Source organism: Lycium barbarum, chromosome 2 (genome assembly GCF_019175385.1).
Source record: "Lycium barbarum isolate Lr01 chromosome 2, ASM1917538v2, whole genome shotgun sequence".
NCBI classification, from domain to species: Eukaryota; Viridiplantae; Streptophyta; class Magnoliopsida; order Solanales; family Solanaceae; genus Lycium; species Lycium barbarum.
Genome location: NC_083338.1, coordinates 124062471 through 124134559, shown reverse-complemented (window position 1 = coordinate 124134559; position 72089 = coordinate 124062471). Strand labels below are relative to the sequence as shown.

General features: G+C 35.1%; 2 protein-coding genes and 2 pseudogenes across 2 annotated transcripts; 1 reads left to right on the top strand and 3 right to left on the bottom strand.

Moving 5' to 3' along the window:
- Positions 1-20058: 20058 nt before the first annotated feature.
- On the bottom strand, positions 20059-23539 carry LOC132628855 (prohibitin-3, mitochondrial-like; annotated as a pseudogene).
- A 12663-nt stretch (positions 23540-36202) lies between these two features.
- Positions 36203-36733, bottom strand: LOC132628854 (uncharacterized). The gene has a single exon (XM_060344613.1). It carries the CDS (start codon positions 36731-36733, stop codon positions 36203-36205), a length of 531 nt encoding a protein of 176 aa, XP_060200596.1.
- Positions 36734-54924: 18191 nt separating this feature from the next.
- LOC132628853 (prohibitin-3, mitochondrial-like) lies at positions 54925-57787 on the bottom strand (annotated as a pseudogene).
- An 11951-nt stretch (positions 57788-69738) lies between these two features.
- LOC132628851 (uncharacterized) lies at positions 69739-70694 on the top strand. The gene is made up of 2 exons (XM_060344611.1): positions 69739-69756; positions 69843-70694. The coding sequence occupies exons 1-2, from the start codon at positions 69739-69741 to the stop codon at positions 70692-70694; spliced, it is 870 nt and encodes a 289-aa protein (XP_060200594.1).
- Positions 70695-72089: the final 1395 nt, after the last annotated feature.

Sequence of the window (72089 nt, the reverse complement as noted above, 5' to 3'; positions counted from 1 at the left end):
ACTCTCTTAATTATTAATTTTTTGTTTTTTTTGCCACGTCAGCATTTGGGGTGAAAAACAATTGAAACGTAAGTTATTAAGGGGGGTAAATAAATAGAAGTTAAGTTTAGTTGCTAAAGTGAGTTTTCGTGCCAAGTTCAGGGGTTAAAACATGTCTTTTCTCTTTATTATATTCACTCCTATTCCATATTTAATGAGGTGACATTTTTAATTTTGTTTTATTCAAACGAATTGTCCACATGCACATTTAATTACTATACAAAGTAACTATTGTAATAGAATAACAAAAAAGATAGTAATAAATATTTAAAAGGTATTAATCTATCCACATTATTTGAAAATATAAGGTGAGATTTGTAATATTAAAAATATGGCAAATTACACACAATAAATAAATTCGTTCAATACATATTGTTTGTTCCGTTCTTTCATGAGTAATTTTCAACTATCAATAAATTGTCTTAAAAAAATTCTTTGTAATATTTATTATTATATTACAAAAATTACATATCACATATCTATATAGTAAAAATAATTATCTTATCTCCTTAAAATATATTATTTTATTTACTTTTACTTATCCACTATATTCGATAAAGAAGATTATACATTTTTATTGAAAAGAGTTTTAGGTGCCGTTTTGCCATAAATACCAAAAAATATTTCACTTTTCTTTTTTGGAATTTTGGAGTTGGAGTTGTGTTTGGCCATAATTTTTGAAATTGTAGTTTTTGGTGAAATGTAGTTGTAAAAAAATAAAAAATAAAAGTGATTTTTTTTTAAAAAACAAGTTTTTTGAATTATTGGTATTCCGGAATACAACTTCAAGTTGTATTCGGATTTTTCATGGCCAAACGCTAATTCCGGAAAAAAGTGGAAAAAAAAATCCAGAAAAAAGTGAATAATTTTTATGGCCAAACGGCACCTTATTTAGAAGTTTGTTTTCAATTTCAACAATTTTATCTAAACATATAACTGCTTATTTATAATAAATCAATTTCAAGAGTTGATGCTTATAAGCTACTTTAAATCAGCTAAGCCAAATAAACTCTTAAACTTTTAATTGATTTTAAAGTCTTAAATATTAAAAGAATTGTTATACCCCATTTTAAACGGGTCAAAACGGAGTACAACATATTGGTGATTCCCAAATTATTTATTTTAAGGAATCGCTACCTAATTATTTATAATGGTGAATTAGGACACCTAAATATTAACTAAGGCAAAGCTAAACTAAACCTCTGCTAATGGTCTGCTTAATTAATGTAATTCTAGGTAAGGGTTCTTGGTTATCCTTAAGGGAAGGAGTTAGACATCCTTTAAGATTCGCTAACTACGATTAACCAATCAAACTTAGATTAATTATTGAAAAATCTAAATATTTATGAAAATGGCTCTTAGACACTCCATACGTATTTAAGAAAATTAACTTATAAATTAAGAAGTGTAAAATACCGTTACATGCACGATACTCGTCAAATTTAAGCTTCAATCAAAACATAAAAAGGGTTCTACAACTTGCTGGGATTTTCTGATGGCCAAGGATATTAAAAAAAAGAATGATTTAAGCCTCCATAGTTTCTGAAAGATATCTAACCATCCAATCATTTTGGAACAAAGTTGCTGACTCAAACATGGACAATGTAGTTCTTATCCTTTAAATAGTATCTCAGAATTTTGAAGATGGAAGTTTAAACTCAAATGTTCTAAAGCTGTGACTCAACATTAAATTAAATAAATTTGAGGGAATATACTAGTTAAGAGGTGAGCCTGATTTATTTCACTAGAACAATTACTTCAGCATTAAGAACAGGGCCAAGTTAACAAACTATCTTAACCGATCATTCCCATTTTTTTTAAAAAGTCCTTACGAAATAAGTGTTTCACTCTTTATGGTAAAATAAATACTTAATATTCAGAGCGGTAATCCCCAAAATGATAAAAAAAAAAAAAAAAACTACATTTTATAGTCCTACGTGAATCATACGTTCTGCACCTCATTTTAAACCATACACAATCCAAAACACAGACAAATTAGCAATCATAAAAATGGGTGAAAGAAAATGAATGATAAGGAAGGGAAAGAAGGAAAAAAAAATAACAAAAAAAAAATAACAAAAAAAAATGCCATAGGCAGTCTCTAGCGAGTTTCGCCTGTCCTGTGATTTAAGGATTGCGGAACGAGATGACTCTATGGACGTGTGTATCGAGTCCCATCTTGAGACTTTTCGATGAGTGAGTCCCGAATTGGGACTCCATTTTCTCCGATGTGTACATGTAAAAAAAAAAGATAAAGATTAGGAAGGGAAAAACATATGCAGTCGACTAATAAGAATGGATTCATGTAATAATTAAAATGAACACGGAACTGAGAAGGACGGGGATCGATTCCATGCTTTACGCATATAGCAGCCAGATAAAAGCTAAAACAAATATGAAATCAAATAGACTACAAATGCTCGCAAACAGAGCCGGGACAATCTTAGTAAACAGGAAAGGAAGACTAAACTAATCTACGTGATATTGGAAATATGACAAAGAGGAAGATTTAAAAACAGAATCCAAACTTGATGTAATTTTTAAAGAAGCTCTGAAACAAGCAAGTTCAAACTTCTCATCTAGCTATATTCTGTTGACCTATTGTTATTGTTTAATCATATGTGAAAAAGTTTAATGAGCACTAACAGGACTTATATCTGAAAACACAAACATTAGCTCAAACCAAACATGGAACCAGTTTACTTTTAAAAGATCAACTCCATCAGGCAACAAACAGTGGTTAGTCTCTTAATATTCAAAACCAAAACAATGGCCTCTTGACAGGGAATCAATTAACTTGTTTCTAGCAAGAAGAAACTTGGTCTCTAGGACCAGTATCTATTTTAGTTTTAAAAGAAGTGAAACTCAGTTATGTAAACAAAGAATGCATCCACCTTTAAGCTAAAATAGTTTTAAACCTGATTCACATAGTCCAGATTAATTCTAACTGAAGCAGACTGAATGGAACATATACAAGGCCTTAATAAGGCTATACATGTCCAGAATCTTTAGAACCCAACCTAAGGTCAGACCAACTGAAACGTACACTCGTAAATCGATATTGTAGACATATTGAAAGTAGATATAAGGATGCAGGCTTTAAACTTAGCAAAGTGAACTTTCTAACATTTAACACATCACACACAATGTTCAGTTTGACAGAGAAGCAACTTTAAAAATTTGAGCAAGTTGGAACCTCAACTAAACATATATTAAGATTTGAGAAAATCATTTGGTAGTTGGGAAGCATTTTTTGCTAACTTGACAAGTCAATGATCACATAGATTTCAGTTCACATTTTGAAGTACTTCAACTGACTACACTAAACATTTGTGAAATTCCCTACTGGACTTCATTCTCGAGTTCATAAACAGCAATTTCAACACGCATTGTTTATAAGATAAAAATTATCCCATTCGACATGTAAATGGGGTGGAAACTGTTTCCAGGTTTCTCCCTTTAAGTAAAACAAAACCAAATCTGAAACTGCTTTAATAAATTTCAGGAAAAAGGACATTAAACTATGGAATCCCTTAACATAGACGGGTTTAAAGTATCTAAACATGTTTGAATGCATAAAGAGAGACAACTACACAACAACCAAACAGACCCTCAACAAGCAAAACATAAGCCGAACTCGAACAAGATATCGAAATAAAAACAGAACTGGAATTGAAAGAGGGGAAAACAGGTTTGGAAATCATTTGAAAGGTTAAGAGTCAGCTCAAAATCAACCCAAAACCCAGGCTAAGCTTGTGATTTGGGAAGAAACTCTATTTTCTAAAAAAATGAATCTGGAAGAACAACAACTATTTTTTAAGAGAGAAACCAAACAGCCCTTTAGGACTCTTAAATGTCAAACATTATTAACCTTCAGCTAACTTCCAACTAGTTGACATCATGAACAACTACTCAATGCTTCAATCTAAACTCAGAACTCAGAACTGACAAGTGATATATTGATTATACTAAACCCTATTTTAGATTAAAGAAGGCGGGTGACTAAGTTTTAATCTCTTAATGATACTTTTCATTCCAACTTTACCTATTGCAAACATGAGCATTTAAGATAGGCTAAGGAGCTTAAAGAAAGAGCATATTAAAAAACAGCAAGCTTCATATTTTCACCTAGAAGGAAAAAGAAAATCTAATTATCTAACTCAAATAAGATTGAGTTTGAACCAATCTACATGATACGAAAAACACAGAACTGAAAACGAAAGAACACTTGAACAGCCAGAAAAAAAAAAAAAAAAAAGCATTTATACAGTTAAGACCACATGAAGAGCACTTACACTTAAACTTAAAATAGTTGAATCACTACTAATCTCTGTTAGCTAAAATTAAGGGAAACTATGCTAAGTCAAACAACAACTATATCAAACAGTGCATAAGGCCCCTTCATTTAAGCTAAAATAGAACTAACATTATAGGACTGCAATTAACCTACATCCATACTACATGAATAATCCATAAACATACTAATCACTTATCAACTGACACTAAAACCAAATTAATCTTAGGACTGAAGAGAATTAACACTTTTCAAGGGGGAATAGAGGCGGCTCCAAAAAAAACCCTCCAAAATCTCGTATTTATAGGACGAAAATTAGGGTTTTAGATTAACCTTTGGGCGGGATTTCAAAATTTCTGATTCGCATTTCAAAATCTCTTTGGGGATCAGTCCAAACCATGACAGAAAAAGCTGAACAAATCTCTATCACAATATTTGAAATATGGACGTTATGTCCTCAAAGAGACAGAAAGGGTTCTGATAGATATTGAAACAAGCTAAGGTTTGCACGAAAATGGAGTGGATAACCCCTGTCCATGGCTGAGGTAAGGAAAATATTTAGCCGAAAATGGAGATGAAGAGGGAACAGGCGCAGCTGAGGGGTTTCTTTCATCCAAGTGTTGGCAGCCCATTTTGAACGGGTCGGGTCCGTTCAAAATATTGGGCTGATTATTTGAGTTGGGCTAGCCCAATTTGAATGGAGGCAAATGGGCTGTTTTTAAAGGGTTGAAATGGGTATTGCTTATTGGCCTTTGCTGCATTCTTCCTTTAATTTCTAGGCTTCTAAATTTAAAATGAAAACATGCTCTCTTTAGTCAATTATATACTAACGCGTGCTAAAATACTACTTACTATAAAATATATTTATTACTAAAATAAAATTATACGATATCGTGATAGCCGTGCGATAATATTTTAGAGTTTAACAGTAAGTAAATGCTATTGTTTAATTGCATGAAAATGAACGCGATGCGTAAGATGTTAAAAGTGATCTTGACGATTATAATTATGCGGTGGCAATATAATGAAATAATAATAATAATAATAATAACTAATCTTAAGTTTTCAAAAATATTAGAAGCGCAAATAAATATTTTGGAAGAAAGGCGGGACAAAATTGGGTGTGTTATACCCCATTTAAACGGGTCAAACCGGAGTACAACGTATTGGTGACTCCTATTTTGTTTATTTTAAGGAGTCTCCACCTAATTATTTTAATGGTGAATTAGGGCACCTAATTTATTAACTAAGGTAAAGCCTAACTAAACCTCCGTTAATGGTCTGCTTAATTAGCGTGATTCTAGGTAAGAGTTCTAGATTATCCTAAAGGGAAGGGGTTAGACATCCTTTAGAATCCGTTAACTACGGTTAACCGGTCAAACTTAGGTTAATTAATTAGGATTAAAGACAAATATAGCATTTAAATTTTAAGAAAATGGCTTGTAAATGTTGCTAAGGTTTTAAAGGAAAATATAATAAAGCTATTTAAAATAATACTTATAAATGTTGTTAAGGCTTTAAATGGAAATACAATAATGCTATTTAAAATAAGATTTGTAGAAGATATAATGATTTGCATAAAAGAAGACTTTAACTGATATTTAAAATAAGACTTATAAATGTTGCTAAGGCTTTAAATGAAAATAATGCTATTTAAAATAAGACTCGCGGAAAATATAATAGTTTGCATATAAGTGATGGCTTTTAAGAGAAGACTTAGCAAATCTGAACTTTGGATAAAATTATGTTATATGAATATGGCGATGTAGAAAAATCTAGACTTATTTTTATAAATAGGATGCAAAAGGAAGTGAGTTTTCTTTATCTTTTTTATTAACTTTATTTAACTATATTCGGCTAAAAAAAACAAAATATATAATTGGATAAATCTTGAAAAATTGTTTATAGAATATACTTGAGTTCATATTTGCATATTAGTGACGTTTTTAAATTTCTAAGATAGCAAGAATAAATCATGATTCCTTTAGCTCAAAATATGTAGTCATGCTATTTTGAAAATCAATTATTCTAATAAATAAATAAATAAAAAGTATAGATGCAATAAGTAATTTTAACATAAAAAAAGGAATGAAACTTATGGGACTAATTGTTAGTTTCTCTTTTAAATTAACTACCCATCATACTAAACAAACCCATTAATTCTGCTAAGGTTCATTCTAGCTAAGAAAAACAAACAAAGTAAAGTGTTAGTTGTACGATACAAATTAAATGCACAAAATAAGGGGGCAAATATAATTAAATGGGCTCAGCCCATTTTCTAGGACTGTTGCGGTCTGCTGCTGTTGGGCTTCGGCCCAGTAATTTTTTTTATATAGACTGTTGTGGATGGGCTGGACAGAGAGATCGCGTTGGGCTTTTAGCCCAACACCGAATGCGGAAGAAAACGGGTCCCTCGGACTCGTATGCGATGATCATGCATAAAATGAAAAAAAAAAAAAAAGGATTAGCATGTAATCATTAAATAAGGCTAAACATATATAATGTAACTTCAGAACAAACCAGTGGATTATGTATATACTATGTATATTTAAGTATACCTCATGTATACACACTCATAAGGATGTATAGAAGGTTAATATCGGAAAGCTTTTGCCCCCGTCTTCCCAATGTTGCACAAATTCCAAGGGATTTCATGAATCCCAGGCGTGGCTAACACCGGGGAGGGTTCAAGCTTAATTCATAATGACCAACTAACTTCCCTATCAGTGTGCTAACCACGACGTACTTGTAATATACACTTATATACATATTCGACAATGGTATATTTATAATGTAAGAGCATAAAAAATTAACAGATGCAGGCAACATAACATGCTCACAGAACTGAAATTCTCAATCCCCACCAACTGCGTATTTAATTAAGTCATTTCATTTATACACTTAGATGGTTGAACAGAGAGAGAGCAACTTTGAAATAAATCTCATTCTACAAACTTATGTTCAATATACACACTGTCCAGAACTACTAGACTATACAGATGAGGCATCAACGGTAATAGACAAGGACAAACATAGAAGTTCATACAATCAAACCTTCTTTTGTTCATCAAATATTAAGCTTCTGTCTGAGGGATCATGTTTTGAAATGCAACAATAATTGAACCAAACTCACTATATGCTTAGGTGATCAAAACCAATCTAGAGGGGCTAAGAAACTGGACACTTATAGCATTTGGCTTATCAGATTATTTTGAGCCTTAAAATCAGTTAATTCCTCCAATTGCATGTAATAATAAGCCTATATTGTCAAAGCTATATGCAGGTCTTATAACTGAATGGTATTACTTAGTGATCCTAGGCTATTAGCTATTCAACCTTTGAACCTATTCCCCTTTAATTTCAAACTTCTGTTGCTTGACTCAAACGTGAGGGAAATGAAGGAAATGAATAGCAAGAACAAGAGGATCACACATGACAGCAGAAACAACCTTCTACCGAAACTGATCCCCATGAATTCAGAGATGAAGAAAACATCAGAACGTGCAAAGTATGAAAATAAGCTAAATCAAGGGATAGAACCACAGAGGAGGAATAGTGCGCAAAAAGGAAAATCAGGCAGCATACATGCCATACACAATGTTAAAGGAGCAGAATTGAGCTGGAATACTTTACTCATTTAAGGAAACATGTTCTGAGATCCTTAGATACTAAAAACCAATAGCAAATTAACAACACCAGCTACGTAGTTTAGACAGAATTCTTAAAGAGCATGCAAACAGTCTTGATCAGTTTGGCAACTCAAATCACTTATCTTTTGTTTTTTTATGACCATAATTTAGACCCAGGCAGACTTATACAAACTGGTATGCAACTTGTCATAAAAGGTTCAACATACAACAAATTTTAAACTTCTTGAGGCCAAACATCATTTTGAAATATTATCTCTATTGGATAGCATACTGACATAAACATGCTTAGGGTGGGCTTATGCTACCAAATACCAAACAACCACTTAACTAATATAAGAAAGGCGTGACTCAGTCAAACCAACAAAAACTACAACTGATCATTATTGCATTGAACCATACTAAGCATCCAAATGAACTAGCAAACATTTAAACCAGCACATGATCAGTTAGCATTCAAACTAACCGCCTTATAGGCATGCTAATGACTAGATAAACTCATTCAACACATGTTTAACAGTTACTAAATAGATTTAAGACTATACTAACACATAGAACAAGTTAATAAATGAACAAATATAACATGTATGATTCTTAAACTAACTACATGATTAATTGATGCTATGCTATATTAACTAAGACTAAGCTCAACTAAAATAAACAAACACTAACACAGATATTAACTAACACACAAACACAAATTAAACTAAAACACGCAAAATACTAAAAATAAATAAAAGGAAGAGGGTTCACCGACCTTCTTCGGGTGCAGCGAAGTGGGTGCGGGGTTTTCAATCTACCTCGAAACACCACAAACTCCGAGCTCACAGGCCCTCGGATTCGAAGTGACACCAGGGGAAAAGAAAACAGAAACTAATTTAGTATTTTTTGGATCAATATCAAGCAATATAGACTGCTGAAAACTAATATTTTGTAAGGGGATTTTTGAGCGGCTAAAAACTTAATATTCTCAGGGGATTTGAGGCGGCTAAAAGAATTTTTTTTAGGGGAATTTTGGCGACTAAAAGGAACTCTTTTTAGAGGATTTCGGCGACTGAAGAACCTCTCTAAAATTGACCTCCAAAGAGATTATTTATAGGAGGAACTTCTAGGGTTTTTTGGAGTTCAAAGATTTGGGCGGGATATTTAGGTCAAAACGCTCCACCCCAAACCAAACGTTCGTATTTCAAATGCCCAATCCCGAAAAGAAAGAAACGGACAAAATTTCATAAAAACTTCGTACCCGAAAACGAAAAGGGACTATGAAGAAAGCGATTTTTACCTCACAAACGGACGAAGTCCATTAAAAATGTCCTCAGATTGATAGCAGAGGGCAGAAAAAAGAACAAAAATCCGAATTTCAATCGTTGACCTTCTGAAGGAAAAAGGCCGATTCATTAATTTCTTTCCCAAATTGCCATGCAAGGCCTGTTGGGAATGAAAGGACCCTGTTGATTTACCGCTTTGGTTCTTGAAGAGAGAGAGAGGGAGGAGGAGAGAGGAAGAGGAAAGAGAAAGGGGGGTGCGGCGCTGAAGGGAAAGAACCCTAGTGGTTCAATTTTGTTGACGAGTCGGGTCGGGTCGGTTCATTAAAGCGGGTAGCGGGCTGGTGGGTTTTGGGCTAGTTGTTTTAGAATGAGTAGTGGGCTGGCAAGTTGGGCTGGTCCGAAAAAAAAGGGTTGGTTTTATGGGCTGGTCCGAAAAAAGGGGTTGGTTTTATGGACTGGTCCGAAAAAAATAATATGGATTGATTGGGCTAGGACTTGGGCTAAAAATTTAGGTGATGAAAGAAGCAATTTGGGCTTCTAAATTTAAATACAAAATATTACCTAATATAAAAGTATGTATTTATTATAAGACGTCGTAATAACCGTGCGATAATATTTTAAAGGTTCAACAATAAATAAACGCTATTATTTAATTGCGCAAAAATAAATGCGATGCGTGTGCATAGGATGGTAAAAAAAAATGTTGAAATGATTATAATGCGAATTATAGTAATACTGGTAATCATAATAATAATAATAATAATAATAATAATAATAATAATAATAATAATAATAATAATAATAATAATAATAATAATAATAATAATAAGGATAATAGCGATAGTAGTAATAAAAATAATAACAGCTAGTGACTGCAATAGAAAAATGAAACGCCGGTATTAATAAAAACTAATAATCGTAGTAAAGTATAAATAATTATTTCTTGAGTTGCCAAAAATATTAGAAGCGTAAATATTTGGGGAAGGCGGGACAAAATTGGGTGTCAACAGGGTGTTAACAAGAATAATTAAATTACAATAAACTACATCATCAAGAATTCAATTTCAACTCAATTATAACAGATTCAAACGAACACCATCAAGAGGTCAACAAGTCAACATCCATCAATAAAGCTCACTAAATTACTTAAAGCCTGATTTTAAGGGGATTGATTATCTGCCTATGCTTAAATCCAAGAAATTACCTTCCAAGATTATTTTTTTGTGCAAAATCCATCCTATTAGATTTTTCGAGAGACGGAGAGAGAAGGGGAGCTAGGCCTAAACTCCCACTTTCTATTACAAAAGATGATAAATACACGATTGAATTGATAAAGCATTGTCTCAAGTAAATCAGTCATGAACATACAAAAAAAAAATAAAAAAAATCTCGTAACAATTTTTACCATAAAACCAAACAGAACACAGCTAGAACCAGAATAATAAATCCAAAATACCTTAAAAGATTGGATTTTGTGCCTATTGAGGTGCAATTCATATCTAGTTTGTAAAGTGATAGAGATCATCAAGTCTTCTTATACTATTAAGCAAGGGTGAACATAGTTTGGGCCAATCCAAAATTCAAGCCGAAAACCGAACTTTTTAGATATATGGTTTGAATTTTTGGATTATGGATTGGAATTTAAATTTTATTTTTATATTTTTTGAATTTCGAATTGGATATTGGATTTTTTGGACATCCGAAGATCCAAAATTCTTATACCTTATATTTAACCCTACTATACCTATATCATATGTGACCAACTGAAAGTGTAATTACTTTTCATTGTAATTCCAAATATGTGTTGCCTATCACCTCTTGATTGTCCATCCAGCTTAGCTTGCAGAATTGAAGTTTACTTCACTACTTTAAGAATAAGGCAATTTCCAATGAAACAGAGGAAATAATGTAGAACTAAACTATGTAGACTTATAACTTTTGGTTTAGCGATAACAACTCCTTGCTGAATCCACATATTTCTAGCTCTAATTTGATTTAACAATATGCTAAGACCTATAACTTGATAACTGGGGCACATGAATTTTGTTCACAATAACCCTGCCTTAAAGGCTCAAAAGTCAAAACCGAAAATCCGAAATATCAAAACCGATTAATCCGAAATCGAACTTAAAAAATCCAATCTAATCCGAGCTTATTTGGACTGGATTTGGATTGTAATTTCTTCAATCCGAAAATCGAAAAGCCAAATCGAAATTTTTATATTCAATCCGAAAGGCCCAAACGCCCACCCCTACTTAGTATTGTGTATAATAATATTAAGGAATTACAGTTGTTAACGTAATTTAATAAGGAAATAATCAATATGAAGTAAATAATTAGTTGATTTTACAAAGCGACTTTGACCGCACATGAATAAGATTTTGGATTAATAACTTCTTTAACAAAGTGTTTTTAAGTACACAAAAGGACTCGTAAACAAAAAAGGAATCGAAAGGCTAAATAGTAAAAATTAGAGAACTCTTACGTCTAAAAGAATGGCTAAATATTAGGAAATTTATTACATTGTAAGTTTTGACACCAAAGGAAAAAAAAAAGGACTCCTACAGATTTGTTCCTTTAAATTACTTTAGGATTTTAATTGGTTTTGGAGTCCTAAATATGACTTTTCCAAAAAAGTATGTAAAATAAAATAGGCGAATTATAATAAAAATAATTAGATAATAATTTGAGGAAAATAGTAAACTACAATTTTGTCTAGTTTTAGCGTACGTGCTACACGTGTGCATCGCGTTGTATAAAACGTATACAAGAAGAATAAATGTCGGAAAACAGAAATTGACTTTAAATTAAATGAAATTTTTAATTAATTGATGAAAATCTATTTCAAGAGAAGGAATTGAAATTAGTGGAATAACAAATAATTAATGTCTAAGAAAAGCAGGTTACCAATAATAGATCAATTGCCAAACTTTATAAAAGAAAATTTAATACATTGCCCTAGACACAACTGAATATATATATATATTTTTTGATGTAACATTGATTGCTCGAACTTTAATTCATGGTGGCATCAAAAATCTTTTCTCATTAGATTTTTTTGGCAGATTTTATATGCTTAACAAAAGAAAAACAAAGTGAAAGTAAGCGAATTGAAAATTATACAACACCAGCACAAAGATAAAGAACAAAAAACATCAACAATCAAGAAAATCAAGAAAATTCTATTAATTCCAACAATCGAAACTATAAATATGGAACTCTATCTTTTGAAATAAAAGAAATTGTATCTGGAAAGCTCCAGAAGTACTTGTGTTGCTACTGCAACTTCAAGGCACAAATATCTCACTTAGGGCATACCAATTAATTTTATTGAAGATTACTCCTCCATGATATAAAATATAGTAAACCTAAAAGTACCAATGTCGATTACTATACTCAATTTGAATTTTCGTCAAACCATCATCGTTTCCCTTCTTGCCTTTACTAGCCCGAGCTGCAGCTCTTTCCCGATCCTTTTCCCTCTGATTTCCTCGTCTAATTCAGTCAAGGTAATTCAAATATACAAATCCAAAAAAAAAAATTATGCTAAGAAAACAAAAGGTAGTTTTGATTAAATTTCATGTACCACAAAATTGTACATAAAAGGAGACACAAATATCTTCCAATTGGAAGTACCAACAAACTAAGCACAAAAAAGGTACAATCTTTAACAAAAGGTTATTTACAATAGCAATTAAAACTTAGTCAATTACAAAACACACGAAAAATACTACAAAACATGAACGCAAACAAAAAATCCTATTAGATTTCAAATACCCACAAAATCAGAATGCAAAAATTTACCAAGAAAGCACCATAAGACACATAAGGGGATACTGACCTAGTCGATCAAGATCAAAGGGAAGCATTATAACTGGGAAAAAATAAAGGAAAAACAACATAAAACTACCAACTAACCTTCTATCCTAATTCGTGTAGATAAGAGGTCATGTTCTCGGTAAGCTGGAACTGCGCCATGTCATGCCTAGTCACCTCCCCTAGTAGCAATTATAAGTACAAAAAAATCAACAAAATGCTAACAATTGTAAAATCTAAAGTCGGCAAAAAAACTGCAATTTGTCACTAATTAAGAAAACAATCAGAAAAAAAAAATCACCCTTTATTAAGATATGTGTATTTGATTATCCGAAAGTTTGACAGGTCCAGTCCAACACCATATACTTTTCACAATATCTTGCACAAATATCATAAATCAAGTTATCCAATCGGCAACGTGCCACAAATGTCTTTGTGACTACTTATTTAGTAGTTTATATAATTCCAAAGCAGTCCCATTTTCATTTAAGTGAAGTTTATTTATTATATTTTAGGCCCTATAAGCTATCTATAGAGTATTTACAATCAGGTCCCTCAATCTGTTAGGAGGAGGACACGTGTCTTACTTTTAGTAGTTGCTACTTTTATTATATCCATGTACTCGGATTCAGTGTTTTTTTATGAAATATATGCAAATCTGATTCTATTTCTCTTTTCTCTCTCGTCCTTTCCTCCTTCTTTCTTCTTCTTCTTCCAAACCTCAGGTAACAGGACACTCTCTTGTTACAAATGGTATTAGAGCAGTCGCTGCCGCCGGTGACGATGTCACCGGAACTTCAAGATTTGCGTGACGATATACGAGCTGTTCAAGCGCAGCTAACAGTGTTCGCAGAGGACACCGGAAAACGATTTGAGTTGATTGAGAGTAATCAGAATCAATTCCAATCTCTGCTAGACGAATCTCATGAGACAAATAAAAACCTCGAACTGATTTTGAAAAGTTTAACTCAACCATTGACGACAAATTCAACACCTCCCTCCCCGGCGAGGTGGCGACTAATACAGATAAAACAACCATGGGTGCAACATCTGATGGAACTCCGACGATTCCATTAACCTACGAATATGGACAACAATCAGGTACTAACACAACCCCTATTTCTCAACCCTTGTTCACTACTCCATTGACTTACCATGTAGGAAGGGGATTCACCTTCCCACCAGCCCCCTTAGTTTCTAGTCCACCCCTCTTTAGAAACCCCGTTTACTCATCTTCACCCCCTAGTTTACCTAACCCCATCGTATCAAACCCTATTGTACACACCCTGACTCAACAACCAACCAAAGAACCCTTAAACCAAAGATAAATTTCCCTGAATTTGATGGTACAAATCCTAGGAGTTGGCTTAGGAAATGTGAAAATTTCTTTGAGCTTTACAATATCTATGAACAAGAAAAACTTAACTATGCTTCTGTGCACATTGGTGAGAAGGTGGATGTTTGGTTTGACTCTATATGGTCAACCATAGGGGAATTTTATCTTGGTCTAGGTTCTGTACTGAAGTTTGTAGAAGATTTGGCAATATTAGGCCTCAAGATATTGTTGATGAATTTAATAAGATTGAACAACTTGGCACTGTTGAACAATACCAGGAGAAATTTGAAGAACTTACCAGTTATATGACAATCCTCAACCCTTTACTAAATGAATCACACTATGTTACGAATTTTATTAGTGGTCTGAAGCCTGAGTTGAAACCTTTAGTGAAGTTAGCTAATCCTACAACAGTCCTGGATGCTTATGAAGTTGCTAAACTATATGAAGAATCATTCAAGGCCCTTGCTCCTTTTATATATAACAGAACTCCTCAAAATACCCATCCGAGACCCTTGGCTATAACTTACCCCAAAAATGCCCAAAATACCACAAACAGACAACCTAATACCATAACAAACCAACAACCTCTGAGACTAACTTACCCAAACCAAAGACCTCAAGCTAGAGCACCATTTAAACCAAATCAGCTACCACCTAACATTGGGGCTTTAAGGGAGCAAGGATTATGTTACAAATGTAAGGAGAAGTACCATCATAAGCATCAATGTAAATAAAGGACATTGCATAAAATGGAGAAAGTTGAGGAAGAGCAAACTGGTGAACCACAAGAAGAATTTATGGATGTGCCAGAAACTTTGGAGGAACTGAGAGAAGAACAGGCTGAAATCTCTTTGAATGCAGTGTTGGGACTAACTAACTCCAGCATCAAAGTTTCAACTATTAAAATTATAGGGTATGCAAAGAAAATGCCAATAACCATACTCATTGATAGTGGATCAACCAACTCTTTTGTGGACCCTCATGTGGTAAAAATGCTGAGGTTGCCTACTCAGCCAATGCTTAAGCCCATGAAAGTAGTAGTAGCAAATGGATAGGTGATGAGTTACCAATTGGAGTGCCCATGGTTTGGTTGGAAAATGCAGGATGAACAATTTGACTTTAAACTCAGATTGCTAAAAGTAGGAGGCTGTGATATTGTGCTGGGAATGGACTGGATTGATATGGTAACACCTGTTATATTGCATACAAGACCACATAGTCCGAGTTTCATGTATAAAAGGAGGATGATAACCTTTTATGGAGTTATAGATTCCCAAGAAGTTGCTACTATCAATGCTGAGGAACTGAAGAGAATGCTTTAGTGTGGCACCTATGAGGTAATTGCTGAGTTGTCTATGGTAGATGATCGCACTAACTGCCCAACAAATCAAGGTGAGGATGGTGTGATCACTAAAGGGGAAATTAAAACCCAACATGATATTGCTAAGTTACTCAAAAAATATGAAACTGTATTCCAAGAACCAACTCGCTCACCTCCTAAAAGACACTGTGATCATGTGATCAACCTAACACCCGGGGCTCAACCTTTCAATCTTAGGCCCTACAAATATTTCTTTGACCAAAAAATGCCATTGAAACCATTATAAATGACATGTTGAAGGTTGAAACAGTAGTGCCAAGTCAATCACCTTTTGCTTCCCCAGCCTTATTAGTCAAGAAAAAGGACTCCACCTGGAGAATATGTGTGGATTACAGAAGATTGAAAAACATGACCATAAAGAATAAATATCCAATTCCCATCATTGATGATCTCTTGGATGAGTTATTTAGAGCAACCATATTTTCTAAGGTGGACTTGAGAGCTGGGTACCATCAAGTAAGAATGAAAGTTGGTGAGGAGTTTAAAACAGCTTTTAGAACTCATCATGGTCTATGGCAATTCAAAGTCATGCCCTTTGGGCTGACAAATGCTCTAGCAACATTGCAATCCCTCATGAATGAGGTATTCAAGGACCAGATGAGGAAATTCATATTGGTCTTCTTTGATGATATACTAATATACAACAAAGATTTGACTGAGCACCTAGTTCATTTGGAGATTGTACTCAGGTTGTTGCACAAGAACAAGTTATATGAAAAACTGAGTAAATGCGATTTTGGACAAAAACAGGTGGAATACTTGGGGAACATCATCTCTGGCCAAGGAGTTAGTACTGATCAGTCCAAAGTAACTGCTATGTAAGACTGGCCCTTACCAAAGTCATTGAAGGAATTGACAGGGTTCCTAGGGTTGACAGGATACTATAGAAAGTTTGTCAACAAATAAGCTCAAATCAATAAACCTTTAACTAGCCTACTGAAGAAAGGTGAGTTCAAGTGGTGTCATAAATCTACTACAACTTTCAACCATCTCAAACAAGCTATGTCAAAGGCACCTGTATTAGCCTTACTTGATTTCAACAAGGTTTTCATTTTGGAAGTTGATGCTTGCAACACTGGGGTGGGAGTTGTACTAATGCAAGACAAGAAACCTATTGCATTTATGAGTCAGACACTCAGTAAGAGACACCAGGGCCTGTCTACTTATGAGAAGGAACTCATAGCTCTACTCCAAGCAGTTGACAAATAAAGACATTATCTCCACCCAAAACACCTCATAATCAGGACTGATCACTTCAGTTATAAGTTTCTACAAGAGCAGAAAATCACCACTTCATTACAACACAAAGGACTAACTAAACTGATGGGCTTGAGCTTTAAAATCCACTACAAGAAAGGGGTTGAAAACATTATAGCTGATGCATTATCTAGAAAGGTGGAAATATCAACAAACAACACTGAGAAACCACAGTGCTTGGTGATCACAACACAAGTACAACCTAAGTGGATGGAGGAGATCATTGCCAGCTATGAGGATGACCAAGACATTCTGCAAGCTGTAACTAACTTAGGTGATGGTGCTAACAATGGTGATGTGTCCTGGCAACAAGGAATACTGGGGTTTAAAGGAAAAGCTTGGGTTGGAAACCATGGTTCACTCAGATCAAAGTTGGTGTCAAGCATCCACAATTCAAGTTTAGGGGGACATTTAGGGATTTGGGCCACATATCAAAGTGTGAAAGCAGTTTTTTATTGGCCCTCCATGATTGAGACTATCAGAACCATTGTCCAAGAGTGTGATACTTGTCAAAGAAATAAAGATGAACAAGTTGCATATCCTACCTACCTGTACTAGAGAAGCAATGGGAGCACATATCTATGGACTTTATTGAAGCTCTTCCCAAATCAAAAGGACAAGATACAATTTTAGTGGTGGTAGACAGGTATAGTAAGTATGCACACTTCATTGCTCGCTCACATCCCTTTACTGCATCTCAAGTGGCTAGAACCTTCCTAGATACTGTGTATAAACTTCATGCGTTGCCTAAAATTATAGTTTCAGACAGGGACAAGATCTTCCTTAGTAATTTCTGGAAAGACTTATTCAAGAATTTACAGGTGCAATTGTTGTTTAGCTCTGCCTATCACCCACGAACAGATGGGCAGACTGAAAAACTGAATAAGTGTTTAGAGAATTATTTGAGGTGCATGACTGGTCATAAACCTAAGGAATGGAACAAATGGTTAGCCTTGGCTGAGTTTTGGTATAACAGTAACCATCATATTTCACTAAACATGACACCATTCAAGGTTGTCTATGGTTATGAGCCCCCACAACTTTCATTTGAATTGATAGCACAATCAAAAGTAAAGGCTATTGATCAGGTGATGAAGAACAGACAAATCATGGCTAGGGTATTGAAAGATAATCTTGCTAAGGCTCAGAACAGGATGAAAGTCAATGCTGACAAGAGGAGGACTGAAAGAGAATACAAAGAGGGTGATTGGCTGTTTCTGAAGTTACAACCATACACGCAAACATCAGTAGCCATTAGAAAAAGTTTGAATTTAGCTTCTAAATTTTATGTTAGCTTCTAAATTTTACGGGCCATATAAGATCATACAGAAAATTGGATCAGTTGCCTACAAGCTGGAACTGCCCTCAACTGCTAAAATCCATCCAGCTTTTCATATTTCTCAACTCAAAAGGAAAGTGGGTGCTCACATCACACCATTTGTTGACCCTCCTATATGCTCAACTGATGGACAACCTTTGGTGGAACTAGCTGCTATCATAGACAAAAGGATGATCAAGAGAGGGAACAAAACAACTACTCAAGTCTTGGTGCAATGGATGAACTTGTTACCAGAAGAGGCAACCTAGGAGGATTACCAATTTATAAAGTCTCAATTTCCAGATTTTAAGGATGATTAAATAAGTACTGATGATGCTGTTAAGAGCAAGGCTCATTTTTTTGAGAAGGATGGAATGTCACAAATGTCTTTGTGACTACTTATTTAGTAGTTTATATAATTCCAAATCAGTCCCATTTTCATTTAAGTGAAGTTTAGTTATTATCTTTTAGGCCCTATAAGTTATCTATAGAGTATTTACAATCAGGTCCTTCAACCTGTTAGGAGGACACGTGTCTTACTTTTAATGGCTGCTACTTTTATTATATCCATGTACTCAGATTCAGTGTTTTTTTATGAAATATATGCGAATCTGATTCTCTCTCTCTCTCTCTCTCTCTCTCTCTCTCTCTCTCTCTCTCTCTCTCTCTCTCTCTTCCTTTCCTCTTTCTTTCTTCTTCTTCTTCTTCCAAACCTCAGGTAACAGGACACTCTCCTGTTACACAACGTACCTGGTGGATTGATTACCTTGGGAGAGCACAAATTAAACTACAAAAATAATAACAGAAAGTTAAAAATACTCCAATTCTACAAAAGATTTATATGTGGATACATGAAAAAAGTTACTTCAAAATTATGTAGAAGAATCCTTCGTACGATAAATATTTTTCACTTACGGAAAGAATTGAAAGTTAGGGAGGAGACTGATTAGCCTAGATTTATCAATGAGAGAGACCTGGAAAAACGTCTAATATATATTGTTGACATTGTTTTTGAAATGCAACTATTTTTTTCCTTTTGGGCACTGAATAATGAAGATCCCGAAATTAGTATTTTATCAAAGGGAAAGGGGTCAAATATACCCCTCTACTTTAGTTTATTGGCTAACTTTGCCCTCCATTAGCAAAGTAGTCAAATATACCCCTCTGTTAGCCAAAGTACACAAATATACCCCTCAGTGGATGAAAAACCCCAAATCAATCAAAATTACCCATTTAACTAAAAAAAACCATGCCCATCACTTAGACCCGACCCGACCCGCAAAATTATTTCCATCCACTCTAATATACTCTCCGTTAGGATTTGTTGTTACTTAGCTTGAAGTTTTTGTGATTTGTGAATGTTTTGTCACTGCTTTGAGCAGATTAAAATTAATTGGACAAGACCAAAAGTTAAATAATGATTTGAGCTAAAGGGAATTTTATGCCAGGTCTGATTTTACCCATGGCACTTAGGGCAGAAATGTTGATACAACTTATAACTTATAAGCCATTTATAGAGCATCACATTTATGATTGGGTTCTTTCCACTGATTTGTTTCCATTTGCGGGGAACTTTTATATGTCCTGGGTTCCATTTTCATCATCCAACTGGAGAAACTTGTTTGGTATTTTATAAAGGATCCCTGATGGCCAATAATTGATGATCCCATTTGATCCCTTTTCAGCGAATTAACTTCAGTCAACTGCTTGTTTCTTTTATCTGTAAAATTATTTTCAAAGTAATTAATACAACTATTCTCCGGTAAAATGCCAAACAATAGAGGGTATATTAGGGTGGGTGGAAATAATTTTGTGGGTCGGGTTGGGTCTAAGTTATGGGCATGATTTTTCTTTAGTTAAATGGGTATTTTTGATTGATTTGGGATTTTCCATCCATTGAGGAGTATATTTGTGTACTTTGGCTAACATAGGGGTATATTTGATTACTTTGACTAACGGATGATAAAGTTAGCCAATAAACTAAAGTAGAAGGGTATATTTGACCCTTTTCCCTTTATCAAAACTCTATTTCTTGTTAAGGAATTATTAGGCTACCAAACTAAGAAAAAGTATGATTTCAAATTCAAAAGAACTACTTATACGTTCAAAGTCCAAAAATTGAGGATACATATGTTTCAGTGCAATAAGGAGAGGACAAATTTGATTTGGGTTCAAATATTAGGCAAAGATACCGAATATTACAATTTTGGAAAGATCCGAATTCAAGTCTAATAGTACAAATCAGGATCCAATAAGGAAAGATTTGATGACCAAACATTAAGTTAATTTTGAAAAAAAAAAATCTTTTGCCAAAAATAAGGGCAGGTTTTTATTTTGAAAGAAAATATATATGATTAGTGATTAGCATATTTACTTGAGGTAAATAGTAAATGACTATTTTGTCTATTGGAGAGTCTTTTAATGAAGGGCAAAAGGTTCAATCAACATTATTAAGGCCCTTCGTGCTTTTAATATAGTATAGATTATCATATTATTCATGCGTGAACTTAAAATTTTGAATGTCAATAAGTTTTATATTCTATGGATGTTAATAACTCAAATAAAATCCAAACCAAAACCAACTCAACACTAATGCTAATAAAAGAAATTCAATTTACCACTAGGAATGACAATAATATTGGATATCTATTATTTAGTTTTGCATAATTGATAAAGAGAGTAAAAATACATAACTTAATTTTTTTTGCTGTCATATAATTAATGCTTATTTTAGCATGACTTACTATTTTAGATTATGGTCATTTTCTTTTATGGCTTGTTAATTAGCAATATTTATTTTAAATGATTATATTAGCTTTTGTTGAATATTTTAATACAATGTCATCACTCTCTTCACATTTTGTGTTATTTTCTTAGGAAACAGCTTAATTATATAGTTGTATCTTACTAGGACTAAAGAAATATTTGAAGTAAAAGTTATATGTCTTGTATCAAGAGTATTCCGGAAAAAAAAATTGAAAAACCCGAGGAAACCGAATAACCCGAATTTTATTGGTTTGGTTTGGTGTATAAATTTAAAAACTCGACGCAATTGGTTTGGTGTTTAAAAAATCCGAACCAATCCGGTCCATGTACACCCCTACCTGCAATCATCAATCAATCAAGTCAACACAGATAAAACAAAGAGTATTAATCCATTAATTGCACCTCAATATCAACTGAGCTTACTAAAAATAATAATGAAATCCATTAATTAAACCTCAATTTTCAAGAGGTAGAACACCTAGATTTTGTTTATTAAAAAAGGTAGTAGTAGTGGCGGATCCAGGATTTGAAGTTTGTGGGTTCCCAACTAGCAGTGTCTGTTGTTACTGGGTTCTCAGCTCAAATTTCTTATTTATTTGAAGGGTTTCACATTATAAATACAAGGTTTGGATAAAAGTTGTGGGTTTCCGCGAACCCACACCCAGTGGTGTGGATCCGCTCCTGGTAGTAGTAGTACCTGCTTCTGCTCCACAGCTCTCGAAAACTCAGTTCCATATGACAAGTGTGTGATCGCCACATCATCAAGCACAATGTTGAAATCCTTGGCACATCGGATCAAGCTCTCGCGTACAGGTGCGGATACCTGTGGATAGGGGTGGCAATATCAATCCATAAAATCATGACCCACCTAACTCGTTTAGGTATGGGCAGGTTTAATGACCTGCTTATCTTATTAACTCAGCCCATTTCACCTGCTTAATGCAGCCCATTTAAAAACTAGGCTGATACGCAGTTAAAAATTAGGCTGGTATGCAGCCCATATTGACCCTTGAGAAACTGTCTAGATATATTTAAAACAGACATTTTGTCTATTTGATATGTTATTTATAGTCATAATATACAGAAATTTTTTTTTATTAGGTACTCAAACAAATTATAAGATCACAAACATAGAATTTAAAATTTACAAAGGGGTAGTTTGGTAGGATGTAGTAGTGTTTTTCAACCTATGTATAACTAATACATGTATTATCTGAACATGCTATTCAGTACTATTCTTATACACAACAAATCAAGGAATTTGCAATACAAAGGGTTATTAATATATGAATGAGCATGGTTAAAGACAGAAGTGCCTGTAAAACACCAAACCAAACAGTGGATAAGGAATAATCTCAGCATAACGAATCCCAGCATTACTAATACACCTTATTCATTACTATTGTTATTGTTATACACTCTACCAAACGACCCCTAAGAATTGGGCTGACTGGCTTATGACACGCTTCAAACCAACCCATTTAGCCCAAGTATTAAGTCAGCCCAATTTCAGTTTGACCCGACCGGCCCATTTAAATTACATTCTCTAGCCAAATATACAAAAATAATTACATTCTCTAGCCAAATACACAAAAAATACACACTATTATATATAAAATGGTGTATATTTTATGTATATTACACATTATATACAAAATATATACATTTGCTGACTATTGTTTTGGCGGATGGCTATTTATGTTAATTTCTCTGTTTATTACCCTACCCAATTCTAGCCCGAGACGCCCATTTGTAGTGTTACTTTATATTTGATGGTAACATAGTTCTATAAACAGTCAAAGAGACTAATTGAAGGTTAAATATGTTGAGTAGTATATCACAAGGATAAAAAAAAGAACATACTAATAACTCTAGGACCAAAAGTGCTATTATACCTACAATTTAATAAGAATTGAGCGGGTTGAGTAATGACCCGGTTTTTAGCCCATTTCAGCCCAACCCATTTCATCCCACCCGACCCGCCCATTTAACACCCCTAGTACAATATACCTGTGGCCTCTCAGCATTGAATTGAGCAACAACAGCTTTAAACACTTCATTACCAATAGAAGGAAGCACTTCTCATCATATTCAGTACCAAGTGTCTTAAATATCTCTGGCAATCTCGGTACTTCAGGTTTTGACAATATCCTCAAAGTAAAATTAACCATCTATAAATCCTTAGTTCCCGATATCGAAGAAAACGTATGCGGCTTCATACGTATATCGAAAATATACGATTTTTGTAGTCATGGGATTAAAAAATGAGTTCCTTCACCAACGGTCAAACAGAACGGCGCGTTGACCGCCGTTAACTGTGTAAAGAGATGAGTTGAGAAGGGTACCGCCGAGACCAGAGTGAAAGCGACTCGGGCTATGTTGGTTAGGAATGAAACTGCGGCTTGGCTACCCATTGTAATTTTGTTTTGTTTGTATGTAGAAACACAGAGAGAGACTGGGATTTTGATTTTATTAGGTTTTATAGGGTTTTAGGGGAGAGTGTGGATTGCTGTGCAAGTAAAAAACCTAATCGAGGAGTCGGGTTTGGGTTTGCACCGACATATTAAAGCCCATTACACTTTGTATCACTTACTATTATTTTGACCATATTTTAACGTTTTAAACCAGGAGAAAAACAAATGAATACGATAAATGGAAGGGAAAAAAAAGTAATATTAAGAAAAATACACGCTAGAAATAACAATTGTAAATGACTTATGGTACTCCCTCCGGTTTAAAATAAGTGTCCACTTACCTTTTAGCGCAATCATTAAGAAGATACTAATTCCTAAAAAAATAGGTATTTTGACTAAACTACATTCAAAATTTGAGAAGTTCATATTGATGGCATGTGTCGTCTTTGAGAAACTAAACAATATTTGCATTAGGGAGAGTAAAAATACGTGTTATGTCTATTTTTCTTAATCAAGAATTGTCCCACTAAATTTTTCTCACAATTTAAAATAAATAAATAAAGCATCTAAAATGCATATTACAAAAAACTATTGCACTCAATTTTCTTTCACTAGCACATTTCCCAATAGTAATATTTTAATGAGCACACTCTTTAATACATGGACATCCAAATGGGAGTACCGTTGTGGATGAATTATATGAAGTGGTGGCCATGTTGTAAATGAATCAAATTTGATGAATAACTATTTGTACCCACTATACAATGTTAGTGCCTATAACATTCAATTAAACCTCTACCACGATCCCTCCTAATCTTATGCCTACAAATAGGCTTTATAATTCATGTTTAGGATTAATCGGGGGGAAAAAACTAAGAAAAGCTCGCTTTATTTTTCTTGTTTACATCTTGTTATACTGCTTTTAGTTTATAAAAAGAGTACATAATTTCTTTGAATTGGTGGAGAAATAACAAAAGAGGAAAAAGAAAAGGAAAAACTTTCACCGAATCAAAATAAGACAAGGTTAGAGACTAAGGCCTCATTTGTTTGCACTTAATGGATGTTTGAATCTGGATGGTTCAGATCTAAGTTCATTAAGTGCATTTGTTTTTATTAAGATCTAATCACTTAATACATCTTAACATGTCTGATTCGGTCAGATCTTGAATAGATTCTGAAAATCATTCAAACTCATTGCTTGCGTCGTCTATTTTTTAATGTTAAATTCTACAATTACACTTTTTTGTCTTCTCCAATTTTATCTCCTCTGTGGATCACCCAAATCGACCATGGCTAAGAATTTTTAAACCTGCCTCTTCATCTCATCTCTCTTCTCTATTGTCGGTTCTAAAACAAAGGAATTAAGAAACAATCTCCATTTTTGACCATGCTTCTTCCCGATCATCACTCCTCCACTGGGGCCTAAGATGTATAATTGAAATTCATTGCTAGAAAAAATACCAATGACATATAACCAAATATCAATACATGGAGAACAACTACGAACAAGATCTAGAAAATCCACCCACCACCACCTTGACAGTGGTAATCTTTTATTTATCTATGCGGCAGAAAGGTGGGTCTGTTAATAAGAGTAGGTTGTGGTACAATTTCTTCTTTTTCGTCTTTAAAATTTGAGTTTAGAGAAGGATTATTGTGGAATCTGAAGTTTCAAATTTCCTGGTTGATTACTCGAGGGTTACAACATTTCAAAGCTCCTTTTATTTATTATTATTATTATTATTATTATTATTATTATTATTATTATTATTATTATTATTTTGTTACCATTTTTGTGTCACCTTTCGTATGTCAAGAGTTAAACAAGTTTTGTTTTGCCAGTAATTTATTCATGTCTTTTAAATATTTTGAATTGTTAATTATTGTGGCGTATGATACTTCTTACATAGGTTCCAAGTATGTAAATTTTATTTTTAAAAAACATAGAGATTCTATGTCCAAATTTGCGGGCAAAGCTTAGAAATTTGACTTTCGAAATTCGAACAGTACTACATAAAATGGGACAGAAGGAATAATAAATTGAGAATAGAATGAAAATATGTTCATTCAGATGTTAAAAACAAACAATCTTAATTATATAATATTCACATGTAGAGACAACATCTTAATCATTCATATTTCCATTCAGATTCAGACATCTTAATCTTAATGAAAACAAAATGCAACCTAAGGGTGTGTTCGGTATGGAGGAACATCCTTTCCTAGAAAATAAGTGAATTTCCATTTATTTTCTCATGTTCGTTTGACTAGTGAAAAATAAGTGAATTTCTTACTTATTTTCTTATATTCGTTTGGTTGATAGAAAACGTTTTCCGAAAAATATTCATCCAAGCCTCACCAACTCCAACCCAACCATATACCCCCCACCCCACCCCCACCCCTACCTCACTCCTACCCCCCTACGCCCCCCTCCCAAAAAAAATTCTTTTGATTTTTTTTTGTTTTTTTCACCCCACCCCCAACCCTCACCAACTCCAACCCAACCCCATACCCCCTACCCCCACCCATACCCCACTCCCACCCAGCCCTATGCCTCCACACCCCCTCCATTTGTTTTTTTAATTTTTTGCACCCCCACCCCCAATCACTCCCCTAACCCATACACCACCCTCTCCCTCCGCACCCTACCCCTCCCCCCCCCCCCCCCCAACAACATTTTTTTAAAGTTTTTAATTTTTTTCTAAATTTTCTACACGACCACGTCCCCCATCACCCCCTCCCCCCTTGCGTGGAACCCATACCACACCAACAACCCCCCCCCCCCCCCCCCAAACCCCAACATTTTTTTTGAAGTTTTTTATTATCTTTTGCGGGTTTCTCCACCCCCTACCCCAAAAAAAAAGTCTTTTCACCACCCACCCCCACACCTCCCCCCCAATACCCGATCACCCCCTCCAAAAGTTTTAATTTTTAACCATGCAAACATTTGATTTTTATAATTGTCAACTTTTTATCAATTTTTATTTGGAGGGGGGTGGGGTGCAAAAAACCAAAACAAATGGCAAAACTTTTTTTTCAAAATATTTGGGGGGTGGGGGTAGGGTGGGGGTTGGGGGTGCAAAAAACCAAAAAAAATGTCAATTTTTTTTTTCAAAAATATTAATTTTTTTTGCAAGGGGGGTGGGGGAGGGGTAGGGTGTGGGGTGGGGTGAGGGAGGAGTAAGGTGTGGGTGGGGTAGTGTGGGGGAGGGGTAGGGGTAGGGTGTGGGGTGGGGTGTGGGTGCAAAAAAAAGTTAAATGTTTTTTTTAAAATAATTTTTTGTGTGTGGGGCGGGGGGTAGGGTGCGGGGTTTGGGTAAAACCAAAAATAATGTCAAAATTTTTTGTCCAAAAAAAAAATTATTTTTGAGCGAGGGGCGGGGGGGGGGGGGGGATGGGGTGGTGCATGGGGTGTGGTGGAGAGTGGTTGGGTTGGGTGATGATAGGGTGGTTGGTGGAATGAACTTGTGAACTTGTTTTTCCTAGTTTTATTAGGGAAGTCATTTTCCCATTTTGAGGAAAATGATTTTCAAAAGAAAATATTTTTCAAAATTTTTGACCAAACGAACATGAGAAAATTGAAAAATGTTTTCCTTCATACCGAACACACCCTAACTACCTGGATTGCAACTCCCTCAACCTCAATTAAAAGTATCTCAATAAATTGTCTGAGCTGGACTGAAGAAATATATATATATATATATATATATATGCACACCAAGTCACCAACTAAAGGTATATATTAATGCCCAAGATTCTTTTCTGCGTACCAAATACACCTAATAGAGAAAAGTCCACATTCATCTATACTAAATCCGTCAATCAGTTCGGGTTTACCGGTTCAAACCAGTAACCGAACCGATAAAATCGGAACCGGAATCGAAACCGATTAACCGTATATTAACTATCGGTCCGGTTTCTATTTTTCTGGAACCGGAACCGGTTAAACCGGTAAAACCGGAACCGGACCGGTTAAACTGGTAAAAGCCGGTCGAATTTTTTTTTGTAGCCGTTGGGCTGCTAATTTGGACCGTTGGCCAACGGTCCATTTGCAAAAATGGCCGTTGCTAAACGGTCCCAAACCCATATTTTGGCCCCCCAACCCCCGAAACTTTTTTTTAACACTTTAACCCATCCCCTACCCCTATATTAACTCCTCTCCATTTCCATTTTAATCCACACCAATTCACTCTTCTCTTTCTCTCAAATCTTAATCTCTTAATTATAGTTACTTTGCAACAATTAGTCACTTTAAATCTCTCTCAAATAAATATTATAAAGTCTTATTATAGTTTCAATTATTAATTTTGCAATTATAATATTATTGGTGGAATTGGTGATTTTGCAATAATCCGAAGTAGCTTTGGTGGATTTGCAATTCTAGCCGCCTTCACTTTGTTGGAAATTAGAAGCGGAGGAAGGCGAAGAGGAAGAGATTGGAGATTTGATAGCAAGTGGACCGGACCAAATGGAAGACTTTGAAGATATCTCCATAGCCGAATATGAAATGGAGGAAATTAACCAAATGATTGAGAATTGGTGGTTTTATTATTCTACTATTTCTTTGCAACTTATGTATTATTTGCAAGTTAAAAAAACTACAACTTGCAAATAAATGTTATCCAAGAATGAATAAAATATATGGCTCATTAAGATTTCTTCTATTTACTTGTGTTCATATTTTTACTTATATTAAGTTAGGAATATACCTAAAATATACTAAGAATATACTTATAATATACATCTACTTAAATTAAAAACTAGAAAGTTATATACTTGAAAAATAACTAAAATATACTAAGAATATACTTACAATATAAATATACTTAATTTATAAAATACGAATTTATAAACTTAGAAAAAAATTAAGCTATAAATAACTTAAGTTATAATATATAAGTATATATAGTATACATATAACTTAAACATATATATATAAGTTATAAGTCAATATAGTATATATATATATATATATATATATATATATATATATATATATATATATACATATACGAATTTATAAACTTAGAAAAAAATTAAGCTATAAATAACTTAAGTTATAATATATAAGTTATAAGTATATATATATATATATTGCTGACTTCCTGTTAGCCTGTTAGTCAGTCAGTAAATATATAAACTTTACTTATAAACTTATATAACATATGTAAATATACCTACAATATACTAATAAATACTATAATATATATATACTATACAAAAAAAGAGAGGTTTTGGACATGTTTGAACTGGATCAGTCCGGTTTCGGGTTTTTAACCGGTAAACCGGAACCGGTGGCCGGTTCCCATTTTTTAACTGGAAACCGGCCGGTTTGTTAACCGGTTACCGGTCTGGTCCGGTTGTAACCGGTTAACAGGTTTAATCTATACCATCCATATCCATTATCCACAATATATGGCACACACCCATTCTAACGTGTATATATATAGTATACAATATATGTGTAATTGGTTATCACCTCAAATCGATCCATTGACTCTTAAGCCATTAATCCGCCATTGGTGAACTTTCCAGTTTGGTTGACCAGTAGGGTCCATGCATGTGAATTTCAGAACTAGATAGAAGGAGATTTTGCTTTTTTCTATTGTAATTTTCGGATACAACTACATATAGTCCATTATACTGATTTAATTCTCTTACATCACAACAGAACCATGGAATGAAGAAATTTCTGACATGGAGGATATATAGAAGGACCATACTAAGCACAAATCCGAACTAGTCGGGCCATGCAGTAAGTTATGAATATCAGATGGTTCCAAAAAAAAACATATATATCTGCAAACTGTTTTAATACTATTAACCAGAGTTTTCGTATTTGAGCCATGGAATATAAAAATTTCTGAGGGAAGACGGTGGACTGTATGCTGCGAAAATCTGGAATTAGTCGGACTGAGTTCCAAATATCACTTGATTGAAGCTATTGATGAGAAAGGTATAAACAGAAAACACACACACACAAAAAAAAAAAAAAGTCTATACTCACACAGAGACCATTAACACTAGAATATCAAATCATTCCACAAGAAAGCTGAATTTCTTCTCAGAACCTAATTAGCTAACACATACTCCAACCAGCAATGCTCTCCGCCAAGACAAATTTATCAATCATCACTTTTTCACCAAACCTGTAAGAAAACCTCAAAACACCTTGAGATTGAGCACAACCCTTGTGCACAGGGCAAGTCATGATAGCACTGCCTCCATTGGGGTATGCATATTCATAAAGCTCCTTCATAGACATATGAACCTCCCCGATGCACCGATCACAGAGCTTCCTCTTGCAATATAACTTTATAACAAACATGTCATTAGGGTATTGTACCATTGACTCGGAGATTGTATACTTCATGCTGAAGTTCCATGCCGGATTTATCTCCCCATGTTTGTCCGTTGGGGTCCGTTTTTCGGTGTTCGGATTGCTTCCAACGGAAACCCTAGCATGGACTTTCATCTTGAATAGCTTCCCAACATCTTCAAGATCACTTGCTGATATTAATGTTATTTCAAATCTTCTGCACTCCATGTATATTGTAGGTATATTTTTGTGTTTATGAGGTGGCGTGTACATAAATATTTATTAATAAATATACTAGGTGACATTAATGATTGTGGGGTATAGACAGAGGAGACTCTGATTTTTTTTTTGGACGGAGGAGACTTTTAAGGAAAAAACGAAGAAATGGCCTACGTCCTCATTCATTGCTCACTCCGTTTTAATTTATGTGAATCATTTCATAGTATGAGGGTCAAACTTTATAACTTTGACTATAAAATTTGACATAGATAATTCAAGGTTGTAAAAATAAAGTTTATATATTTAGAAACTAAATAAGTCTTGATAATTTATAATTCAAATAATTTTTAAAAAAATATAAGAAAAATGTGATCAAATAGTCATCTCGTAGACTCCCCAAATAGTAATAGATTCAGATAAATTGAAACATGGAGTATTTGGAGTTTTATTTTGTTTAATAAGTTTGTATTATATCCAACTTCGGGTGTGGGTTGATTAAATAATACTAAATAAAACAAGAGGGAAAAGAAGGAGTACAGAGTGCGTATTAATACAATATTGTTTTGATTTTAAATTAATCATATACATTGATAGCGTAAAAATAATTTGCGTCATCTCTGGGTTCTTACCAATTATTCTACCTTACTAATTGATTTTATTAAATAAAGTTACTTACTCTTACTTTAATTTATGTGACACTTTTGATTTTTCGAGAAGTTTGACTAATATTTTAAAATGTATTTTTTCAGCATATTGAAACGAGAAAAGTTGCAACTTATATAACTTTTCTTATAGCTTTGAATATATAAATTTTAGTTTTAAAATATTACGTTAATCTAATCCAATTTGCTTTAAAAAATAATACACAAATTAAATCTCGAAAATCGAAAAGTGTTACATAAATTGAGATGAAGGGAGTACTTTTAATTTATTTGATTGTGTAGATATTTTTTTGGGCGTCAGTATACACAAAACTTAAACTCTATTGTTTGACCACTGTTATTGAGATAATCTATGTTTTTCTTAAAAAACAATTTAACAGGAAGCGTGTCAAAGTAAATGAAGATGAATAAACTGTTTCATATATTTTGAACCTCATTTAATGTAAACATGCGTTGAAAATGTTGCTTCCGTTATAAAACTATATAATTGGAAATAAACAAGAAAAATAAATTAAAATAACTTTGTAGAGAGAAAGAAGATATTGTATTATCACTTGTTGATGGTGTCCTAAATGAGAGGACAAAGGTCTCTATTTATAGAAGAGTTTTGCCCCTCAATCTTCAACATGCAACTTGTGCAAATTGATTTACAATTTGCTACAACTAAGCTACAACTAAGATACAACTAATCTACAACTAAAAAGTACAACTAAGATATAACTTGCTACAACTAAGATACATCTTGCAAGTGCAAGTTGTATTTTATCACTTAATGTGCAAGTGGTATAATTTACACTTAATAATACATCCAAATATCTTGTAACATAGTTCATAACACTCCCCCTTGGATGTTTTATTAATAGATAATGCGCCTCGTTAAAACCTTACTAAAAAAAACCTGTGGGAAAAATTCTAGTGAAGGAAAAAGAGTACACATATCTAGTAATACGCATTGCTAGCTGTCTCGTTAAAAACCTTACTAGGAAAACCCAATGGGATAAAACCTTGGTTAAGGAAAAAAGAGTACAACACGTATTTCACTCCCCCTGATGGAAACATCAAGTAATTTCTCGGAGATGACGCATTCCAATCTTGTATATCAACTTCTTAAATGTTGAGATTGGCAATGCCTTAGTGAACAAATCCGCTAAATTATCACTTGACTGAATCTGTTGTACGTTGATATCACCATTCTTCTGGAGATCATGTGTGAAGAATAACTTTTGTGAAATATGCTTCGTTCTATCTCCTTTTATGAATCCTCCCCTTAATTGGGCTATGCACGCTGCATTATCTTCATATAAGATCGTGGGTACTTTGTCACATTTTAAATCACATTTTTCTCGAATAAGATGTATCATTGACCTCAGCCACACACATTCTCGGCTTGCTTCATGAATAACTATTATTTCAGTATGATTTGATGAAGTAGCCACAATAGATTGCTTTGTAGATCGCCAAGATATGACAGTACCCCCACATATAAACACATAGCTTGTTTGAGATCGAGCTTTGTGTGGTTCAGATAAATACCCTGCATCGGCATAACCAATAAGATCGGGACTGCAATTGTTGGAATAAAACAAGCCCATATCAGTAATCTCTTTTAGATACCGCAGTATGTGTTTGATTCCGTTCCAGTGTCTCCTGGTTGGAGCAGAGCTATATCTTGCTAACAGATTGACTGAAAATGCTATGTCAGGCCTTGTAGTATTACCAAGATACATTAGTGCACCAATCGCACTAAGATATGGTAGTTCAGGACCAAGAATCTCTTCATTCTTTTCTTGAGGTCGAAACAGATCCTTATTCACATCAAGTGATCGGACAACCATCGGAGTACTTAATGGATGTGCTTCATTCATGTAGAATCGTTTCAACACCTTTTCTGTATAGGCAGATTGATGGACAAGGATACCGTTTGTCAAATGTTCAATTTGCAAACCAAGACATAATTTTGTCTTTCCAAGATCTTTCATCTCAAATTATTTCTTTAAATAATCAATTGCCTTTTGAAGCTCTGCTGGAGTTCCAATAAGGTTTATGTCGTCAACATAAATATCAAGTACAACGAACCCCGATGTTGTTTTCTTTATAAAAACACATGGGCAAATGACATCATTTATATAATCTTCCTTCGATAAATACTCACTAAGGCGGTTATACCACATGCGTCCTGATTGCTTCAAACCATACAATGATCTTTGCAATCTGATTGATTATGTTTCCCGAGACTTTGAACTATATGCTTCAAGCATCTTAAATCCTTCAGGAATTTTCATATATATCTCACTATCAAGTGACCCATAAAGATAGGTTGTAACCACATCCATCAAATGCATCTCAACTTTCTCATAGACAGCGAAACTAATAAGATAACGTAATGTTATCGCATCCTTAACCGGTGAGTATGTCTTTTCATAATCGACACCAGGTCTTTGTGAAAAACCTTGTGCAACAAGGCGTGTCTTGTATCTTTGTATTTCATTTTTCTCATTTCTTTTATGCACAAAAACCCATTTATAACCAACAGGTTTAATACCCTTAGGTGTTTGGACTACAGGTCCAAAAATTTCGCGTTTGGCAAGTGAATTCAACTCTGATTAAATTGCTTCTTGCCACTTTGGCCAATCACATATTTGTCGACATTCTCCAATGGATTGAGGTTCAAGATCCTCACTATCTTGCATAATTCTTGTTGCAACATTATATGCAAAGACATAATCCACCACTATTTTTGATCGATTCAAATTGTTTCCATCATCAATTGGATTTATTGATAGTTCCTTATTTTCTTGAGATTCAGGCTCATTGATCTCTTGAAGAATCATAGGATTACTCAAATCTTGAATTCCTTTATGAGATTCTTTCGTAGTGTCATCTTGTTTATTGGTTTTTCGTTTTCTGGGATTTCGATCCTTAGAACCCAATGGTCTACCATGCTTCGGCGTGCTTTGGACTCATTAGCTACGACACTAGTAGATGATCCTACAGGGACATTAATCCAAACTGGGACATTCTCTACAGGGATATGTGATTTGGTAATTCTTTTCAAATCTGTAAATGCGTCTGGCATTTGATTTCCTATTTTTTGTAAGTGAATAATCTTTTGAACCTCTTGCTCATAAATAGAAGCACATGGATCAAGATAAGACAATGATGGATCATTCCACAAAATTTCTCTTCTGATTTCACTATTTTCTCCCCCTAATTTTGGGAAAAGTGTCTCATCAAATCGACAATCTGTAAATCGAGCATTGAACAAATCTCCCGTCAATGGTTCAAGGTAGCGAATAATGGAGGTTAATTCAAACCCAACATATATTCCTAACCTTCTTTGGGGACCCATCTTAGTACTATGTGGTGGTGCTACAGGCACATATACAGCGCATCCAAAAATTCTTAGATGGGATATATTAGGTTCTTGACCTAGAACTAATTGCAACGATGAGAATTTATGATAATTTGTCGATCTGAGATGAACAAGTGTTGCTGCATGCAAAACTGCATGACCCCAAACAGAAGTGCAACCTTGTTTTCATAAGTAATGGTCTTGCTATTAACTGCAAACGTTTAAGTAATGATTCTACAAGACCATTTTGAGTGTGAACATGAGCTGTTCAACTTTTATCCCAATTGATAAACAATAATCATTAAATGCTTGGGATAAAAACTTAGTAGCATTATCAAGACGAATAGACTTGATCTGATTATCAGGAAACTGTGCCCGTAATCGAATTATTTGTGCCAATAATTTTGCAAACGCTAGGTTGCGAGATGACAGTAGGCACACATGAGACCATCTAGAAGAAGCATCTATTAAGACCATAAATATCTAAACGACCCACTAGGTGGGTGAATAGGTCCACAAATATCCCCATGTATACGTTCCAAAAATGCTGGGGACTCAATCCCAACTTTTGTTTGTGATGGCCTAATAATCAACTTGCCTTGATAACAAACAGTACAAGAAAATTCACCATTTGAAAGAATCTTCAGGTTCTTTAATGGATGCCCATTTGAATTTTCTATAATTCGCCTCATCATTATAGATCCGGGATGTCCTAGTCGATCATGCCAAAGTACGAAAGTATTGGAATTAGTAAACTTCTGGTTTATAATAGCATGTGCCTCAATTGCACTAATTTTTGTCCAATATAAGCCAGAAGATAAAGCAGGGAACTTTTCTATAACATATTTCTAGCCCGAGACATTCTTGGTGATACTAAGATATTCAAGATTCATCTCATCCATTGTCTTAATATGATATCCATTTTGGTGGATATCTTTAAAACTCAATAAATTCCTTTGGGACTTAGGAAAGAACATAGCATCGTTTATAATGAGTTTTGTTCCCTTAGGCAAATTTACGATGGCTCTTCCGGAGCCTTCAATCAAATTAGTACTACCAGAAATCATAGTAACGTTTATCTTGCCCATGAGTAAATGAGAAAAATATTTCTTGTCTTTGAATATCGTGTGCGTTGTAGCTGAATCAATCAAACAAATGCCTTCACAATTGAATTTTAATTCAAACTCATTTTGAGAGATATCCATATCTTCAAATGACATATATAAATAAAAAGTAATAGTAAATATTACTACTATCATTTAAAAACCAAAATGTTTAACATATAAAAACGGGAATAGACTAGTACTTCGATTATATGATCTATTACTAGGGGTGGGCGTTCGGTATTTTTAAAGTTCGGGTTCGGTAATTTAAAATTCGGTAATTGACAGTAGATACCAAATACCAAACCGAAAAAGTTCGGTTCGGTTTGGTAAATCAAACTTCAGTTCGGTAAATTTCGATACGGTATTCAGGATTTATCATTTAAGGAAACAAAGTATACAAAAGTTGAGGTACAATATAATTGAAACAAATTTGAATACTTCTAAACAACTCTTTACATTCCAACATATTCGAAGTTCAACGACGAAGCATATTCTACCACAGAAACGTGCTTTTATATTCAAATTGAAGAAGCACAATTTCGGGACAAGCAGAACGGAGGGGAAAACAAAGTGAAAAAGAAGGGCAGGGGACGGGAGGAAAAAGATAAATATCTCCACAACAAATGGATATGAAAATCATTCAAATGGAGGACAACACAAGGTCACAATCAGGAGTACAGAAATATAGTAAACACATTAGAGTGAATAATTCGGTATTCGGGAAATTACCGAATACCGAACGGTACTAATGTCTCTTACCGATCCCGAACCCGAATACCATAATTTTGAAATTTTATTCCCGAATACCGAATTACCGAATACCAAATTACCGAAATTCTCGGTTCGGTTCGGTAATTCGATTTTCAGTAATTTATGCCCAACCCTATCTATTACTACTATGATAAAAACGGAAATAAGCATGAAAATGGAAATAGACTAGTACTACGATTACATGATCTTTGTTTGCTTACTACTGCGAATTAGAAAAAACCAAAATTAAGCAAATCAATCATTCTTAACAATAGATCCATCACCAATCAAGTGATCTATTTTTCCTTCAGGGTGCTTGAAAAAATTGGCAACATCCAAGTGAGTAATATCAACTTGATATTCAGAGATAAAATTAGCTTCAGGATTTTTCTCTTTCCTTTTCATTGATGCTTGACAAAGCTCAACCAAGTGCTTTGGCATCTGACATGTTCGTGACCAGTGTCCACTTCCACCACAACAATAGCATTTATTTTCTGATTCACGTGCTTGTGTCACTTCATGCCTTTCATCCTTCTTTTTCCCCTTTTGGTAGTAATTTTTCTTTGAAGAATGATTAATGCCAGGGAAATTATTTTTTCCTTGACCATTATCACGACTACGATCACGACCACGACCACGACCACGACGATGACCATGACCGGGGCCACGACCTTTTCCACGCCTAGAGTAGTGGGCATACACCTCATTCACTTCAGGGAATGGTGCAGCGCCAGTAGGTCGATTCTCGTGATTTTTCATCAGCAAATCATTATTTTGTTCAGCCATAAGAAGATAAGCAATCAAATCACAATACTTTGTGAAACCTTTCTCTCGATATTGCTGCTGCAGGAGCACATTCGAGGCATAAAAAGTGGAGAACGTCTTTTCCAGCTTATCAAAATCACTAATCGTTTCTCCATATAGTGTCAATATAAAAGTAATTCTGAACATCTCAGAGTTATACTTCATAACTGATTTGAAATCTTGTAGCCTTAGATTGATCCATTCATGTCGTGCTTTTGGGAGGAAGACCATCTTCAGGTGGTCATACCTTTCTTTCAAGTTTTTCCATAAAATGAGCTGATCCTTAATAGTAAGATATTCAATCTTTAGGTCCTCATCAAGGTGATGACGCAAGAATATCATAGCCTTGGAATTTTCTTGGTTGGATGCTTTATTTTTTTCTTTAATGGTGTCTCCAAGACCCATAGCATCCAGATGAATTTCAGCATCTAGCACCCATGATAGATAATTCTTACCCGAAATATTAAGGGCAACGAACTCAAGTTTTGTAAGGTTAGCCATAAATAGAGAGAATAAAAATAATACCTTAGCTTTCAAAAAATTTCTTGAGGCGGCAGAGTTTCGTGCTGATAACGTGTTATAAAACTATATAATTGGAAATAAACAAGAGAAGCAAACTAAAATAACTTTGTAGAGAGAAAGGAGATATTGTATTATCACTTGTTGATGGTTTCCTAAACGAGAGGGCAAAGGTCTCTATTTATAGAAGAGTTTTGCCCCTCAATCTTCAACATGCAACTTGTGCAAATTGATTTACAATTTGCTACAACTAAGCTACAACTAAGATACAACTAATCTACAACTAAAAAGTACAACTAAGATATAACTTGCTACAACTAAGATACATCTTGCAAGTGCAAGTTGTATTTTATCACTTAATGTGCAAGTGGTATAATTTACACTTAATAATACATCCAAATATCTTGTAACATAGTTCATAACAGCTTTGCCATTGAACCATCAACCATTTAGTTGTGGATTCCAAACTGAAAATAATTATATTTGACCATAATTTTTAATATACTAATAGGACCTACATTAGCCGATGTGGGTTCCCGAGAACCCACACCTGCTACTGTAGATCCTCCCTTGACTACTAAGTAGTTGCTGTGTCAGTCTGAATCCGTCAAATGAAAGGGTGGGAAATGATAACTGAAAAGAGTTTATAAGAGAGAGAAAGGGTGGGCAAAACAGAATTATTTGTGGGACTCGAAATTTCACTTGTCAAGCAATGGGTGGATACTAACACAATTTTTGTTAGTTGAGCCTCACCCACCATAAAATTTTTCCAAGACGTCTTGAGTACTCTCATGTTTGATCGATTGGTCTAAATGTTTCGGAAAATACTTTGGCTAGAAAAACAAGTTACTTGAATTAAGAAAATGACTTCTATAGTGGAAGTAAGGAGAACAAGTTCTATAAATAGCATTCTACGTTGATTGCCTCCTTCCATCCCTACCGTCACCCGTAGAGTATTTTCCTAGATTATGCATATTCTTGAGACAATATTTTCTACTTACTTACCAAACATCATTAATTACTTATTTTCAGAAAAAATAATCTATTAGGAAAACATCTTCCTTCGTACTGAACATACCCAAGATCTTGAAGTTTTTAAGTTTATTATATGTACTTCCTCCGTATATTTTTACTTGTCCATGTTTGACTTGGCACATCTTTAAATTGTTATAAGGAAAGGAATTACAATTTTTGCAAGGCTTCGCATTCGTGTATAAGAAAGGTTGGATTGACGTCACGTGGCTACGTAAAAGTATTGATGGTCTGGATGCATCTGTATGAAAATTGAAAAAGAAAGAAGGGAACATTTTTTGTAGAGCTTTAGAATGAAAGAGCTTTCAACAGGAGTCTGGAACCAAAATGCTCCCAAAAAAATCACTTTGAACCAAAATACCCCAACAAAAAAAAAGTTACAAAACTATCTTTAGTGCAGTAAATAGCAGTTTACGGACCGTTAACTGCTTTAGCGCAGTATTTTACTGCGTTATAGAAGATTTTTTTTTTCTATAACGCAGTAAAATACTGCGTTATAGAAAAAGTACCAAAAAACTAATTTCTATAACGCAATAAAATACTGCGTTATAGAAACAGTACCAAAAAAAAAAATTGGCCAACTTTTTTTTTTTTGCAACACTTAGTGTGTTTTTGCATACTTTGACCAACTATTAGATTAGTTGTATGTCAACACTCCGAAACGTCAATATTTTATATAGAACCTGATATTTTTTTCTGCGTACAATAATGTAGGCTCAATACATCAAGGATACGTATACATTCGGATCGTCATTTTAGGGGTTGAAAAGGTGCCCGAAGTAAGTTTTGTTTGAAAAAACTTAGTGTTTGACTGTAAGATTATTTTAGTCAACTTTATATGTCGAGAAAATTAGTCAGCTTTATTTCCAAAAATTGAAACCGCAGAAGTGAAATTGATATTTACAGCTACATTACCCCGGGATTTTACGTTAAAATCTATTGCGTATCATCATCTTATAAGTAAATAAAACTGAAAATTTCACGCCAATTTGGGGGAAAATTGAAATTGAATGGGATAAAAGGTGTTTTTTAAAAATCGGCTCAGCCAAACCGCCTTGCGGGAGTTTGTCCGCATAGATCTCGAAAAAATACGCAAGTTAAAAAAAAACGCTTAAAACGGACGTCCGAGCGCAAAGTTATGACGATCTAAAGTTTGACGACTTTACAACTAGTTTTTCTCCCTATATTTTTTAGAATTATATTTATATTCAAAATAAAGTTATGTCTTGATTAAAAAATAACACTCTTAAATCAAAATCTTAAAAAATAAAACACCCTAAAGTTTTCAAACAAAACTTACTTCGGGTACCTTTTCAACCCCTAAAATGACTATCCAAACGTCTACGTATCCTTGATGTATTGAGCCTACATTATTGTACGCAGAAAAAATATCAGGTTCTATATAAAATATTGACGTTTCGGAGTCTTGACACACGACTAATCATTGGTCAAAGTATGGAAAAAACACTAAGTTTTTTCAAACAAAACTTACTTCGGGCACCTTTTCAACCCTTAAAATGACTATCCGAACGTCTACATATCCTTGATGTATTGGGCCTACATTATTGTACGCAGAAAAAAATATCAGGTTCTATATAAAATATTGACGTTTAGGAGTCTTGACACACGACTAATCATGGAAAAAACATTAAGTTTTTTCAAACAAAACTTACTTCGGGCACTTTTTCAACCCCTATAATGACGATCCGAATGTATACATATCCTTGATGTATTGAGCCTACATTATTGTACGCAGAAAAAAATATCAGGTTCTATATAAAATATTGACGTTTCGGAGTCTTGACATACGATTAATCGTTGGTCAAACTATGCAAAAACACACTAAGTGTTGTAAAAAAAAAAAAGTTGGCCAATTTTTTTTTTTTTTGGTACTGTTTCTATAACACAGTATTTTACTGCGTTATAGAAAAAAAATTTGCTTCTATAACGCAGTAAAATACTGCGCTAAAGCAGTTAACGACTCCGTCTCCGTGAACTGCTTTAGCGCAGTAAAATACTGCGCTAAAAGTAGTTTTGTAACTTTTTTTTTGTTAAGACAATTTGGTTCAAAGTGATTTTTTTGGAGACATTTTGATTCCGAACTCTTTCAGCAGAACCCCGTCCATTGAAAGTGATGGCTTTGAACAATGGACGCACCAAATCTCTGCAATGGCTTTCACGTGTGCTCTGAAATTACAGTTAGATTTATTCCATCTAGTGAACAAGTAAAAAATAACGAGGAACCATTCCGCTCTTTATTGTAAAACAAAATTAGAAATGAACAAAAGAGTTGATTTTGACAGACCAAATGCATTAATTAGACGCATGAATTAGTCGCCTTGCCAAGTTCGAGAGACGAGACTCGAGAGCAGCTAATAATTAATAGGCAGCACAAACACTTTGAATAATTAATAGGCAGCACAAAGACTTTGAATATGTCCGTCGGCGTCAGGCGTCAGGCGTCAGGCGTCGGCGTCAGGTGTAGAATTTGTTATTGCACCATCTTCAGAATTTTTTCTACTATTATACTCAAAACACGATTAATATAACATTTTAGTTTGTGCTTCGTATCTAAAACTTTATTATATTAATGTTTGCTATGAATACGAAGTCGGCAAAAATTTATTAATACTTTTTAAAAAAGAAGACTTGTTTAAAAGAAAACTATATTCCTCTCTTTGAGATAAAATAATAGCAATGTTTAAGCATCAGTTGATACTTTAAATTTTAATTCGATTAATTTAAAGGTGTAAAATACTTATTATTTTTTATCAAATTTTGATTTAGATAATTCTAATTCAAATTATTAAATTAATTTTACATGTTTAAAACGAAATAAAGTAGAAATTTGATTTTCTATTTAACCGAAGAAATACTATTTTTTTATTTTTGGTAAATATTCTCGGTTTAGCTCATTTTACTTGTCATGTTGTCTTTTGCAAGGTTTTTAAGGAAACGTCAATTAAAATTATAATTTGACTAATTTGTCTTATTCATTATTTGATATTCATTTGATATTATTTTTTCTTTTACGATATTAATCTCTTTTCATATTTATTAGAGTAAGAATAAAAATGAAAAAGTAATTAAATTCTATCTTATTTTAAAATATAAATATTTTAAGTATATTTATTTTAGTAAACATAACAAATAAATGACATGGAGGAATAGCAAATACAACAGTTCAATATCTAGATTAGATCTCAGGCTAATATAAAAAAAAAATTGTATGATTTGGCTACTTAACCTTTTGAAGAAAAATAATAATATGGGGTCCATATTTTTTGCTGTACAATAATTTCATTTGCTCCCACTAATGGGTTGATACGCATGTGGCAATGAATCCATCATTATTGACTTAACGAGATACTTTGAAAATTACACGAATACTGTTTGATTTTTTAATATGGGATACACTTTTTTTTTTACATTATTACTTTACACTGTTTATATATATATATATATATATATATATATATATATATATATATATATATATATATATATATATATATATATTTACTACGTTCAAAACACGATTAATATAAGATTGCAGTTTGTGCTCCTTATCCAAAACTTTGTTTGCTACGAATACAAAGTTTGCAAAAATTTATTAATACTGTTTAAAAGAGAAGACTTGTTTAAAAGGAAACTATTTTCCTCTCTTTGAGATAAAACAATAACAATATTTAAACATCAGTTGATACTTTCAATTTTAATTCGATTAATTCAAAGGTGTAAAATACTTATTATTTTTTTTTATCAAATTTTGATTTGGATAATTCTAATTCAAATTGTTAAATTAATTTTACATGTTTAAAACGAAACAAAAGTAAAAATTTGATAAAAACGATTAATATAACATTGTAGTTTGTGCTTCGTATCTAAAACTTTATTATACTATTATTTGCTATGAATACAAAGTCTGCAAAAATTTATTAATACTTTTTAAAAGAGAAGACTTGTTTAAAAGAAAACTATTTTCATCTCTTTGAGATAAAACAATAGCAATATTTAAGCATCAGTTGATACTTTCAGTTTTAATTCGATTAATTTAAAGATGTAAAATACTTATTATTTTTTTTTCAAATTTTGATTTGGATGATTCTGACTCAAATTGTTAATTTAATTTTACATGTTTAAAACAAAATAAAGTAGAAATTTAATTTTCTATTTAAATAGTAAAACTATTATTTTTTAATTTTTGATAAATATTTTCGATTTAGCTTATTTTACTTTTGTTAATATGTGTGGAGATGATGATTTTTTTTATTTTTTTATTATTGGTATTTAGTATGGGGCCACGGAAGATGATCCACCCGTGCTTCTATATGTAGACCAAGGACGACCAAGGACATCACAATCATTTTATCTAAATTTCCGCATTACTCACTCGTGCTTATAAGCCTCAAAACTTTGAATATAAATTGATAATGACAAAAAGAATCAAGGCCCTTTCTCTGAATGTCAAAATATGATATCTCAGTGGACCCCACGTTACCCCACCATAAGTACTCCTCTTAAAATCTCTGTGTCAGTGTTGATTATATTCACTCCTATTCCATATTTAATGAGGTGACGTTTTTAATTTTGTTTTATTCAAACGAATTGTCCACATGCACATTTAATTACTATACAAAATAACTATTGTAATAGAATAACAAAAAAGATAGTAATAAATATTTAAAAGGTATTAATCTATCCACATTATTTGAAAATATAAGGCGAGATTTGTAATATTAAAAATAAGGCAAATTACACACAATAAATAAATTCGTTCAATACATATTGTTTGTTCCGTTCTTTCATGAGTAATTTTCAACTATCAATAAATTGTCTTAAAAAAATTCTTTGTAATATTTATTATTATATTACAAAGATTACATATCACATATCTATATAGTAAAAAATAATTATCTTATCTCCTTAAAATATATTATTTTATTTTAGGTGCCGTTTTGCCATAAATACCAAAAAATATTTCACTTTTTTTTTTTGAATTTTGGAGTTGGAGTTAAAGTTAGAGTTGTGTTTGGCCATAGTTTTTGAAATTGTAGTTTTTTTGTGAAATGTAGTTGTAAAAAAGTGAAAAAAGTGATTTTTAAAAAAAACAAGTTTTTTGAGTTTGGTATTCCGGAATACAACTTCAAGTTGTATTCGGATTTTTCATGGCCAAACGCTAATTCCGGAAAAAAGTGGAAAACAAATTCCGAAAAAAATGAATAATTTTTATGTCAAAACGGCACCTTAGAATACATATAATTTATGTAGAATGATACCCAAGTATTTATTATTTTACTACCAATTAATTTCATTTTAAATGAGTTGTATAATTTTAATTACTTCATTGAGTTACTAAAATTTATATTACATTGTTTTTTGTTAGTATCTTTTGGTTCGCCTTGTTTGAGGTAGTACAATATCTCATTATGTATGCAAATCTCTTTGGAATCTCTCTTTGCTTATTATACTAAATTGTTCTCTTAGTTTTGTTGTGTATAAGACATGAAGTAAAGCCATAGTTTCTTTCTCCCCCCTACCCCCACCCCCGCCATCTTTTATCAAGTTACAAAGGATATGCGGTTCATTTTTACTTCCATCAAGTAGGTAATTATTCTCATCTGGTAAACACTTGCAACTCACCCGCTAAACACTTGCAAGACGAATTTGTATGCATTCGAGATTAGTTTATGGATAAATAGCTATACCTTTTGCTTCATCTAATTGCTGAAAATTTGTTAATAAAAATTACACTTATACTTTTAATCTACTTTTATAGAATTTTCAAGTACAACATGGAAAGAATACCATTGAAAATTGTTTAATTTGACGTACGTGTTTGATGTAATGCTGAAATGAGTATTAAAGCACATAATCTTTTAATGATAATTGTGGCAAATTAGAATAGGAAAATAATTTATTGTGAAGTGTGATCCCCATCATCATTCTTTATCGTGCTTATATGAAAATATTAATAATTATTCTATTTTCCAAAAAAAAAAAAAAATACACACCTACAAACACAATGTATTGGGCCCGTATATATATATATATATATATATATATATATATATATATATATATATATATATATATATATATATATATATATATATATATATATATATATATATATTGTTCGTAATTTCAACGATGACTCACTAAAGTAACACAATTTTTTTACACATACTCAGTTATATGCATTAAACAAATAATGAATGAATAAAATACATAATTCAATTTTAAATTAATACAGATATAATTAAGATTCCAACAACACACACACAAGTGGACAATTGTTAAATTGAAGAACATCGTGTTCCAAGGATCCACTTATGTACTTTTTACCAGTAAAGCAGTACGGATCAATTTGTACACGTGGTTTATGGACACGTAGATTGAGATGACCAAAGCGAATGAATAAGAAGTATAACACAGATGATTAAAGAACAAAATAACAAGAATTGAGTAATTTGATAAACAAGCAAGTGCAGCCTGAGTTCCGACCTTATAAGCTGGCAAGGCTGCCAGAGTGAGCTCCTGAGTTGGACTATGCGATAATATAATAAAGCTTATGAACGAGTAAGAATACCAAAGTACAAGTGTCATGTGTTGTGCGCCAATCAGAATCTGAATGCCCTTCAACAAGGTAAGATGTAACTTATAGCTAAATTTCAAGGAACAAGATCCACAACCAATGCCCTCATAGAATCCATTAACTGTTCATTATTGAGGCTAAGTAACGGTTGTCGGTATTCTTGGCATCTTGTGTAATAGCCTTATCTTATCCGGTCAATGCTCTGTGCTCGGCTCCTTATCTCCGGATCCATGACTTCGGCTACCGATATCTCAGGATGCTCGCTGGCCAAGCATGTGAACTGGATTGGGCAATACTTCTGCCGACTCACGTCTGACCTGTCCCTATTGCCACGTGTCATCACCTGAATTGTCCACCTGTCAATTCCAAATTTCACTCCATACAGATACTTTCCGGTTGCTCGCCGAGATGTGGCCGGAAAGTGGAAAGGTATATATCAGTGAAATTCCAATCACCATTGTTCGAGGAATTGTAAGGAGACGACGATTGATAAAGCTTTAATCTTTCAAAGAAAAGAGCTATTGTTTCAAATTAAAATAAATTAGACGTACACAATAATCGTGAAAAAAGAGGGATTACCTCGTACAAGTAAAAATCTCACATTCCTGCTAGTTCTCTAGTCCGCATTCAAACTAAATGTTGTATTCTGATCTGATCACGCATGAAAGCCAAAATCAACCTGTTTACCTGCAATTAGGGGTGTACAAAGTAAACCGACAAATCGCACCAAATCGATAAACTGAGTCAAATCGAGAAGAAAATCCGACTAGTGGTTTGGTGTTGAAAAAAAAAACTGACCATAATTGGTTTGGTTTGGTTTTAACTAAAAAAAGTCAAACCGAACCAAACCAACCCGACATTACATGTATTCAATTTTTGAAATATTTTGTACATAAAAATATTTATTTGTAATGTAATTTATAAATATTTCTTAAATTTTTCATAGTTTTTTTATCTACTAGATTCAGAGTACGCGCTTTGCGTGTGATGATAACACGCACTTCATTCGACAACAAACACTACATAATAAGAAAATAGATTTATCTACGTACTTCGTTGTTAATCCCTTGCTAAATTGCTCTTAGCTAACAATTTATTTTAATAATTCATCGTTCATCCGATCGATAAAGAATTAATGACAAATTTTATTGTTTAACTTAGTACTGAAATTCAGCCAAAAGACATAAGTTGTTCACGTTTACTTTATGCTTTTTCATCTTATACTTACTTTTATTTTGACCAATAATTTACTGAGTATAAAATCTCTTATATTTTGGTGTAATCCATAAAATATTTTCAATCCCTAACCCTTTCCATTGGTTTCGCTTTTCTTTTTCCTAATATATCTTCTCAGTTTAGAAGTTTGTTTTCAATTTACACAATTTTATCTAAACATATAACTGCTTATTTATAATAAATTAGTTTCAAGAGTTGATGCTTATAAGTTACTTTAAATCAGCTAAGCCAAACAAACTCTTAAAATTGTAATTGATTTTAAAGTCTTAAATATTAAAAGAATAATTAAATTACAATAAACTACATCATCAAGAATTCAACTTCAACTCAATTATAACAGATTCAAACGAACACCATCAAGAGGTCAACAAGTCAACATCCATCAGTAAAGCTTACTAAATTACTTAAAGCCTGATTTTAAGGGGATTGATTATCTACCTATGCTTAAATCCAAGAAATTACCTTCCAAGATTATTTTTTTGTGCAAAATCCATACTATTAGATTTTTCGAGAGATGGAGAGAGAAGGGGAGCTAGGCCTAAACTCCCATTTTCTTTTACAAAAGATGATAAATACACGATTGAATTGATAAAGCATTGTTTCAAGTAAATCAGTCATGAAAATACAAAAAAAAAAACAAAAAACAAAAAAATCTCGTAACAATTTTTACCATAAAAGGAGACACAAATATCTTCCAATTGGAAGTACCAACAAACAAAACACACGAAAAATACTACAAAACACGAACGCAAACAAAAAATCTTATTAGATTTCAAATACCCACAAAATCAGAATGCAAAAATTTACCAAGAAAGCACTATAAGACACATAAGGGGATACTGACCCAGTCGATCAAGATCAAAGGGAAGCATTATGACTGGGGAAAATAAAGGAAAAGCAACATAAAACTGTCAACTAACCTTCTATCCTAATTCGTGTAGTTCATAACCTCTTATCCAAGGTCATGTTCTCGGTAAGCTGGAACTGCGCCATGTCATGCCTAATCACCTCCCCTAGTAGCATTATAAGTACAAAAAAATTAACAAAATGCTAACAATTGTAAAATCTAAAGTCGGCAAAAAAACTGCAATTTGTCACTAATTAAGAAAAAAATCAGAAAAAAGATCACCCCTTATTATGATATGTGCATTTGATTATCCAAAAGCTTGACAGGTCCAGTCTAGCACCATATACCTTTCACAATATCTTGCACAAATATCAAATAAATCAAGTTATCCAATCGGCAACTGTCACAAATGTCTTTGTGACTACTTATTTAGTAGTTTATATAATTCTAAATCAGTCCCATTTTCATTTAAGTGAAGTTTAGTTATTATATTTTAGGCCCTACAAGTTATCTATAGAGTATTTACAATCAGGTCCCGCTTAATCTGTTAGGAGGAGGAAACGTGTCTTACTTTTAGTAGTTGCTACTTTTATTATATCCATGTACTCGGATTCAGTGTTTTTTATGAAATATATGCAAATCTGGTTCTATTTCTCTTATCTCTCTCGTCCTTTCCTCTTTCTTTCTTCTTCTTCTTCTTCTTCTTCTTCTTCTTCTTCTTCTTCTTCCAAACCTCAGGTAACAGGACACTCTCCTGTTATAAATGGTATTAGAGCAGTCGCTGCCGCCGGTGACGATGTCACCAAAACTTCAAGCTTTGTGTGACAATATACGAACTATTCAAGCGCAGCTAACAGTGTTTGCAGAGGACACAGGAAAACGATTTGAGTTGATTGAGAGTAATCAGAATCAGTTCTAATCTCAGCTAGACGAAGCTCATGAGACAAATAAAAACCTCGAACTGATTTTGAAAAGTTTAACTCAACCATTGACGGAAAATTCAACACCTCCCCGCCGGCGAGGCGACGACTAATACAGATAAAACAACCACGGGTGCAACATCTGATGGAACTCCAACGATTCCATTAACCTACGAATATGGACAACAATCAGGTACTAACACAACCCCTATTTCTCAACCCTTGTTCACTACTCCCTTGACTTACCATGTGGGAAGGGGATTCACCTTCACACCAGCCCCCTTATTTTCTAGTCCACTCCTCTTTAGAAACCCCGTTTACTCATCTTCACCCCCCTATTTTAACTAACCCCAAGATAAATTTCCCTGAATTTGATGGTACAAATCCTAGGAGTTGGTTAAGGAAATGTGAAAAGGTCTTTGAGCTTTACAATATCTCTGAACAGGAAAAACATAACTATGCTTCTGTGCATATTGGTGAGAAGGTGGATGTTTGGTTTGACAGCTATATGGTCAACCATAGGGGAATCTTATCTTGGTCTAGGTTCTGTACTAAAGTTTGTAGAAGATTTGGCAATATTATGCCTCAAGATATTATTGATGAATTTAATAAGATTGAACAACTTGGCACTGTTGAACAATACTAGGAGAAATTTGAAGAACTTACCAGTTATATGACAATCCTCAACCCTTTACTAAATGAATCACACTATGTTGCAAATTTTATCAGTGGTCTGAAGCCTACAACAATCCTGGATGCTTATGAAGTTACTAAACTATATGAAGAATCATTCAAGGCCATTTCTCCTTTGATACATAACAGAACTCCTCAAAATACCCATCCGAGACCCTTGGCTATAACTTACCCCAGAAATGCCCAAAATACCACAAACAGACCACCTAATACCACAACAAACCAACAACCTCTGAGACTAACTTACCCAAACCAAAGACCTCAAGCTAGAGCACCATTTAATTCCATTGAAACCATTATAAATGACATGTTGAAGGCTGAAACAGTAGTGCCAAGTCAATCACCTTTTGCTTCCCCAGCCTTATTAGTCAAGAAAAAGGACTCCACCTAGATATTATGTGTGGATTACAAAAGATTGAACAACATGACCATAAAGAATAAATATCCAATTTCCATGGTTGATGATCTCTTGGATGAGTTATTTGGAGCAACCATATTTTCTAAGGTGGACTTGAGAGTTGGGTACTATCAAGTAAGAATGAAAGCTGGTGAGGAGTTTAAAACAGTTGTTAGAACTCATCATGGTCTATGGCAATTCAGAGTCATGCCCTTTAGGCTGACAAATGCTCCAGCAACATTTCAATCCCTCATGAATGAGGTATTCAAGGACCAGATGAGAAAATTCATATTGGTCTTCTTTGATGATATACTAATATACAACAAAGATTTGACTGAGCACCTAGTTCATTTGGAGATTGTACTCAGGTTGTTGCACAAGAACAAGTTATATGCAAAACTGAGTAAGTGTGATTTTGGACAAAAACAGGTGGAATACTTGGGGCACATCATCTCTGGCCAAGGAGTTAGTATTGATCAGTCCAAAGTAACTGCTATGAAAGACTGGCCCTTACCAAAGATATTGAAGGAATTGAGAGGGTTCCTAGGGTTGACAGGATACTACAGAAAGTTTGTCAACAAATATGCTCAAATCAGTTAACCTTTAACTAACCTACTGAAGAAAGGTGAGTTCAAGTGGTGTCATGAATCTACTACAGCTTTCAACCATCTCAAACAAGCTATGCCAAAGGCACTTGTATTAACCTTACTTGATTTCAACAAGGTTTTCATTTTGGAAGTTGATGTACTAATGCAAGACAAGAAACTTATTGCATTTATGAGTCAGACACTCAGTAAGAGACACCAGGGCCTGTCTACTTATGAGAAGGAAATCATAGCTCTACTCTAAGCAGTTGACAAATGGACATATTATCTCCACCCAAAACACCTCATAATCAGGACTGATCACTTCAGTTTGAAGTTTCTACAAGAGCAGAAACCACCACTTCATTACAACACAAAGGACTAACTAAACTGATGGGCTTGAGCTTTGAAATCCACTACAAGAAAGGGGTTGAAAACATTGTAGCTGATGCATTATCTAGAAAGGTGGAAATATCAACAAACAACACTGAAAAACCACAGTGCTTGGTGATCACAACACAAGTACAACCTAAGTGGATAGAGGAGATCATTGCCAGCTATGAGAATGACTATGACATTCTGCAAGCTGTAACTAACTTAGGTGATGGTGCTAAAAATAGTGATGTATCCCGGCAACAAGGAATACTGGGGTTTAAAGGAAAAGCTTGGGTTGGAAACCATGGTTCACTCAGATCAAAGTTGGTGTCAAGCATCCACAATTCAAGTTTAGGGGGACATTTAGGGATTTGAGCCACATATCAAAGAGTGAAAGCAGTTTTTTATTGGCCCTCTATGATTGAGACTATCAGAACCATTGTCCAAGAGTGTGATACTTGTCAAAGAAATAAAGATGAACAAGTTGCATATCCTGGTTTACTTCAACCCCTACCTGTACCAAAGAAGCAATGAGAGCGCATATCTATGGACTTTATTGAAGTTCTTCCCAAATCAGAAGGACAAGATACAATTTTAGTGGTGGTAGACTGGTATAGTAAGTATGTACATTTCATTTCTCTCTCATATCCCTTTACTACATCTCAAGTGGCTAGAACCTTCCTAGATACTATGTATAAACTTCATACGTTGCCTAAAATATAGTTTCAGACAGGGACAAGATCTTCCTTCGTAATTTCTGGAAAGAATTATTCAAGAATATACAGGTGCAATTGTTATTTAGCTCTGGCTATCACCCACAAACAGATGGGCACACTGAAAAACTAAATAAGTGTTTAGAGAATTATTTGAGGTACATGACTGGTCATAAACCTAAGGAATGGAACAAATGGTTAGCCTTGGCTGAGTTTTGCTACAACAGTAACCATCATACTTCACTAAACATGACACCATTCAAGGTAGTCTATGGTTATGACCCCCCACAACTTTCATTTAAATTGATAACACAATCAAAAGTAAAGGCTATTGATCAGGTGATGAAGGATAGACAAATCATGGCTAGGGTATTGAAAGATAATCTTACTAAGGCTCAGAACAGGATGAAAGTCAATGCTGACAAGAGGAGGACTAAAAGAGAATACAAAGAGGGCGATTGGCTGTTTCTGAAGTTACAACCATACAGGCAAACACCAGTAGCCATTAGAAAGAGTTTGAAGTTAGCTTCTAAATTTTATGGGCCATATAAGATCATACAGAAAATTGGATCAGTTGCCTACAAGCTGGAACTGCCCTCAACTGCTAAAATCCATCCGGTTTTTCATATTTCTCAACTCAAAAGGAAAGTGGGTGCTCACATCACACCATCTGTTGACCCTCCTATCTGCTCAGCTGATGGACAACCTTTGGTGGAACTAGCTGCTATCCTAGACAGAAGGATGACCAAGAGAGGGAACAAAGCAACTACTCAAGTCTTGGTGCAATGGATGAACTTGTTACCAGAAGAGGCAACCTGGGAGGATTACCAATTTACAAAGTCTCAATTTCCAGATTTTAAGGATGATTAAATAAGTAGTGATGATGTTGTTAAGAGCAATGCTCAATTTTTTGAGAGGGGTGGAATGTCACAAATGTCTTTATGACTACTTATTTAGTAGTTTATATAATTCCAAATCAGTCCCATTTTCATTTAAGTGAAGTTTAGTTATTATCTTTTAGGCCCTATAAGTTATCTATAGAGTATTTACAATCAGGTTCCTCAATCTGTTAGGAGGACACGTGTCTTACTTTTAATAGCTGCTACTTTTATTATATCCATGTACTCGGATTCAGTGTTTTTTTATGAAATATATGCGTATTTGATTCTCTCTCTCTTCCTTTCCTCTTTCTTTCTTCTTCTTCCAAACCTCAGGTAACAAGACACTCTCCTATTACACAATGTACCTGGTGGATTGATTACCTAGGGAGAGCACAAATTAAACTACAAAAATAATAACAGAAAGTTAAGAATCTCCAATTCTACTAAAGATTTATATGTGGATACATGAAAAAAGTTACTTCAAAACTATGTAAAAGAATCCTTCGTACGATAAATATTTTTCACTTACGGAAAGAATTGGAAGTTAGGGAGGAGACTGATTAGCCTAGATTTATCAATGAGAGATACCTGTCTAATATATATAGTTGGCACTGTTTTTGAAATGCAGCTATTTTTTTCCTTTTGGGCACTGAATAATGAAGATCCCGAAATTAGTATTTTATCAAAGGGAAAAGGGTCAAATATACCCCTCTACTTTAGTTTACTGGCTAACTTTGTCCTCCGTTAGCCAAAATAGTCAAATATAACCCTCTGTTAGCCAAAGTACACAAATATACCCCTCAATGGATGGAAAATCCCAAATCAATCAAAATTACCCATTTAACTAAAAAAAATCATACCCATGACTTAGACCCAACCCGACCCACAAAAGTATTTCCACCCACCCTAATATACCCTCTATTGTTTGGTATTTTACGGGAGAATAGTTGTATTAATTACTTGGAAACTAATTTTACAGATAAAATAAACAAGCAGTTGACTGAAGTTAATTTGCTGAAAAGGGATCAAATGGGATCATCAATTATTGGTCATCAGGGATCCTTTATAAAATACCAAACAAGTTTCTCCAGTTGGATGATGAAAATGGAACCCAGGACATATAAAAGTTCCCCGCAAATGGAAACAAATCAGTGGAAAGAACCCAATCATAAATGTGATGTTCTATAAATGGCTTATAAGTTGTATCAACATTTCTGCCCTAAGTGCCATGGGTAAAATCAGACCTGACATAAAATTCCCTTTAGCTCAAATCATTATTTAACTTTTGGTCTTCTCAAATTAATTTTAATCTGTCAAAGCAGAAAGCAGTGACAAAACCTTCACAAATCACAAAAACTTCAAGCCAAGTAACAACAAATCCTAACGGAGGGTATATTAGAGTGGATGGAAATAATTTTGCGGGTCGGGTCGGGTCTAAGTGATGGGCATGGTTTTTTTTAGTTAAATGGGTAATTTTGATTGATTTGGGATTTTCCATCCACTGAGGGGTATATTTGTGTACTTTGGCTAACAGAGGGGTATATTTGACTATTTTGGCTAATGGAGGACAAAGTTAGCCAGTAAATTAAAGTAGAGGGGTATATTTGACCCTTTTCCCTTTGATAAAATACTAATTTCGGGATCTTCATTATTCAGTGCCCAAAAGGAAAAAAATAGCTGCATTTCAAAAATAGTGCCAACTATATATATTAGACAGGTCTCTCTCATTGATAAATCTAGACTAATCAGTCTCCTCCCTAACTTCCAATTCTTTCCGTAAGTGAAAAATATTTATCGTACGAAGGATTCTTCTACATAGTTTTGAAGTAACTTTTTTCATGTATCCACATATAAATCTTTAGTAGAATTGGAGATTTTTAACTTTCTGTTATTATTTTTGTAGTTTAATTTGTGCTCTCCCCAGGTAATCAATCCATCAGGTACATTGTGTAATAGGAGAGTGTCCTGTTACCTGAGGTTTGGAAGAAGAAGAAAGAAAGAGGAAAGGAAGAGAGAGAGAATCAAATTCGCATATATTTCATAAAAAAACACTGAATCCGAGTACATGGATATAATAAAAGTAGCAGCTATTAAAAGTAAGACACGTGTCCTCCTAACAGATTGAGGAACCTGATTGTAAATACTATATAGATAACTTATAGGGCCTAAAAGATAATAACTAAACTTCACTTAAATGAAAATGGGACTGATTTGGAATTATATAAACTACTAAATAAGTAGTCATAAAGACATTTGTGACATTCCATCCCTCTCAAAAAATTGAGCCTTGCTCTTAACAACATCATCAGTACTTATTTAATCATATCTGGAAATTGAGACTTTGTAAATTGGTAATCCTCCCAGGTTGCCTCTTCTGGTAACAAGTTCATCCATTGCACCAAGACTTGAGTAGTTGCTTTGTTCCCTCTCTTGGTCATCCTTCTGTCTAGGATAGCAGCTAGTTCCACCAAAGGTTGTCCATCAGCTGAGCAGATAGGAGGGTCAACAGATGGTGTGATGTGAGCATCCACTTTCCTTTTGAGTTGAGAAATATGAAAAACCGGATGGATTTTAGCAGTTGAGGGCAGTTCCAGCTTGTAGGCAACTAATCCAATTTTCTGTATGATCTTATATGGCCCATAAAATTTAGAAGCTAACATAAAATTTAGAAGCTAACTTCAAACTCTTTCTAATGGCTACTGGTGTTTGCATGTATGGTTGTAACTTCAGAAACAGCCAATCACCCTCTTTGTATTCTCTTTCAGTCCTCCTCTTGTCAGCATTGACTTTCATCCTGTTCTGAGCCTTAGTAAGATTATCTTTCAATACCCTAGCCATGATTTGTCTATCCTTCATCACCTGATCAATAGCCTTTACTTTTGATTGTGTTATCAATTTAAATGAAAGTTGTGGGGGGTCATAGCCATAGACTACCTTGAATGGTGTCATGTTTAGTGAAGTATGATGGTTACTGTTGTAGTAAAACTCAGCCAAGGCTAACCATTTGTTCCATTCCTTAGGTTTATGACCAGTCATGTACCTCAAATAATTCTCTAAACACTTATTCAGTTTTTCAGTTTGCCCATCTGTTTGTGGGTGATAGCCAAAGCTAAATAACAATTGCACCTGTATATTCTTGAATAATTCTTTCCAGAAATTACGAAGGAAGATCTTGTCCCTGTCTGAAACTATACTTTTAGGCAACGTATGAAGTTTATACACAGTATTTAGGAAGGTTCTAGCCACTTGAGATGCAGTAAAGGGATGCGAGAGAGCAATGAAGTGTGCATACTTACTATACCTGTCTACCACCACTAAAATTGTATCTTGTCCTTCTGATTTGGGAAGAACTTCAATAAAGTCCATAGATATGTGCTCTCATTGCTTCTCTGGTACAGGTAGGGGTTGAAGTAAACCAGGATATGCAACTTGTTCATCTTTATTTCTTTGACAAGTATCACACTCTTGGACAATGGTTCTGATAGTCTCAATCATGGAGGGCCAATAAAAAACTGCTTTCACTCTTTGATATGTGGCCCAAATCCCTAAATGTCCCCCTAAACCTGAATTGTGGATGCTTGACACCAACTTTGATCTGAGTGAACCATGGTTTCCTTCGTGCTTTTAATATAGTATAGATTATCATATTATTCAAGCTTGAACTTAAAATTTTGAATGTCAATAAGTTTTATATCCTATGGATGTTAATAACTCAAAATAAAGTCTAAACCAAAACCAACTCAACATTAATGCTAACAAGAAATTCAATTTACCACTAGGAATGACAATAATATTGGACATCTATTATTTAGTTTTGCATAATTGATTTAGAGAGTAAAAATCCATAACTTAAATTTTTTTGCTGTCATGTAATTAATGCTTATTTTAGCATGACTTAGTATTTTTAGATTATGGTCATTTTCTTTTATGGCTTGTTAATTAGCAATATTTATTTTAAATGATTATATTAGCTTTTGTTAAATATTTTAATACAATGTCATCACTCTCTTCACATTTTGTGTTATTTTCTTAGGAAACAACTTAATTATATAGTTATATCTTACTAGGACTAAAGAAATATTTGAATTAAAAGTTATATGTCTTGTATTGAGACTATTCCGAAAAAACAAATCCGAAAAACCCGAGAAAATCGAATAACCCGAATTTTATTGGTTTGGTGTTTAAAAAATCAGAACCAATCCGGTCCATGTACAACCCTACCTGCAATCATCAATCAATCAAGTCAACACAGATAAAACAGAGAGTATTAATCCATTAATTGCACCTCAATATCAACTGAGCTTACTAAAAATAATAATGAAATCCATTAATTAAACCTCAATTTTCAAGAGGTAGAACACCTAGATTTTGTTTATTAAAAAAGGTAGTAGTAGTGGCGGATCCAGGATTTGAAGCTTGTGAGTTCTTAGCTAGCAGTGTCTGCTGTTACTGGGTTCGGATAAAAGTTGTGGGTTCCCGCGAACCCACACCCAATGGTGTGGATCCGCTCCTGGTAGTAGTAGTACCTGCTTTTGCTCCACAGCTCTTGAAACTCAGTTCCATATGACAAATGTGTGATCGCCACATCATCAAGCACAATGTTGAAATCCTTGGCATATCGGATCAAGCTCTCGCGTACATGTGCGAATACCTGTGGATAGGGGTGGCAATATCAATCCATAAAATCATGACCCACCTAACTTGTTTAGGTATGGGCAGGTTTAATAACCTGCTTATATTATTAACTCAACTCATTTCACCTGCTTAATGCAACCCATTTAAAAACTAGGCTGATACGCAGTTAAAAATTAGGCTAGTATGCAGCCCATATTGACCCTTGAGAAACTGTCTAGATATATTTAAAACAGACATTTTGTCTATTTGATATGTTATTTATAGTCATAATATACAGAAAAAAGTTTTATTAGGTACTCAAACAAATTATAAGATCATAAACATAGAATTTAAAATTTACAAAGGGGTAGTTTGGTAGGATGTAGTAGTGTTTTTCAACCTATGTATAACTAATACATATATTATCTGAACACGCTATTAAGTACTACTCTTATACACAACAAACCAAGGAATTTGCAATACAAAGGGTTATTAATATATGAATGAGCATGGTAAAGACAGAAGTGCCTGTAAAACACCAAACCAAACAGTGGATAAGGAATAATCTCAGCATAACGAATCCCAACATTACTAATACACCTTATTCATTACTGCTGTTATTGTTATACACTATACCAAACGACCCCTATGAATTGGGCTGACTGGCTTATGACCCGCTTCAACCCAACCCATTTAGCCCAAGTATTAAGTCAGCCCAATTTTAGTCTGACCCGACCCGCCCATTTAAATTACATTCTCTAGCCGAATATACAAAAATAATTACATTCTCTAGCTAGATACACAAAAAATACACACTATTATGTATAAAATGGTGTATATTTTATGTATATTACACATTATATACAAAATATATACATTTGCTGAATATTGTTTTGGCGGGTGGCTATTTATGTTAATTTCTCTGTTTATTACCCTACCCAATTCTAGCTCGAGATGCCCATTTGTACTGTTACTTTATATTTGATGGTAATATAGTTCTATAAACAATCAAAGAGGTTAATTGAAGGTTAAATATGTTGAGTAGTATATCACAAGGACCAAAAAAAGAACATACTAATAACTCCAGGACCAAAAGTGCTATTATACCTAAAATTTAATAAGAATTGAGCGGGTTGAGTAATGACCCGGTTTTTAGCCCATTTCAGCCCAACCCATTTCATCCCACCCGACCCGCCCATTTAACACCCCTAGTACAGTATACCTGTGGCCTTTCAGCATTGAGTTGAGCAACAACAACTTTAAGCACTTCATTACCAATAGAAGGAAGCACTTTCTCATTATATTCAGTACCAAGTGTCTTAAATATCTCTGGCAATCTCGGCACTTCAAGTCTTGACAATATCCTCAAAGTCAAATTAACCATTTGTAAATCCTTAGTTCCCGATATCGAAGAAAACGTATGCGGCTTCGTACGTATTTTGAAAATATACGATTTTTGTAGTCATGGGATTAAAAAATGAGTTCCTTCACCAACGGTCAAACAGAACGGCGTGTTGACCGCTGTCAACTGTGTAAAGAGATAAGTTGAGAAGGGTACCGCCGATACCAGAGTGAAAGCGGCTCGGGCTATGTTGGTTAGGAATGAAACTGCGGCTTGGCTACCCATTGTAATTTTGTTTTGTTTGTATGTAGAAACACAGAGAGAGACTGGGATTTTGATTTTCTTATGTTTTATACGGTTTTAGGGGAGAGTGTGGATTGCTATGCAAGTAAAAAACCTAATCGAGGAGTCGGGTTTGGGTTTGCACTGACATATTAAAGCCCATTACACTTTGTATCACTTACTATTATTTTGACCATATTTTAACGTTTTAAACCAGGAGAAAAACAAATGAATACGATAAATGGAAGGGAAAAAAAAGTAATATTAAGAAAAATACACGGTAGAAATAACAATTGTAAATGACTTATGGTATTCCCGGTTTAAAATAAGTGTCCACTTAACTTGTAGCGCAATCATTAAGAAGATACTAATTCCTTAAAAAAATAGGTATTTTGACTAAACTACATATTATTACTCCCTCCGTCCCATAATAAGTGTCACCTTAGCCAAATTTTTTTATCCCATAATAAGTGTCACCTTAGGATACTAATGATACATTGACTAGTTTTTTCAATCTTTGCCCTTGGACAAAAAATGGCAAGTTTCTTTATTCAAGGCCAAAAGTTGGATTCACAATGTCAAATTTTGGGCTTTACGTGAAAATGAAAGTTTTGACCTATGAAAGATAGGACTAGTAAGAGGCAAAAGAAGTAGTAGTACTCTAAATGAATGATAGTTGGATTCTCATTGTCAAAAGATAAACTACTTGTGCATGCTCGAATCATCAAGAGGAAAAAGTAATTTTTTTTACATAAGTGTAATTTGGTAAACTTTACACTTCATCATTGGTTTCTTAATATGAGTGTTTTTTGCTAAGGTGACACTAATTATGGGACGAAGAGAGTATTAATTTGATGCATTGAGATCTGATCACTTAACACTTAATAAGGGAAAATCTGGAAATATAAAGTTAATTCCTTGTTGAATATGTAAGTGGACACTTATGTGAAGCAAAAGTTAATTCCTTCATGAATTCTTAGCGTCTGCTCTTATGTTTGTGCCGAAAGCGATTGTGATTTTCAAGTGCGGGTTTGGGTTAAAAGAAACGGATCAGATTATTAGGAGCGGGTTTGAGTTTAAGAAATGGGGGCGTTTAATTTTTAAATTAAGTAATATATGTGGCGAATCATAATATGCCACGTGGCGATTTGAAAAATTGTAAAAGTCATTAGTTAGTTTGAGGGGTATCTTTGAGCAAAAATTGCTAGTATTTTTAGACCAAAAGGTAGATCAACGGGGTATTTTCCGACCAAAAGATGAATGAAGGATAATTTTGAGCCATTTTAGATAGGATATTAAATAAGCAAGGGAATTAAAGTACATCAAATATAATTCATGACATGAAATAAAATAGCCATTCGTAAAGCCGTACAAGTATCATTAATTCAAAATATTACACATTTCATGCATGTATAGAGTACTTGTGGATGGATATCACGCAGTCGCAAGTCCATTCGTTGAACAGGGCCACAATTGATATCACGCAGTCGCAAGTCCATCACTGCAATTGCGACTCACAATCTTCAGGCGGCCAATTTTGCAATACCAATTAAGGCCCTTTGGACATTTCTGTAATTGTCTTAAACAGCAACCGTAAATAGCTAAGTTGGTGTTATTTAATTTCATTAGCTTGTTTTGATTATTATGTTGAGCAAACTCTTTGAGAGTACTTGTGGATGGATAAAGTGCATTGTTGCTTGATGACTGTTATCAATGTGAATATTCTTCCCCTTGAAAGTTACTTCCTATAGAATTTGTTCTTTCAAATGATAATTAATTGGAGTGGGTATTATTTTTTCAAGTGTTCATTCAATTATATATTGGTCCGTTGTAGCACATTCTTTACTTGTTTTTATTCGTTGCTAGGTATTCAGTTATTAACTTGATTGTTAACTTCAAAATTTGAGAAGTTCATATTGATGGCATGTGTCGTCTTTGAGAAACTAAACAATATTTGCATTAGGGAGAGTAAAAATACGTGTTATATCTATTTTTCTTAATCAAGAATTGTCCCACTAAATTTTTCTCACAATTTTAAAAAAAAATAAAGCATCTAAAATGCATATTACAAAAAACTATTGCACTCAATTTTCTTTCACTAGCATATTTCCTAATAGTAATATTTTAATGAGCACACTCTTTAATACATGGACGTCCAAATGGGAGTACCGTTGTGGATGAATTATATGAAGTGGTGGCCATGTTGTAAATGAATCAAATTTGATGAATAACTATTTGTACACACTATAAATTGTTAGTGCCTATAACATTCAATTAAACCTCTACCACGATCCCTCCTAATCTTATGCCTACAAATAGGCTTTATAATTCATGTTTAGGATTAATCGGGGAAAAATACTAAGAAAAGCTCGCTTTATTTTTCTTGTTTACATCTTGTTATAGTGCTCTTAGTTTATAAAAAGAGTACATAATTTCTTTGAATTGGTGGAGAAATAACAAAAGAGGAAAAAGAAAAGGAAAAACTTACACCGAATCAAAATAAGACAAAGTTAGAGACTAAGGCCTCATTTGTTTGCACTTAATGGGAGTCTGAATCTGAATGGTTCAGATCTCAATTCATTAAATGCATTTGTTTTTATTAAGATCTAATCACTTAATACATCTTAACATGTCTGATTCGGTCAGATCTTGAATAGAGTCTGAAAATCGTTCAAACCCATTGCTTGCGTCTTTTATTTTTTTAATGTTAAATTCTACAATTACACTTTTTTGTCTTCTCCAATTTTATCTCCTCTGTAGATCACCCAAATCTACCATGGCTAAGAATTTCTAAACCTGCCTCTTCATCTCATCTCTCTTCTCTATTGTCGGTTCTAAAACAAAGGAATTAAGAAACAATTTCCATTTTTGACCATGCTTCTTCCCGATCATCACTCCTCCACTGGGGCCTAAGATGTATAATTGAAATTCATTGCTAGAAAAAATACCAATGACATATAACCAAATATCAATACATGGAGAACAACTACGAACAAGATCTAGAAAATCCACCCACCACCACCTTGACAGTGGTAATCTTTTATTGAGCTATGCGGCAAAAATGGTGGGTCTGTTAATAAGAGTAGGTGGTGGTACAATTTCTTTTTTTTCGGCTTTAAAATTTGAGTTTAGAGAAGGATTATTGTGGAATCTGAAGTTTCAAATTTGCTGGTTGATTACTCGAGGGTTACAACATTTCAAAGCTCTTTTTATTTATTTATTATTATTATTTTGTTACCATTTTTGTGTCTCCTTTCGTATTTCAAGAGTCAAATAAGTTTTGTTCTACCTATAATTTTTTCATGTCTTTTAACTATTTTAAATTGTTAATTATTGTGGCGTATGATACTTCTTACATAGGTTCCAAGTATGTAAATTTTATTTTTGAAAAACATAGAGATTCTATGTCCAAATTTGCGGGCAAAGCTAAGAAATTTGACTTTCGAAATTCGAACAGTACCACATAAAATGGGACAGAAGGAATAATAAACTGAGAATAAAATGAAAATATGTTCATTCAGATGTTAAAAACAAACAATCTTAATTATATAATATTCACATGTAGATACAACATCTTAATCATTCATATTTACATTCAGATTTAGACATCTTAATCTTAATGAAAACAAATGCAGCCTAAGGGTGTGTTCGGTATGGAGGAACATCTTTTCCTAGAAAATAAGTGAATTTCCACTTATTTTCTCATGTTCGTTTGAGTAGTGAAAAATAAGTGAATTTCTTACTTATTTTCTTATGTTCGTTTGGTTGATAGAAAACGTTTTCTGAAAAATACTCATCCAAGCCTCACCAACTCCAACCCAACCACAAACCCCCCACCCACCCACACCCCACTCCCACCCCCCTACGCCCCCCCTCAACACAACAACAACAACAACCCAGTGAAATCCCACAACGTGGGGTCTGGGGAGGGTAGAGTGTACGCAGACCTTACTCCTACCAAGGTAGGATGGCTGTTTCCGAGAGACCCTCGACTCAAAAAAAAAAATCTTTTGATTTTTTTTTCACCCCACCCCCAACCCTCACCAACTCCAACCCAACCCTATACCCCCTACCCCCCACCCATACACCACTCCCACCCACCCCTACACCTCAACCCCCCTCCATTTTTTATTTTTTGCACCCCCACCCCCAACCACTCCCCTAACCTATACACCCCCCCCCCCCCCCCCAAACATTTTTTTGAAGTTTTTAATTTTTTTCTGAATTTTCTACACGACCACATCCCCCATCACCCCTCTCCCCCCTTGCGTGGAACCCATACCACACCAACCCCCCCTCCCCAAAACCCAACATTTTTTTTTGAAGTTTTTTATTATCTTTTGCGGGTTTCTACACCCCCTACCCCAAAAAAGTCTTTTCACCACCCACCCACACGCCCCCCCCCCCAATACCCCAATCACCCCCTCCAAAAGTTTTAATTTTTAACCACGCAAACATTCAATTTTTATAATTGTCAACTTTTTTTCAATTTTTATTTGGAGGGTGGTGTGCAAAAAACCAAAACAAATGTCAAAACTTATTTTCAAAAAATTTGGGGGGGTGGGGTAGGGTGGGGGTTAGGGGTGCAAAAAACCAAAAAAAAAATGTCAAAACTTTTTTTTTCAAAAATATTTTTTTTTGCAAGGGGGTGGGGGGTAGGGTGCGGGGTTTGGGTGGGGGTGCAAAAAACAAAAAATAATGTCAACTTTTTTTTCAAAAAAAAATTATTTTTGAGCACGGGGGATGGGGTGGTGCATGGGGGTGGAGTGGGGTGGTGCATGGGGGTGGGGTGAGGTGGTGGGGAGTGGTTGGGGTTGGGTTGGGTGATGATAGGGTGGTTGGTGGAATGAACTTGTTTTCCCTACTTTTATTACGGAAGATTTTCCAATTTTGAGGAAAATATTTGTCAAAATTTTTGACTAAACGAATATGAAAAAATTGGAAAATATTTTCCTCCCTACCGGACACACCCTAACTAACTGGATTGCTACTCCCTCAACCTCAATTAAAAGTATCTCAATAAATATTTGTGTCTCCTTTCGTATTTCAAGAGTCAAACAAGTTTTGTTTTGCCTGTAATTTTTTCATGTCTTTTAAATATTTTGAATTGTTACTTATTGTGGCGTATGATACTTCTTACATAGGTTCCAAGTATGTAAATTTTATTTTTTAAAAACATAGAGATTCTATGTCCAAAGTTGCGGGCAAAGCTAAGAAATTTGACTTTCGAAATTCGAACAATACCTCATAAAATGGGACAGAAGGAATAATAAATTGAGAATAAAATGAAAATATGTTCATTCAGATGTTAAAAACAAACAGTCTTAATTATATAATATTCACATGTAGAAATAATATCTTAATCATTCATGTTTACATTCAGATTCAGACGTCTTAATCTTAATGAAAACAAATGCAGCCTAAGGGTGTGTTCGGTATGGAGGAACATCTTTTCCTAGAATATAAGTGAATTTCCACTTATTTTCTCATGTTCGTTTGAGTAGTGAAAAATAAGTGAATTTCTTACTTATTTTCTCATGTTCGTTTGGTTGATAGAAAACGTTTTCCGGAAAATACTCATCCAAGCCTCACCAACTCAACCCAACCACATACCCCCACCCCCACCCCCACCCCACTCCCACCCACCCATCTACGCCCCCCCTAAAAAAAAATTCTTTTGATTTTTCTTTTTTGTTTTTTTCATCCCCACCCCCAACCCTCACCAACTCCAACCCAACCCCATACCCCCTACCCCAACCCATACCCCACTCCCACCCACCCCTACACCTACACCTCCACCCCCTCCATTTTTATTTATTTTTATTTTTTGCACCCCCACCCCCAACCACTCCCCTAACCCATACACCACCCCTCCCCCCGCACCCTACCCCCACCCCCCAACAACATTTTATTGAAGTTTTTAATTTTTTTCTGAATTGTCTGCACGACCACATCCCCCATCACCCCTCTCCCCCCTTGCGTGGAACCCATACCACACCAACCTCCCCCCCCCCCCCCCCCAAACCTAACATTTTTTTTGAAGTTTTTTATTATCTTTTGCGGGTTTCTACACCCCCTACCCCAAAAAAAAGTCTTTTCACCACCCACCCCCACACCCCCCCCCCTCAATACCCCATCACCCCCTCCAAAAGTTTTAATTTTTAACCACGCAAACATTCAATTTTTATAATTGTCAACTTTTTTTCAATTTTTATTTGGAAGGGGGGGGGGGGTGCAAAAAACCAAAACAAATGTCAAAACATTTTTTTCAAAAAATTTGGGGGGTGGGGGGGGGGGGGGTTGGGGGTACAAAAAACCTTTTTTTTGCAAGGGGGGTGGGGGTGCAAAAAAAAAGTTAATTCTTTTTTTTTTCAAAAAAAATAATTTTTTGTGTGTGAGGGGGGGGGGGTAGGGTGCGGGGTTTGGGTGGGGGGTGCAAAAAACCAAAAATAATGTCAAAACTTTTTTTCCAAAAAAACAATTATTTTTGAGCGGGGGGAGGGGGATGGGGTGTGCATGGGGGTGGAGTGGGGTGGTGCATGGGGGTGGGGTGGGGTGGTGGGGAGTGGTTGGGGTTGGGTTGGGTGATGATAGAGTGGTTGGTGGAATGAACTTGTAAACTTGTTTTCCCTACTTTTATTAAGGAAGTCATTTTCTTAATTTTGAAAAAAATATTTTTCAAAACCAAACGAATGTGAAAAAATTGAAAAATATTTTCCTCCGTGCAGAACACACCCTAACTAACTGGATTGCAAATCCCTCAACCTCAATTAAAAGTATCTCGATAAATTGTCTGAGCTGGACTGAAGAAACATATATATGCACGCCAAGTCACCAACTAAACTACTAAAGGTATATATTAATGCCCAAGATTCTTTTCTGCGTACCAAATACACCTAATAGAGAAAAGTCCACATCCATCTATACCATCCATATCCATTATCCACAATATACGGCACACACCCATTCTAACGAATGTGTTAACAAAATCCCAGAAGCTAGCCTTTGATTCATTAAAATTGATCATTGCAGCTCTTAGTTCAGACACACACACACATATATGTGTGTGTGTGTAATTTTTTATCACCTCAAATCGATCCATTGACTTTTAAGCAATTAATCCGCCATTGGTGAACTTTCCAGTTTGGTTGACCAGTAGGGTCCATGCATGTGAATTTCAGAACTAGATAGAAGGAGACTTGGCTTTTTTCTATTGTAATTTTCGGATACAACTATATATAGTCCATTATACTGATTTAATTCTCTTACACCACAACAGAACCATGGAATGAAGAAATTTCTGACATGGAGGATATATAGAAGGACCATACTAAGCACAAATCCGAACTAGTCGGGGCATGCAGTAAGTTATGAATATCAGATGGTTCCAAAAAAACATATATATCTACAAACTGTTTTTAAGACTATTAACTAGAATTTTCGTGTTCGAGCCATGGAATATAAAAATTTCTGAGGGAAGATCGTGGACTTATGCTGCGAAAATCTGGAATTAGTCGGACAATGAGTTCCAAATATCACTTGATTGAAGCTATTGATGAGAAAGGTATAAACAGAAAACACACACACACAAAAAAAAAAAAAAAAAAAAAAAGACTATACACACACTGAGACCATTGACACTAGAATATCAAATCATTCCACAAGAAAGCTCAATTTCTTCTCAGAACCTAATTAGCTAACACATACTCCAACCAGCAATGCTCTCCGCCAAGACAAATTTATCAATCATCACTTTTTCACCAAACCTGTAAGAAAACCTCAAAACACCTTGAGATCGAGCAGAACCCTTGTGCACAGGGCAAGTCATGATAGCACTGCCTCCATTGGGGTATGCATATTCATAAAGCTCCTTCATAGACATATGAACCTCCCCGATATACCGATCACCGAGCTTCCTCTCGCAATATAACTTTGTATCATTGACTCGGAGATTGTATACTTCATGCTGAAGCTCCATGCCGGATTTATCTCCCCATGTTTGTCCGTTGGGGTCCCTTTTTCGGTGTTCGGGTTGCTTCCAACGGAAACCCTAGCATGGACTTTCATCTTGAATAGCTTCCTGACATCTTCAAGATCACTTGCTGATATTAGTGTTATTTCAAATCTTCTGCACTCCATGTGTATTGTAGGTATATTTTTGTGTTTCTGAGGTAGTGTGTACATAAATATTTAAAATATACTAGGTGACATTGATGATTGTGGGGTATGGACAGAGGAGACTTTGATTATTTTTTGGACAGAGGAGACTTTCAAGGAAAAAACGAAAAAATGGCCTAAGTCCTCTCTAATACTCCATCCGTTTCAATTTATGTCAACCTTTTCGGAATACGAGGGTCAAATTTTATAATTTTGATCATAAAATTTGACATAGATAATTCAAGGTTGTAAAAATAAAAGTTATATATTTAGAAACTAAATGAAAAGTACTATAAATCTTGATAATTTATAATTCAAATAATTTTAAAAAAATATATAAGAAAAACGTGATCAAAGAGTCATCTCGTAAACTCCCCATATAGTAATAGAAACAGAGAGAGTATTTGGAGTTCTATTTTGTTTAATAAGTTTGTATGAGTTGATTGAATAATATATATATATATATATATATATATATATATATATATATATATATATATATATATATATATAATATAAAGCTAGGCATACACAAGGTGATGTGGCACCTCTCTATGGCCAAGATTTGTATTTATCTTTTTTCTTAGTTTTTGGAATTTTAACTCTTTTTTCTGCTACAAAATTAATATATTTATGGAATTATAGCTGTTTACCCCGAATTTGGGAAACCAATTGAATTTGTACGCGGGTTAGGATATGTGTTTGGAGCTTAATATTAGAGGGAAATAAAACGTATGAAGGTTTTATTACAAAATGATTAATGACGAGCTATTTGCTAGGGATACGAATATTAGCTAGTAAAACATGCAATGCTTGATTGGAGGAATATAAGATAGATGAAAACAAGTGATATGAATCGGATATGATATCTCAAGAGTGTTTGTATATATGCTTTGATGTTACAAGTGTTCTTGAAAATGAATAAGCCAACCCCCACTAAGGAGGGGGATAAGCTCTATTTATAGTGTTGCCTCCAAGGGCCTCATACTATACAAGCTATTTAAAATAATAATAATAAGGACAACTCTGAACGGATTTGGTGGGATTAGGTTGGCCGTACAATCTGACACACGCATGGTTGGTTGTTGACCATGGCAGGACGCTACTGACGCGTGGCCTGTGTGCAACGGCTATACCGGACCAATGGCACGGATACTCGGGACAACGACCTCGGTCAGCTCGGTGATGAAGGAACCGGACCAAATGGTAAGCTCTATCGGCTCCGGACGAACGTTCCTTCGGTTCGGAATGAAAGTCTTCGTGTATGTTCTTGTTCCCTTCTCCATCCGGTTTCTCGCTCCACCGGTTTGACTCATAACTGGTTTTTACTGTATACAGATAGCCCCCACACTTTCCGGACCACCGATCTCTCGAAGTGACGGGAAGTGGATGAATCCTGAAACCGGTGACTCTATTGGCTCGTTGTTATCTACTTGTTTTGGCGGGAACGGTTGCGTCACGTCCCTCCTCTATCGGCCACGTGTCTTCTCCCGAATGGCTAGCTCTGACAACCGCCGCACGCACGTCGCTTCGAGTTATTTCTCATTAATTACGGGGGACACGTGGCATCCCCCGGTTGGCTGGGGAATTGAAACCGTCACAGTCCCATGCCTATATAAGGCCCTTTTCCCCTTCATTCCTACACTTTCACGATCAATTTCTTCTTCCTCTTTCACTCTTCACTGCGTTTATTTTCCTTTTTACAGCCAATCTGTTGCTGATTTGTTGCGTACTCTACGTGAAAAAGGGGCAACTTTGTCACCATTTCTACTAACTGTTCTCGTTTGGGTGTTGCTTTGAACTTTACCATTTCTCGAATCACCAGTTCCCTCAATCTTTTGAACTTTCTTCTAAACCCTCTTCCTTTCATATCTTCCAAAATGTCTAAGACCACTTCTCATGATGTTCCATCGGTTTCATCCCCGGGGACCGAGCCTGCGTCCCCAGCTAGATCGAAGAGCACCTTAGAAACCACGGCCTCAGACATTATACCGGCCAGACCCACCTTCAACAAAGATCTTGAGGCCGAAAAGCCTTCTTCGGTGTCGGACAGGGGATTCGATATGAGGCGATACCCCTCGTCTATTACTGAGGATAGACTCGATGTAGTCTGGGCTGATTGCGGGTGGGACATCTGCCCGGTACGGGTTTTTTCTCCCGGACCAGACGAATCGATCACCGACCACCGGGAAGGTTTCCTGTACGTGTACACGTACCCTTTCACTCTCAAGCTCGACCCCCCGGTTGATCCGGTCATCTTGGACATGTGCCAGACCTACGACTTGACCCTAGCACAGATCGGTCCAATCGTTTGGAGGGTACGCATGTCTTCGGCTGTTGGCCAAAAATACCGGGAAGGAGTTTACGCTGGCCCACCTGATACGTTTATACTCCCCGAGGATTTTCCGGGGTGGTGTAATAAAACTTGCCAAGCGCAGCCGGAATCCATTTTTCTCAACAATCGATGAAGACAGAGACCGGGGTTGGTTAGAGTGGTATGTTCGGGTGAAGACCGAAGACATCATTCCAGCCGATTACATGCCTTTCCCGGAGAAGTGGAATAACAAGCGTAAGTCCGAAACCTTGTGTAATTGCTTTAGCATGCTTTGTCAAATTTTGATTCTGCTTTCTCATTGTTTCTTCCTTACTTTTATCAGCTAATGGTTACGTTCCCCCGGTCATTCGCAATCTGAGTGAATGGGTCACATCACTCCTCTGCCAGCATCATCATGACAACCAGACCTGCGCCTACCTGTCACGTGGTTGATGGGTTGCCCAGAATCACGGTAGCCCTCTACTTCTACTCGTGTTTACTGCATCCTTTACTGTTCGTTTTCATCCTTCGACGTTCGCTAATATCTTCGCTTTTCAAGTTTTCCTAAGGGCTCGGTAGCCCCCAGATCGGAGTCGACGACTGAACCCACAACGTCGGCGTCCGAGTTTGATACAGCGGGTGCATCTCATGCCCTTGCTGCCGCTACTGCTGCCAAAAGAAAAAGGCCCTCGGACAAAGGGCAACAGTCGAAGAGGAAGAGGGCGAGAAGCGTTACTCGGACCTTACGGGACGAATCAAAACCCGATATTATAGTTCTGAGAGTCGATGCCGAACCTTCCGTGGCTCCGATCCCGGAGGAGGTCGTTGCCATTTCACCCCTTCCTTCTGCCGCTGAGGGGCTTCTAGTCTCGGTCTCACGAACAGTTGCAGAAGAAATTCTTTCCCCGGCTCCTCTAAGGTCGATTGACTTTGTCGAAATTTCAGGAGAAACTTCTTTTGAAAAAGCTCCCCTGCAAAGGACAAGGAGGTCCGGGGAGGTGGCCGCTGCTGAGGTCGGTCAAAAGACTGGGCCGATCCCTGAGATCGAAGTCCCCGTCGACGTCGATCTGGCGCCCGAGTGCGAGCCTGCCGTAACTACGGTACCCCCGAGCTTTCCCAAAGATATTGAGGATGCTCCAAGTTCATCTGCCCCGGTATCACGGCCTGATGATTTTGACGACATGTTCTCGGGCACCCCTCCCGCTACCGGCGAAGCTGCGGGATTCGAGCATCTCCCTATCCCTCGGGCTACGAGGTCGGCCAGCCGATCCTCCGAATCTGGGGCTAGGGACGGATTGGAGCGTGTTTTTTTGGCGCCAAGTGTGGAACATAAAGAACCAAATCGGTTGTGGTCACCGTCCCCGAGGACTGGAGCTTCCTTTCTCGCCTGGTGGGCGTAGCGAGTTACCTGAGGCCTCTTGTCTCAGATTCGAACAAGCGCAAGATGACCGGGGTTACCTGGAAATGACTTATCAACGAGGGTATGCATGCGAGCAACCGGGTAGGTTTTTGAGCCGTCTCTGCACACCTTTACTAAGAATTTTAATCCTGTTCTCGTTCAAGTTTTTGACTTGCCTTCTTTTGCAGAGTGTGGTTCTTGTTAACGAGGCCTTCGTCCGTGCCCAACAAGAGATGGACGATCTTAAGGTCCAGTTGGACGCCCAGGGCCGGGAAACGGAGAAGTATGTGCATTTTCTTCGGGAGAAGGAGGAGGAGCTAAGTCGAGCAGTTGCTCTATCCCATCTTCAGCCTGAGCTTGACGCAGCAAAGGCCGAGAATCGTCAGCTGAGGAGTGAACTGGTCGCCATGACCGAATATAACCGGAGCCTCGAAGCTGAGAAGATCGACCTCAACCGGGATAACACTCAAATTTCCTCGAAGCTGGATGAGCTTGAGACCGCTTTCTCCCAACTCCGGGAGGAGCTAGATTTAGTGAAGTCGGATGCTTCCAGCTTGGCCGAGAGGAACCGGCTTCTTGAATATGAGAGTGCCCGGTATCAGGAGCGTGCCAGGGTGTTCGAAGAGAAAGCGGAGAACAGATCTCGGATGTGCGATGACCTGAAGAACGAACTCAAGGAAACGACCGCTGCAAATGACACCCTCCAGGCCGAGCTCCAATCGGCCATTCAAATGCAGAACGTTCGTGGGGAGGCTCGGGATGCTCTTGAGACAAAGCTAGCCCAGGACGAGGCCGAATTGGATGAAGCTCTAAGAAGCGTGGAGGCCGCCGAGGCTCAGGTTACTATTGTTGCTCAGTACGAGAAATGGAAATCCCGGAGGATCACTCTTGAGCAAGCCGAGCGTGGCTTTTCTGATCTTCCGGCCCTTATTGCCGAGGCCAAGAGAGTCGAGGGAGAGGCTAAGGATGCCCTCGGTTCTGACTCTGATGATTCCGAGCGGATGTTGTCCGAACATTCCGGCTCCAGCCATTCCGGGTAGTTTTAGGGCCTGTTTTTGGCTTTCATCTCTTTATTTTTTGCCTTTGTAGGACCTTTGTTTTTTATGTAAAAATATCCATTGTATAAATGAAAAGTGCATCTTTCTTGTTTCTTCGTTTGAATGTTTGCTATTATTTTTGTCATAATCGTTGGTCCGTTTTAGGACAAATCGACTCGTAGTCGTTTGATCACCGTACCCGTAGGACTTAACCGATGCTTCTTTAGAACAAGTAGACTCGTGGTTGTTAAATCATTGCGCCCGTAGGACTTATCCGATGCTCCATAAGTTCAGACGTCTCTGAATTACGATAGGCATTTCCTTTAGGGCCGGTATTATTTCGGCTTTGGCTAAGTTTTTGACTTAGCAGTCCCCGTTTGGGGGAGTTTATGATAAAGTCCAAATACACTCCTCAAAGAGAAAGTGTACACGGTCGTATGCAATATATTTACCCAACTATGAGTCGGGGTCGATCCCACAGGGAACAATATGCTAGGCGATTAAGAAAGTAAGGAACTTTCACCAACTAAGCTAAAGCCAAACAATAAATGATATTTTGGGTTTTTGAGAAAATTATGACTAATGCGGAAATGTAAACTAACCTAGAAAGCGAATAAAATGATCAATGGCCACAAGCATGGATACAAGGGAAATTACTCTCAAGTAACGATCCAATGTATTTTACAATTTTACCACTAAGAGCGGGTCTATGTTAATAGATAATGATTTCTAAAATCTCATTGAAAGTTTCTCAACCAAATCAATGAATTTCACTCTAAGCTTTCTCAAGCCTTAGAGTGTGATGTTAAACACAATCAATTCAACCTCAAGTTAACTATCCTATCTCTAGCTCAAGTTATTAGATGAGTTTAATGACCCAAATCCTTGTTAATTAATCTTTCCCAACCTAGATTTCCTTTTCCAAGCTCAATCTAAGTAAATGGGTGAGTCCTAGTGTTAGCTAATCCCTTTGGAAACATTCAAGAACGAGATTAATTAAATCAACAAAGACCCACTTCAATAGCAATAAGAATCATTCAATACATAAGCAAAACAAGAGTTTCAATCCAAACTTTAACAATGTATACTTCCATAAACAAGGTTCAAGTATAGAAATGAAATACTACACACTAAAATATTCAATACAAAACAAGGAATTGAAGAAAGGTTTAAGAATTATCTCATTAAAGTGCTCCAATCTTCTCCTCCAACTGTGTAGGTGAAACTCTAGCCTCCAAAACTTGCAAAATGACCAAAGATATGTTAAGAAAACCCTAGTTTTCTTTTTATAGGAACTGGAATGGAAGAAATCGTCAAAACCCAAGTTCTGGTCGAACTGGGCAGAAATTCCTTCTACGCGAACGCGCCACGTTTCTGCGCGAACGCGCCACGTTTCTG

Excerpts from the sequence above, each read along its gene's own strand:
- LOC132628854 (XM_060344613.1), bottom strand. The coding sequence starts at position 36,733 with ATGGCTGAACAAAATAATGATTTGCTGATGAAAAATCACGAGAATCGA.